A 72,089-nucleotide genomic window follows, 5' to 3' on the forward strand; every position below is an offset into this window, starting at 1 on the left:
ACCGAAACACCACCAAATTCGTAATGGTGCTGACAGTCTGTGTCTCCCACATTTGCTGATCTCAGGAAAGATGTTGAGATATTCTCTGTAACAGCTAGAGAGGTTGCTTGTTTATGGTGTGGTATGAAATAGCATTTGCCACAATTTACTAACACTCTTATCAGTTTGTCATGGCATTCTCACATATGGAACTGGGAAAGTTGAGGGCTCTATAGAAAGTGTGGCCGAGGAAGAATTAAGGAACATCTAAGGTAAAGCTCACCATGTTACTTCTTCCAGATGTAATGAGAAGCAAGACATTTCCAGGATCTACCAGGTGTGCTGTAAATAGCTACGAGAAGCAATGTCTTTCCTGGATCAACTGGGTGTGCTGTAAATAGCTACGAGATGCAAGATCTTTCCTGGATCTACTGGGTGTGCTGTAAATTGCTTTGAGAAGCAAGACCTTTCCTGGATCTACTGTGTGTGCTGTAAATAGCTACAAGACGCAAGATATTTCCTGGATCTACTGGGTGTGCTGTAAATAGCTTTGAGAAGGAAGATCTTTCCTGGATCTACTGGGTGTGCTGTAAATATCGATGAGATGCAAGATCTTTCCTGGATCTACTGGGTGTGTTGTAAATAGCTACGAGAAGCAATATCTTTCCTGGATCTACTGGGTGTGTTGTAAATAGCTACGAGAAGCAATATCTTTCCTGGATCTACTGGGTGTGCTGTAAATAGCTTTGAGAAGGAAGATCTTTCCTGGATCTACTGGGTGTGCTGTAAATATCGATGAGATGCAAGATCTTTCCTGGATCTACTGGGTGTGTTGTAAATAGCTATGAGATGCAAGATCTTTCCTGGATCTACTGGGTGTGCTGTAAATTGCTTTGAGAAGCAAGACCTTTCCTGGATCTACTGGGTGTGCTGTAAATAGCTACGAGATGCAAGATCTTTCCTGGATCTACAGGGCGTGCTGTAAATAGCTAGGAGATGCAAGATCTTTCCTGGATCTACTGGTTGTGCTGTAAATAGCTTTGAGAAGGAAGATCTTTCCTGGATCTACTGGGTGTGCTGTAAATATCGATGAGATGCAAGATCTTTCCTGGATCTACTGGGTGTGCTGTAAATAGCTATGAGAAGCAATATCTTTCCTGGATCTACTGGGCATGCTGTAAATAGCTACGAGATGCAAGATCTTTCCTCGATCTACTGGGTGTGCTGTACATAGCTACGAGATGCAAGATCTTTCCTGGATCTACTGGGTGTGCTCTACATAGCTAAGAGATGCAAGATCTTTACTGGATCTACTGGCTGTGCTGTAAATAGCTAAGCGATGCAAGATCTTTCCTGGATCTACTGAGTGTGCTGTACATAGCTAAGAGATGCAAGATCTTTCCTGGATCTACTGGGTGTGCTGTAAATAGCTTGACCAATCTAAGTGGGATCGCTTTGGACCCTGGGGAGCTCTCCAGTGGACTCCACTTATATTTCTACTCATCTTGGTCTAGGTGTGCCGCCACTGTATCCTTTATTTACCCTGACTGAAGTGCTGCTTCTTTTTAAGTCCAGACTAGTGTGCTTGTAGTTTACAAACATTATAAGAAGGCGCTCCCAATTACTATTCCACCCAAGTGCAGCTTTCTTGACAAGTACATTCTGCTCAGATCATGTAATGCTTTCTGTGTTCACTTGGGTATACATAGTTTCTGCATTCACTACGGCAAAGGTCCTGTAGCATTCTCCCCTTTCCGTGGGGATGGCATCGATCATGTGCATATTGATACATCTGAGTGCTCCGATGGTTCAGAAGATAGCTCATTGTGTTAAGCTCTTATTCAGGAGGTCTGTGCTCATATTCAACATTACAATTCCAAATTCCAGCGACGCCGACTCAGCCTTTCCTATGACCTGTATGTATATTGACGATGTTTTGGAACACAACAGGTGCCATTACCACCAATGTGCCTGCAACAGATACCAGTTGCTGTAGCAACTAAAAGAGCATCAGTATGTTGAAGTTCTTGAAAGAGTTTTTTTTTCAGATAGGCAGCTGTAAAGCCTAGCCAGGCATCTCCAATGATGAGCAGAAAGTCTTATCCGTAGGGGTGATTAGGTATCCAAATTCAAGACTGTGGCACCACAGCGTTCATGTTGGTATCCTGGCTTTTTGCCTGCAGATGATCCAGTGATACTGGACAAATCATCATATCACTGGCATTACTTTACTGTCTTCTGTGAAAAGATTTGCCATCTCATATGCTGGTGGCATTGTTTAGCCCATGACCTGATCTCCTTTGTATGCAGGCCATTGAAGTGGAAGGAGTACTAGACAAAAGAGAGCGGTCCAGATGTTGCAGGTCTGCGTCAAGTATATTTTAAGTTCTGCTTATGAGACACAAACACATTTTGCTTTTTTGCACAATTCAAAGGTTTTGTCTACAAGTTTCTAAATAACTATTTCACAAGCTTGTATTCTGGCTGTATTTAAAGCCTTAAAATACAAAACAGAAACCCAGATGTAATCTTTTAAGATCCCATCAATTGGTATGCTGGGACTAATATATTTCCCTTAATGATGGAGAGATTGAAGCTAGAATCATTGCCATGTTGTATAACGTTTTAAAAAAAGGTCATGTTAGGTTGTGTGATTTGTGTAATTTCCAAGTCAGTTTGTTGACATTGGATAATTTCAGTTCATGGAAATAACGGGAAAATAAAGTGGCAAAGTGGAAAATTGCAGAGTGGTCGTGAATCCCAGCCTCACCTCTTAACCAATGTGTGATCCTGTGTGATCCTGGCCATCTCATTGAATCTCGTATTGCCTAACCTGTCACAATTACCAGTCCTGAAACCTTTCAAAATTGTCTGCCCCTCAGAGTGATTTCATTCTCAGGATATACTTCAAAAAAGCCTTGCTTATGGTTTCACTGGCTATAGTGTTGTTTCCTCTATACTAACAGTGTGTATTGATATATTGCACACCACAGCCACTTGTTTCTTTGCTCTCTAATTGGCAATACTACTTCACAACCATGACCCTCTTCTAATCTCAGTTTGTCTAAATACAGACAGCTACCTGGTAGCTTCTAATCTTCATCTACTGTCTATTCCATGGGACGTGTAGCTTTCTCCTTGGTTCCAATTTGTCTCCTGTATCCAGGCTTGAACACTTTTGCATTCTGCGAGGCAGCTAATCTGAGTCATAAATAAATAAATAAATAAATAAATAAATACATCTATCTATTCTATATCATGTGCACCTTTTTCATGTGATCTGTGTCCTGCATTTATACTATGTACAGTATATGTTGATCGTGGCTGCTATTAATTAAAAGTGTCTGGTGCCTGTGCTAAAATACATGTAGCCTCATTGTGGACTACCGATGTGTCCCTTGAAATGCTACTTGTTTATCATTCTGATTACAGCAAGAATGAAGAGGGTAGGGGGACTGAAAGTGAATTCCCAGAGAAATATTTTAATTGCTTCCAGGCAGCATACCTCGCTGTGGGTTCTGATCACGACGAGGGGGGTGCGAGAAGATATTCAAGATTCCTTAATTGCTTTGATTCGGTGGAGGGGCCCAACGATGTCTGTGCCCCAGAACCCAACAGTGCTTAAGAGGGTCCTGCATGCACGCTGCCTCCTTTTTCTTCTGTACATTGTAGTCTATATGTTTTACTAGCTCAGCCCCCTCCTTTCATGTCCTCCCTCATTTTGAATACCCCTTCCACCTCTTCTGCAACTACAGCTCTCCCCTACCTGAAGACCCCACCTCTCCCTCAACTGGAGAAGATACAGAGTTGTACAATTGTTTGTTGAGGGGTAAGGAAGGGGATAACGGCACGGTGTGTCCACTGTCGCCCTTCCATTTCCAGTAAGATAGTCCAGTCAGTTGGTGTGCTTCCTACATGTAAGAGTATGGAGTCAGATGAAGGAGCGAGGTGAGTTAGTCTCATCTTTTGAATTGGTGCCATTGACATAAAAGACAGATACATCACTTCATGGGAACTCTAAATGCATGCACAATGAATGCAATGCAATTAGTGCTCTCTTCGTGCATCTTTCATAACTGTGCTGTGAGTTGGTGCAGTGGTTTGCTTTGTACTTAAGGGGGCAGCAAGTCTAATCGCACAGCGTGTCAAGGATGCCATCTCATGATGCAGATGGAGTGCGTGGACGTGGGAGGATTCCCTGACTCTCTGCAACAACTGCAAACGCATGCAGCGTCGGAGAAAAAATATTTGCGTGCACGCTCTCCCAGAACATCTGCAGCTGGGGATCAAGGCCAGCTTTCTGGAACAGCAAACACGCTGGGTCGGACTGGGACAAGAAATAGGCCCGGACACCCAAAAAAAAGTGGCCCAACCTTCGCTTCAAAAAAGTGGCCCACGCTGCGCCTCAAAAAAAGTGCCCTCAAACCATCATCCGTGAATCGCCTACTACGCTTCTCACTGCGCAAACATGGATCTTTCTACAGTATCAGTGCCATTAATGAAACACGACTTTTCACCCCTTGACAAAACAGGACGTGGCATCAAAAGTAGACTAATAGGGTTATGATTTCACTAATGTGATATGCATTTCATACAAGAATGGATCACCATATGTATCATTAATATCTGTGTGTATAGATCCATATTGTCAAATTACTGTGAATACCAGCAGACGTCCGAGACGTCCAAGGTCAAATGATATGTTATTGTACAGCACTTACACTTAAACTCTTTTTTATAGAACAAATATGCATACAATATCACCCAACCTGTGTTGGTACTCATTTATTGACCTCAGAAGGATGAAAGGCTGAGATGGTTTGATCCTGCAACCTGCAGATCACACACTCATCGCAGCAGCGAGCGCTCGAACCCACTGAGCTATCGTATCGGCTATCGTAAAATAGAGCAATTATACCATTCATCTGGTAACTGAGACACAGTGGCTTTCAAAAGTAGATGGCGATTTACACAGACCGTGAGAACCTTTCCATGGCCAGAGACTCAAACATCCAAAGGCACAGGCTGTACGCCCATAAAGTTAAGCAGTTTCCAACAGACCAGTACACAGGCAGCGTTATCCGACACAATACCAAATGCGTCTTAATGAAATGTCGCGCATCCCGGAAGTGCATTCGTAAGTGCACCGACTGTTGGACTGTCTGCCCTCTTCTGAGTTGCTCCCTGGTTTGCTGCCGATCGGAATCCACCTTGCTGGACTGTCTCGAGGTGTTCGTCGGCAAGAGGAATTTTTATGTGCCACGAAACGCGCCTCGCTGGACTGCTGCTGTGACGTGGTGCCTTGCACGCCCACAAGTGCTCCCATTGGTTCCTCCCAGCCCACGCCCACCAACGTGTTCCCGCAGCCCATATCTTCCGAGTGCACGCGCATCCGCGCGCGCGCATTCCGGAAGTGCATTCGTAAGTGCACCGACTGTTGGACTGTCTGCCCTCTTCTGAGTTGCTCCCTGGTTTGCTGCCGATCGGAATCCACCTTGCTGGACTGTCTCGAGGTGTTTGTCGGCAAGAGGAATTTTTATGTGCCACGAAACGCGCCTCGCTGGACTGCTGCTGTGACGTGGTGCCTTGCACGCCCACAAGTAATTACACGAGACGTGTGTTTAGTCTCTGTGTGGTGTTGTGTTGTGCTGGGTCTCGGTTAGGAGATAGTGTGTTTGTCTCGCTCTCTCCTTCCTTATTGTGAAAGGGCTCCTTCTTTTTTGTTTCAGGTGCTCCCATTGGTTCCTCCCAGCCCACGCCCACCAACGTGTTCCCGCAGCCCATATCTTCCGAGTGCACGCGCATCCGCGCGCGCGCATCCCGGAAGTGCATTCGTAAGTGCACCGACTGTTGGACTGTTTGACGGGACACGGGCTGTGCTGGTTAGAGGTGATTTATAGTGATTCGATTTACAGAATTGCATTGACGTGTGAGCTAGAAGGTTAGAAGGTCCCTCCTATCGTCTACACGAGAGTATAGGAAATTTAAAAACATGGTTAATGGCCTACGCAGTGGGCGAAAATTCGTGACACCCTACCTGAATTCAGCAATGACTCAGGTAACACTATTAATGAGTCTATTAAGGGGGCTTCCTTATCTGCCACTGCCAATATGGGGCTATCTATGACTGATGTCTCTCTGTGTGTCGGCCCTATGCGCAACTCATGCTCCAGAGTCATGGCTAAGATGCGTCTGTTAGAGAATGCCCCCACTATCCACCATTCGATTGGAGTTGGTGATATGGGACCGACTGACTCTATTGAGAGTGTTGCTACATTTAAAATTAATGATCTTAATGAATGTGAGGAGATAGTGTACAACCAATCTCCTTCGACATCTCCAAAGTCTCTTATTAATATGTGCGCTCCGGCTCTTGCTGGAGGTACGCCAAGTAACATCAAATTAGTGGATGTTTCTATAATACCACCTGGCATTGAGGCTGCTTTGGGGAATCGTATGAGGTTCTCAAAGGCTCCCTTCACACCTGTTACTCAAGCAAGAGTTGGTATAGAAAACGTCCATCTATTTAACAACGTCGATGGCTCATCCCAAAGCATGAGTGGGACAGCTATTATGGGTTTTAACAAATTGATGGGAAGGGACTACAACAAAGTTAAATCTAGTTCCCCCACTGACACAATAATCAATAATGACCCTATAGATGTACTCTCTCTGTCAGAACATGAAATTGCGATGTTCTCTGCTTCACAGAATCCAGATGTTAGACACCTTGGTACTCACAATGTAATGGAGCAACAGAAATCATGTAATGAGTCTATGGGCACTGATTTTCCGGTAATGACAAGATTATTAAACTTGTTAGACAAGGGCCACGAACAAACGCATGGTGAAATAGGTATCCTAAAAGGTGTTTTAGTTGATGTTTTGTCAAAGATTAGCAGGATAGAAGGTTTTCTATTTGCCTGTGATGCGGGTGCTATGAGTAAAGACATAAAAAAGGTGGCTCACTCGACTACTAATCAAATGATCCTCCCAGATTTGAAATTAGAGGCAACTCAACCTCGTATTGAGGGCATCCACCAGGCCTCGCAAACCTTGGCAGATACAAGGATGGCAGGGGAGAGTAAACCATCCTTCGCTGTTATAACAGCTGTCCCCAAAACTGATCCCAAAGTTGTGATAGAACCAATGATTCAGAAGCTGTCTTTGGCCATTTCAGCCAATGTGCTGGCTATACAGCAGCTGACGAATCGTTTCAGTGATCTCCCGCGTGATTTGCCTACTGCAGATCGCGTTTTTCGAGAAACGGGGGGAACAGAGGAAGGGCTACACATTGAGGGGAGTGTATTTCCTAGTAACCTGTCTGATCTTACCAATCTAATCGACCTTGGGGATGAACTATATCCCAAAGAGCCCTCTATAGCCATCCTATCTTCCCCCATAGTTTCTCAAGTTCCGATAGGCGAAGTCATGACTAGGAAGCAGAGAAAAATGGCTGCAAGAGCCCAAAAACGGAAATTCCATCAAGAAAAAAATATTAAAGCTGCCAACAAAAAAATAAAAAATGACTTCATGAAAACATATGCCCTTAATGAGGCGAATAAGAAGCCGTGTTCTCCTATGATATCTGAAGACCAGGTCATTGACTTGGAGCAACTTAATCCAGAATCCAAGGAACTATTGAATCTACCTAGGTCCTGTGACTCTCCCGGTTTGAACCCTAAGGGATTGCGTGCTAATAACAGCAAAATGCATGCTAATTTGGAACCAGGTACCCTAGGTGACACAATAGAAGCTGTACAACAAGACATAAATTTGGAATCTACTAATTTTAAGCAATCGAATCTGTTGAATTTTTTCCCTAACATGAGAATTAAGAAAGCATCGCACATAATGAAGGGAGGAAGTGGTCCTAGATTGTTGAAAGAGCACAGACAACTAGCTCAAAAACAAGTAACTAAGATTGACATTAAAGAACCTCAGGAAGGTCCTCGGGCTCCTTCGCATGTGAATGGTTTAATTGACTCCCCGACTCTAGAAAACCATCGTGGAGAAATCATTGGGGCTGAAGTCCCCTTTGATATACTCCCAGACGAGGTGGACTTACAGCTTTCCCCAGAGATGCCATCTATCATGGGTTGGGAATCTAATGAAACATCAAATGGGAAAATGCGCCTAAATCGATCTGCTATTCTCAAAGCTTTCCAGGATATACCAGCACTGAGAACCATCAGATCTTACGATATCGATTGGGTCAGACTTTCTTCCAATAATAATAATAGGATGATCTGTGGTTATCACTCGCACATCATCATGAGGATGATTTGGGCTCAAAGATCTGATTTCGAATTGATAGGTTTAACCCCATCGATATTTCAAAATGAAGATTTAGCGAAATCCTTTGTTGATAAAACAGTCCCTAAGCAGATAACGCAAATGGGGTTCAATGAGGGAGTATTCCCAGCCCCATTGAACGAAGAACTCTTCAAGCAATTTATGACTTTAGCGATGGCTTGCTCTGGTATTAAGTCAAATGATCACTCAGCCCAGATTTCGTCCTCTCGGAATATGGCTAATAAATAGAATAAGGGGAGGGGACCTACATTAATGTCCTGGAATGCCTGCGGCCTGAAAAACTTTAGGCTCTGGGCATCTCGAGTGGAACCTGAAGCCCGCCCCGAGATCATCCTGATTCAAGAATCTATGCATTTGTCCCATTTTGATGTCCCAGGGTATTGTACCCACGTCCAACCCGCCATCAAGGGCCCATTGGGACGCCCATCTGGTGGCCTTGCCGTCCTCATTGACAAGGCCTGCAGAATTTCCTCCGAATTGGTCTTTGCTGATTATTCTATAATAGCAGTAAAATTAAGAGGTATAGGATGTGGTACCGGTGCATTGGTGGTTATTTGTTTGTATTGGAATCACGTCCATATAGCACAGTCTGATTTACATGAGGTACTAGACAAAATCCTTGTTGATATCATATCCAATGATCCAGGCATTCCTATAATTGTTGGGAGGGATTTCAATGCCTCGTGTTTTACACCACCCAATTGTATTCATTCCCGTTCCTTTACTCCTTCTATGCATTTGGGGAAGCAGTGGGTTGATTATTTTCTTGCATGGGACATCCAATTGGTGACCCCCAACCTTGATCATTATAGATATACTTGGGCTCGAGGTAAGGCATTTTCAATGATTGATTACTTTATTGTCTCTACTAATCTTTTGCCAGATGTTGCTTCATTAGACATATGTGACCCAGTTTTGGGTGATCACATGGCTTTACTCCTTAATTTGAAATCTTTGCCCCGACAATATGATAAAGATTTGGCTTTAACCACAATTGTTTTAGATCGGCCAAAAATCAGCTTACGTTGGAATGGCAGATTATGCTCGAGAATGATGGACCGAATGAAACATGACACTACTATATATGTTCCAGAGGTCAGAGCTGGTAGAGATTGTCCCATTGTCGAATGGAATAATGGACTTAGAATCCAGACTCATGTTCAGTATCTAATATCAATAAACCAAAACACTCAATCATTGTCTCATCACCATACATTTAATCCAGTAATAACAAATCTTCGCAAAGAGAAACGTAAGGACATACGTAGCCTTGGCCCTCCTTATTTAATGGGGGACAATTATGCGATGCTAAAAGCGAAAATTAATCAGAGATACCGTAACAGGCTTAAAATTATGAAATATGAGTTGTTGATAGCTGACAATCAGAATATCCTATCCTGCCTCCTAAGGCATGATTCCCGACAAGTTTGGTCTGCTTTACGACAGCTGACAGGAGTTTCATCGTCAGTGAAAGAAGCAGCCGTAGCTGCTACTACCTGGGTCACATATGTACAAGCTAAATTTGCCCTTCCCCCACGATTTGCTGATACCGGCACCATGAATTATCATACCATGATTCTAAAAAAATCCCCCTGGGTTCTGGATGACATTATTCGAGCGATTGGTAAGATTAAGCCCTCTCGGGCCCCTGGCCCTGATGGCATCCCACCATGTTTGATAAAGAAGGATCCCCTTTTTTGGGCAAGAATTCTTGAGAATAAATTTGATAGTGTCTATTTGACAGCTCGCATTCCACCTTCTTGGTGCTCGGCGAATATCATCCCCATTTATAAAAAAGGGAGTTGGGATGATCCGAACAATTTGAGACCTATTGCACTCATGGATGCATCAGTGAAGATCTTTACCTACTTACTGCTGGAATCCATTTTACAGATTATAGATCGGTTAGACATTTTGCCTAAATATCAGGTGGGCTTTCGCAAACAAATGGGGTGCTCGCTTAATGCCTTTATACTAGCACATCTATATGCCCAAACCAAGGGGAAACATACTGGTCCGATTTACATGGCGGCCTTGGATCTAACGGCAGTGTTCGATTCAATCATCCGCGCAGTTCTTTGGGACAAAATGGCCGCTTATGGTTTCCCGATGTCCTTGGTGGCCATATTAGCACTTCTCCATCAAAATACCACTTATCGAATAAGACTAACTAAAGAAGGAGCTCTAACTGACAAAATACCCACAGAAATCGGCCTCAAACAGGGGTGTAATTTGGCTGCAGTGTTGTTTAACCTATATCTGGCTGACCTTGATGCAGCCTGGGCTGATGTTGTGTCATTTCCAGTGAAATTGGGTAGTCTGGTAATCAACTGGCTTGCTTTCGCGGACGATCTTTTGTTTATGGATCGCACCCCGTTTGGCTTACAGGCCAAATTGACAGCTTTTCAATCCTATGCCTATAAAAACAACCTTCAAGTAAACACACTGAAATCGTTTATTATTGTGATTTCTGATGGGAAAAAGAAAACTACCAAATTTACCTGGTTGCTTAATGAGTGTATGATCCCTAAAGTCAGGATGCTGCGCTACTTAGGCTATCAGCTTTCCGATTCTTATTCTATAGGAATGTGGAAAGAGATGATTAAGAATAAAGTTAAACCTCTTACTTCCCAAATGAAAATCATATATTACAGATACTGTAAATTTTCCTTGGACCCTCTAATACAGTTCTACTTATTAAAGGTAGAACCAATACTCTTGTATAGTTTAGACATTTGCACATCTGAGATAGAGCATTTTTTGGATTGCACACAGGGGAAATTATGGAAGCAAGTTCTGGGGATGGCTATGTCAATACCGAACACGATGATTTGCCACGAAGTTGGGATCTTACCCATATCTGTTAAATGGTATTGGCGACGACTTAATAACTACGTCAAACTATTGGCTCCACCGAAAAAATCCCTATATGAGGACTTAGCACAATTATTGAATGAGGAGAATGTACTTTCCATGGTAAAATATAAAGATAAAATGGATAAAATGCTAAATGAAACCATGATTGATAAGGATGACTTAATAATAGGAATCCCAGCCTGCAAAAAGAAATTCCAAAAACACTTCTGGTGTGTTATGGTGGATCAAATTGGTAAAAGCAAAATGTACTATGAATATGCCAAATTCACCAGAAAATTTGGAGATCGTGCGCATTATTTGGACATTTTCCCGTGTAATACTGCTAGAAAGCTGTATATGAGGTTTAAATTGAATCAATTTATCACAAATGAAAGGCTGCTTCTGTGGGATCAATCCAGTTGCAGTAAATCTATGGGTTACTGTCGCTTCTGTGAACAAGGGAGAGTGCTTGAAACCTTGAAACATCTTACCATGTTTTGTCCATCTTTTAACTCCCAAAGAAATCTATCCTTCGGGTTGTATATGTATAATGACTCTGATACATGGAAAGAATTCTTGTGGAGAAGGTGTATGGAAGGTTCTAGCCAACGGCTGACACTATGTCTGACAAGATTTTTAGGATCTCTGGATTCAATCTTAATGTCGCAGTATAAACTGCTTACAGAAACTACGGTTTAGCTCATTTCGAGACACTGAGGTTTTAATTCGATAAGGATATTGTATTATATGGTATTCTGTTTGTGTGATATTGTTATGCTCTGTTATTGAGGAATGGTTGATGAGAAATGTTAGATGTATTTGAATTTGTAAATTCGAATGTGATTTGAAAATTGATTTATAATTCTTGAAACCTTTTATGTTACTATTTTTATATGTAATTTGTTTGATCTTGTAAAGGTTTGTTTTAAACCATAAACAATAAAAAAAAAATTAAAAAAAATGTCCTCTAGTATTGAGGTCGATCTTTTTTTAACATAAATTGGTTATGTCTGAAATATTCAGAGACCTTTATTGCATTAACAGTTCCATCAAAATATTACCAAAGAGTGTCCACTGTGGCACGTGTCCAACTGCTGTCTGGTGCAATGCTACAACAAAGGTTCAACCCCAGAGGTTTCCTACACTAAAAAAATGCAGCACAAAAATGCACGGTGGTGCATGTTTCGTAGTCGAACAACAGACAGCTTCTGAACATAAGTAGTACACCTTGCCCCGAATTTCTGGAGACACACCTCCAAAGGCTACGTACGCCAAGCCTCCTGAATCAAAACAGAGAACAAGTGTAACGCACCAGAGATATTAATACAACAAGGAGATGGCTAAGCACTTGGTGGCCGTCTTAAATGCTCATGGTGCTCACATTCACTGACATCGAAGACAGATGCTAAGGGACTTTCGAACAGCTGCAGCGTTTTTCAAACGCCACCTATATGGTCCTGCAAATGAAGATTACCCGCTGTCATTCTGGTATTGTGTATATGTAGCCGGCCTTATCACGGAGGGATAAGCAGGTGCCTGGAAGTACTGATCTTCTGCTAGGGCCTGGAGCTGGGAGAAGAGGAGAGTGGGTGTTGAACAACGCCAAACCTGAGGAAACGGGGATCATGGCTGCAGGTATGCAGGGCAGGAGCTGGAGAGCAGAGTCTGTGTAATACAAAACACTGAGAGGGAGCAGGCCGGGCTGAGGAAGCCCTGCCCATCCCTGCCACTCCCTCCCAGTGTTTTGTAACACTGAATGCTGCTGGCGCCAGGGTATCGCGGGCTGCGGCAGTTGGCCGCCGGCACGCCGCATTTATCAAAGAAAGATAACACTTCAGTGTTACCTTTCTCTGCATCTGCGGCGGGCCGGCGGAGGCGGACGCAGGGCTGCAATTGTAAAGGATCTATAAGTTATTTACTTACAGATCCTTTGCAACTGGCATCCGTCCGGCAAGGCCGAGACCCTGTGGGCTGGTTCCTGAAGTGTGAAGCCCACGCCTGGGCCAAAACGGCCCACGTGGGCTTCAGGAACCGGCCCCCAGGTCTCCGGCCATGATTTTGCATCGGCCACGGGCCGATTGGCCGACGACCCAATCCGAGCCTGCAAACATGTGCAGCGTTGGTCACCTGACTGGTGTGCACGTGCAGCCCAGAAAGTTCAATGTTTGTTTATGTACAAGCAACCAGGGCTCAAGTGGGGGGTACACGCAGGGGGTGGGGGGCGGCATCCACCCACTTTATTCAGAGGGTGGACTCGGACCACCCAGCCAAAAGAGAAATATTGGATTTCCTCTTTGAATTCATGCCGACCTTGGGGATTAAACTGCAGCCGTCATGTTTGTATGTTGATTTCATGAAAGGAAAAAGCTGTTCGCCTTTTTCAATTTGGGTGGTTATGCAAAGCCAATTTAATGAAATGTCCATATTTCTCCTTGATATGGTAATTTCTGGCAATGTCACATCCCATTGCGTTTGTTGATGAGTCCCCCCACTTAATTCTATAGGACTTGACCCTTGCAAGCAACCCCCTTACTTCCCTCTGTCTTTCTCCCAATTCTCCACTTCTATTTGTCTCCTTCTTTCGTGTGTACTGTTTCAAATCTTGATCATTCTGTGCTGACTGGGGTGGTGAATCTGGCACAGCTGTGCACGCTGGATACAATGACATTTGGCCCTCCTGTGAAGGCCATGTAGCCGGAAGCCCACTGCACACATGGTTGGTTGCGTAAAGAAGCGTGACGTGCACTACATTGGGCTTCCGGGCATGCAGCCTGCAGACAGTCCATCAAAACAGCAGGAGCCCCAGTGGGAAAGCTGAGTGGGCAGGTGTGCTGGGGGCCACTCAGCAGAAAGTTGTGCAGGGGAGATCTCCCAGAAAAGGACAGAAAAGAGGGTGGGATCAAAAGACTGGCCTTGCGGGGGCAGCATTCACATGACCCTGATCCGAATCTGGGCATGGTGTTCCAACTGGGAATAATGATATCTGACCGGGCATAATGGAACCTGGGCATGCTGCACTAAATTAGCATAATGGAATATCGTCTTGCAAAGTGGCTGGTACTGTTGTGCCAGCTGGGAATAATGGCACCTGCCCTTACTGTGCTACGTGAATGGCGGTATCCACTACTGCGTAGCCGAGCATAGTGAGCACCAGCATTGCTATGCTCACTGGGTATAATGAAATATGCCACTGCTGTACACAGTGAACATGCTAGGTTCCATGATACCCTTGCAGCACAGTAAGGCCAGGAACAGACACTGCTTTACCAGTTGAGCGTAATTTCTTTACATATGATGTTACTACCTGGGTATAGATGGCAATGATGTGATTACTTGGTTATGACGGCAATGATGTGAGCACAGGGATTTTGAAAACACATTTCCAAGAAATTAAGGGGAAAAAACACGAGCGCTTTTATGAAGACCGTAGGCTAGTAGTGCATGTCTCCCTTTTCCAGGGTACCTCTACTTTCATTGTGATGGTTATCCAAAGCTGCATACATCATTTTAAATACTTTTTAAAGAAAAACCCTCAAAATGATGTGCGTGCCTGGCAAACGATGACTTAACCTGAGAGCTGCACATACATCAGCCACAACGACTGGCTTTGTCAACGTGTGTCTTATATCAGTAGGTAACTCGTGCTCCCAGGAAGTGCAGTTGTATTTGGTAACTTGCACCATAAGTGTAAAGAGTGTAAAGAATAAATCAAAGTGTAATTTCCTTTCCAGATTACACGACCGGGGAGCGTTTAAACATGTTTTATTTTTATTTTTTTATCAGTGAATGCATTTACCTTATAAGTAATGCTGAATTGTTTACATTGAGATTCCTTGTTAAAGTATTGCGTGCACTTCCTGGTCGAGGCAGGTAGTCCCGCTAGGTAGTCTGGACAGCACGTTTTTCTTCTTCAACGTTTCCCTTTTCTTCATCTTCAGATACTTTGGCATTAATTATATCTTCTTCTTCTTCTTCTTCTTCTTCTTCTTCCTCTTCTTCTTCTTCTTCTTCTTCTTCCTCTTCCTCTTCTTCTTCTTCTTCTTCTTCTTCTTCTTCCTACTCCTCCTTCTTCTTCTTCTTCTTTTTCTACTTCTTCATCTTCTCCAATTTCTACTTTTTCTTCTTCTTCTTCTTCTTCTTCTTCTTCTTCTTTTCTTCTGGGTATAATGCAGCAGGTGCACATCGGAAATGCTCACGGGTATCTCTGCTTTGCTCCAGTTTCAACTTTACTGCATTGGGTATAATGCAGCAGATGAAAATCAGGAATGCTCATCAGCATCTCTGATTTGCTCCAGTTTTAGCTTATCTGAATTGGCTATAAGGCAGAAGGTGCACATCTGAAATGCTCACATGTATCTCTGCTTTGCTCCAGCTTCAGCTTTTCTTGATTGGGTACAGCTTTTCTGGATTTTGTATAATGCAGCAGGTGCACATCGGAAATGCTCATGGGTATGTCGCTTTGCTCCAGTTTCAACCTTTCTGCATTGGGTATGATGCAGCAGGTGCAAATCGAAATGCTCAGAGGCAATTCTGCTTTTGCTCCTCTCTCAGCTTTTCTGGATTAGGTATAATGCAGCAGGTGCAAAACGGAAATGCTCACTGGCATCTCTACTTTGCTCTTGTTTCAGCTTTTGTGGATTGAGTATAATGCTGCAGGTGCAAATCCTAAATTCTCACAGGCATCTCTGCTTTTGCCCAACATTCATCTTTTCTGGATTGGGTATAATGCAGCAGGTGCAAAACGAAAATGCTCATGGGGATCTCTGCTTTGCTCCAGTTTCAGAATTTGTGGATTGGCTATAATGCTGCAGGTGCAAAGCATAAATGCCCATGAGCGTCTCTGCTGTGCTCCGGTTTCAGCTTTTCTGGATTGGGTATAATGCTGCATGTGCAAATAAGAAATGCTCACTGGAATCTCTGCTTTTCTCCAGTTTAATCTTTTTTTGGATTGGGTATAATGCAGCAGGAGCAAATCAGAAATGTTAACGAGCATCATCTCTGCTTTTCTTCAGTTTCATATTCTCTGGATTGGGTATAATGCAGCAGGTGCAAATCAGAAATGTTAACGAGCATCATCTCTGCTTTTCTTCAGTTTCATATTCTCTGGATTGGGTATAATGCAGCAGGTGCAAATCAGAAATGTTAACGGGCATCATCACTGCTTTCCTTCAGTTTCACATTTTCTGGATTGGGTATAATGCTGCAGGTGCTAATCAGAAATGCTCAGAGCCATCTCATCTTTGCTCCAGTGCAAATCTTTGAGAATCAGGTGCACTGTGGTTCGTCATGCACATGTTGTTATGACATTTCCCCAGTCTTTTCCCCAGACTGCATGTCTTTCAGAAAAATAAGAAACTGTACAAATGTGCAGGACTGTGTGTTTTTGTTTGCAACATGTGTACTACATTTAGATTGGCTCACAATTAGACCAAGAGGCGGGGGGTAGGAGGAAAGGGGGGGCAGACCTTGTTGGGGCTAACACACTAACACCCTGTCTATTGGATTCGGGTGCAGTGCAAGCAGGGGCATCACTTGGTCAGTATTGTTGGGGGAATGAGGTATGAATTCCTACCAAACAACCCATTGTACCAGGGGCTAACCTTTTTTATGACACACCTTGAAACAATATCAGACAAATGTCCCCCTATATGGGTGTATGGGGTGTTTGGGCATGGCAACACGCTGGGGAGTGGCCTTTGTCTTCTGGCCTTCCTCGCATCTCGGGGGGCCTTGTTAGCAAGATTAGGGCTACTCTAGATCAGAGAGCATTGTAGCCACTGTCCGCAGGTGATAGATAACAATGCCCCTGTAATATGAGGCCCTGAAGTGCACCCAGAGTGCAGCTTATTTTGACGTAAATGAGGTATGTGAACCTCCAGCAAGTGCGAGGGTGCTCAGGGAGCCCCCTTCAGCCTGGTGGACACACAGCCATCTTATGCACTTTTGGGGCCCAGTCTCCCCTCCACCGCACCAAAGGAATGAAGGGATCTGAACAGGAAGCTGTGGCCCCCCTCACCGCGATCCCCACCCATAGCTTGATATGCTGCCTCACAGTGATCAAAATAAGCATTGGTGCTCCCTTGCCGAAGCGTATAATGCAACATGGGAATGATTCTAGCTTCTTTGTCTCCGCCATCAAGGAAAGTACCAGCATTCTAGTTGATGTGATCTTAAAAGATTTTGGTCTGGGTTTCCTTTTATATTTTAAAGCTTTAAATATGCCCAAAGCACAGGCTTGTGAAATTGTTAATTATAAACATGAAGGCAAACCTTTGAATTGTACACCAATGTTAAATGAGAAGACCTTAAAATATGATTGCCAAAGGCCTGCAACATATGGTCAGCTTTCCTCCGTCTAGACCCCCTCCCACTCGAATGGCCAATATAAAAAGAAAGATCAGGTAATACCCCCCGCATGTGAGAAGGCAAACCTTTTCACAGAAGACAGCACAGTACTGCCAGTGGAATAAGGTGATTGTCCAGGATTACATTATCATCTGCTTGCAAAGCCAGTATGCCTGAATGAATGCTTTGGCTTCACAGTATGGTAGTTGGTTACCTAAACACTTCTCCAAACTAAAAGTTTATTCTCCTCATTAGGGGTGGCTGCCTAGGTTTTTCAACCGGCCATCTGAAGAAACCGACTTCTAGACCTTCATCATTTTAAAGCAACCGCTATCTGGTGGGGGCTCATTGGGGGTTAAGACATTTTTATTACATCAGTGACATGTTTATTGAACCAATTAAGTCATTAAATCTCAAAAGGCTGCTTTGAAAAAGCCCTTTCAGGCACATCCAGTACAAGGTTTGATGTTAAGGCTTGAATAAAGCGAGCTGAAAGAGTTCCCACGACGAGGTGTTTTGGGCGGGGAAGGGCAGGAACTGGGTGGGAATGAACATTGGGATTAGCATGGCCACATGCAGTGAATGGGTGCAAATAACCAAACAGCACCTCCAAGCTTTGTGTCATTTCTCCAAAGCTGTACTCTAATGCAATCGTTTGGCCTTATAGATAGCACACAAGCGCAACATAATAGTCTAAATTAAAAATGACTGGAATGCTTACATGGAAGAGGGATTCCACGCACACCCCTCCACCCACGGCCAGGCCCCAGTAAGCAATGCCAATGACTCAGTAACTGCAAGTCCACTGCATATGGTCGATCCTGCTTAAAAATCAAGTGGCTAAAGTCAACAGGCATACTTATTTAAGACAATATTATACCAAGAGATCATTTATAGCTGCAATTAATTTGTTAACTCCCGGAAGATTGCTTTGAAATTACAGTTGCCCCCATAACAGGGAGGGAGGGAAGGAAGGAAGGAAGGAAGGAAGGAAGGAAGGAAGGAAGGAAGGAAGGAAGGAAGGAAGGAAGGAAGGAAGGAAGGAAGGAAGGAAGGAAGGAAGGAAGGAAGGAAGGAAGGAAGGAAGGAAGGAAGGAAGGAAGGAAGGAAGGAAGGAAGGAAGGAAGGAAGGAAGGAAGGAAGGAAGGAAGGAAGGAAGGAAGGGAGGGAGGGAGGGAGGGAGGGAGGGAGGGAGGGAGGGAGGGAGGGGGAGAGAGGGAGGGAGGGAGGAAGGGAAAGAAGAGGAGGACATAAGGGAGAAAAGGGGCAAGACAGGAGGAAGGAAATGTAGAAAAGGAGGAAATAGCATACACATGAAAACGAGGAATAAACAAAGAGGAAGAAAATAATTCACATGTTTCCTTTCAATCACCATGCTTTTCTGATCTCGGTCCCTATTGCCTGCTGGGCCTGGTGCTCTGTAAATCTCTAACCTGAACCAGGCCACCCCCGGCTCGACCATCCCTCCTTTATATAATGTCAGCTACAGCAGTGGTGCAATTGCTCATTTTTATACTTTTCTCACATTTCATCTCCTATCCGCAGAGCTTGAGTGCAGATTATTCAAGACTCTGAGAGCAGAAGAGTGGTACTCAGCAGTTTACCCCAGTATTTCCCTTCGCCGCCTCCTGACACATTGATGGCCGCGTGCCCGGCGCAGTGATGAATATGGCCGCCGCCGCACCTGTCATCCCCAGTAAAACTGCAGGATTCATAACAGTTGATTGGACCGGTTTCCATTCCTTGATATGTGTGTGGGATCTGCAGCTCTGGCATTTACTGGGACTTTGCATGCTTAGAAAATCTCTGCAGTGGAGAAGGAAGATGCCTTGAGAAGATGAAGGCCTGAAAGAGTTGCACGCTGGGTACCAGAGCCTCATGATCCACAATGGTGTGCCTATCCTTGGTGAAGTTTGAGAATGCAACTCAGCAACGTGTGGTGCTTCATTAGATGACAACACCAGCAATAATAATATTCACTAAAAAAACGTTGTTGAGGGGACGTTATGGTTACGTTGTACTACTAATAACCTGTGAAATTCACTAAAAAAACTTTATAAATGTGACATTATGGTTGAAAGTAAAACCGAAAAACCCCTGAAATTCACCACTTATGGTAGGCTAAGCAACCATAACTGCCCGCACCACTGTGCAATGCTAACACTAACACCCAGGACATCAAAGATGACATCACAAATGTCATTGATGACATCACTGATGACATCACATGTGCATTTACTTTTCAGACGAGGGGTTGTGAATGTAATTGTAGCAAAAAAGTATCAGGGATTATCGGGACACGTGCAATAAAGTACATACTTCATCACACAATGTAGTGTTCTAAAGAAAATTCCATTGCAGTGTTCTTTCTAGTACAGGAACCTACTCATACAGAAATGTAGATATTGGATGCAGCATACACCACAGAGGTGCTATGTTTGTACTTTCCAAAGTTGTTTAATAAAAAGGTGAATGTTTCTATATCACACTTTTGTGGTTTGTGAAACATGTACTAAGTTGCTAATAATGCATCACTTACTACATATTTCCAGTAACACACACAAAACATAAATAGACTACAATGTATACAAAGATGGGGCTTATATGTGGAGAGTAAAGTAAGCATACAAGAGGCATTATCATTAGCAACTGTGTATAATCTACATGATTGTATTCACGCACAAAAATGATTCCTGTGTTTCAGGCCTGCTTCTTCCCCTATATATGTACATCATAAAATGCGATAAAATTCTATGGAAAGTATTGTAAGAACATGTAAGAATAGCAATATCTATAACTGAAATACCTTTTGAAAGTTACGTTTCTGACTGTCAGTAAATAAACCCACCTGGCCTAGTTGTGGCAGTGAACAGAAACGAAGGGGCTACACATGTGATGTCATCAGTGATGTCATCAATGACATTTGTGATGTCATCTTTGATGTCCTGGGTGTTAGTGTTAGCAGTTCACAGTGGTGTCGGCAGTTATGGTTGCTTAGCCTACCATAACTGGCGAATTTCATGGTTTTTCAGTTTTACTTTCAACCATAATATCACATTTATAGAGTTTTTTTAGTGAATTTGACAGGATTTTAGTAGTGCAACTTAACCATAACGTCCCCTTAACAAAGTTTTTTTTGTGTGAATTTCATAGTTTTTTAGTAGGGCAACTTACTCATAACATCCCGTTAACAATGTTTTTTTCACTGAATGTACACTTTCATCATGTGAATTTGGGCGATATGTACTATAATTCCCTTACTTTATATACATGTAAAATAGAACATACCGAACCCCCTCGCTAATGATATTTGAAAGGCACGGACTGAGTGCCTGTCTGCGGACGGGCGCGGATGAGATCAACACTACCCAAACAGTCAGGGGGTATCTGAAATTGTACTATTGTGCCATATGAGAAATGCGCAAGTTTAAAAAAGAACACAGAAACACATTGTAAGTACTAATAACTAACCAATTGAACCTACACGTCTCACACATTACCCATGCATTTAATTACCATGTAGAAAGAAATGGATCATTCCATAACAAAATAAGATATGCCTCCAACGTAATTACCTCACAGAAACTGTACAGCCAGCCAGAAGCGACAGTAGATGCACACAGAACAACAAAGACAATTTACAAGAAAATAGTTTTTCTTATATGTGTGTGTACTTTTTTGTATGAGGTGCAGAAACAATTATGTATTTCTGTTGTTTTGATACAGAAATGTGCACTACTTTGGAGTGATTGGAGGAGAATGTTCCGCATGGGGAATTGTCCAAAGATAGAGATAAGAATGGTACACACTGCTCTGCATAAGCGAAATAATGGTCAGTATTGTATGGGCATTTAACATATGTATCTTTTTTTTTAACAGATGAGGAAAAAAAAGATAAAAGGATAACCAACGACACAGAGGAAGACTGGCTGAAAAGGATAGAACTGAAAATGGACACATTCAATTATAATTTTAAAAGTTTAAGGGAGTTTGTGGAGGAGTTTGTGAGAGAAAAAGTACATTATCACTGTCCCACCTGTACCTGCCCCCCTTCTCCATTCCCTAGTGAACCGTCCCCTAACCTTCAAGAGGAAAATAGACGTTTTGATGAAACATCCATCCCTTCTTCCCTGCCCAAATCGTCCCCTCACAACCAGCCCGTATTGAACCCTAATTCCCCTATATTCGTGTCAGTATCTGCTTCCCCCTGTGTTTCTGTTGATTGAAGCGTGTGTGTGTACTTTGAAAGTTTTTGTATATTAGTTGTTCATGAAGAGTTTGAGGGATATTCTTTAAAAAAAGACATAAAATGTCAGCGAACAGCGTGCCTGTTCCAGCTATCCGCAAGCAATAGAGTATGGATGTTCTAAGGGCAATACACCTACCCGTAGCAATGGCAACCAAGATGGAACTGATCTTAGAACGCACCATCTGTGCAAGTTGTGCCTAAATGAACAGAATGGGGCGTCCTAAGGTCATTATAGCTCTCCGTACCGCTCATAAACAAGATAAAACATGTTCTTAGAACACACCAGGTGTCCGGGATGTCGGTAAATGAGCAAAATGGGAGTGTCTTAAGGACACTATACCTGTCCGTATAGTCCACATCCAAGATGGAAACATCCGTAGAACAGGGGCGGTGGCCGGCATGTTCGTAGTCAAAGAAAATGGAGGTGTCCTAAGGACACTGGACCTGTCTGTCCAGTCATGAGATAATGCTTACACATGCGTAGTACACTCATAAGTACAGCGAATATTGGGACCTGTCCCTAACTGTCCGTCTCACTTGTGTCGCACTTTTGATTAGTTGCAGGACCCAAACACTGTCGTTAGGACATTTGCGCGCATGGACACATTTGTAACTCTGTGTTTGCTGTCCAGCGGGCACTCATTTCCCTCGCGGATGTGTTCAGGACGTCATCATGTGACCGCACCCACACTGAGCGTGTGGACTAATTTGCGCAGTTTGTGTGCTTCCGCAACATTATAAAAGAAGTTATATTCAGAAAGGGAAATTATTTCACAGTATAAAATCATCATTTCACATTTGCCATAAAATAGCTGTACATGAGCACGTATTGTTGAAAGTTTTTGGAACACTTTTGAGTGATGAAGATGGTTGTGAGCCGCACCCATCCACCCCATAAATGGCCACACCCCCGAGTGCATCTTCATTGTGCCTCTGGCTATAGCACATTGAGTTGTGTTGCCTTTACTGCTGTAGTGACCAATAGGAAAGTAATCATTATGGCATCCACGGGTACTGTTGCTTCATTAACCTCAGCCCCACCCCCAAACCCTCCACTGCCACCACCTCCCCAAGGGCCTGCAGAGGGATATATGGGTGAGGATGTAGAGATCGAGGAGGAAGAGGAAGAAGAGAATGAGGTGGAGGAACTCCGCACTACAAGCACTCGCCGGGAGTCGTGGGTGTGGTGGTTGTTTTCCGTTTATGGGAACGTACCAAAAGCACGCGCAAACCTGGTGAGGTATAACCAGTGTCAGTTGGTGCTGAGTCGTGGGAGACCTGGTGCATACAGCTTTGATCAACCATGAAGCGACATCTAACTTGGTTCCACAGTGCGGACATTCGCAAGGTGGTGCCATGTGAAGAACTTAGTAGTTTGAGTTCCTCCACAACATCCTCTGTGTCCGATCCTCTCACCACAAGAGACACTCCTGTGGGGGAGAGCATCCCTCTAGCTGCCTCACAAGCCATTCGCGATGCTATTGACCCTTACCTTTCGAAGGTGACAATATTGTGTGTTTATTGCGATGCAGTACTCTGCAGGGGGGAGAGTTTCGAAGTGCTTTTGAGGTCTACGGTCACGGAGCACCAGAAGAAGTGCCTCCTGCCCAAGTAAAGCTCACCCTATATCTTTTTCCACCTGCCCATTCTTATCCCTGTGGTTGGTGTCCCTTCCTTACCCTCCTTAGCCCTCCTCTCCTAGTGTGTCATGTGCCCAAAGCAGTGAAGTGGAAAACTACAAAAATGTTTAAAAAAGGGCTCTTTTCGGAGCCGCCTTTCTTAGTTAAACAATAGAACTATCAAGTGACCATTGTAGGCCTCCGCGCATTTTTGAAAAAGTCTGCGGGCAGTCGTAGGACACAAAATAATGTAGGGTGCAAGCGGAGCAAAAACAATGGACTGTATGCTAGGAGTAAGTGGTGGCTCTGAAAAGAGCCTTTTGGTGGTGTTTTGTGTGCGTCAAAAATTGTACATTTGATAAAACGGACTGTCAAATAGGTTACAGTGAATCCAAAAAAGGTTGCAATGCGGATTGTACACTGTGAAGAAAAATCTGATTGCCAGCATATGTGAGATGGCCTCCATCTCTGCGAAAAATGAAAGTGATGTGAAACAAATTGTTTTCATTGTGGAATGAGGACATGCCAACATCTCTTAGAAAGGCAAAAACAGCCTTATTTACATTGTGCCTCCTTTTCTCCATTGGTGGACCAAATGCAGAGGAACGCAGCCATATTTGTCTTTGTGCAATACGGGAAAAAGTATTTGGCAATTTGGAAACATGTCCATGACCTTCGCAAGTCCTTCCTTCATTGCAAATTGCAAAGAAATTCCAAAGACATGGCCTAAACTGTTTCCGCCACAATGAATGATAATTATATCAGGATGACGCTCTTTCTGTAAAGTAGCACAGAGAGGTACCAAGACAAGCCACCTCATTACATGCACGCCATGCCAGTGCACTTCCACATGAGGAAATCCAAGATTTGCAGATAGACCGCAACTTTCTGCATGCACCTACAACCAATGTATCCAGGAGTTTCCCAAAATCCAGATAATCTGTTTGCGCGCACACAGAGCCATGGCTGTCTGGTCTCCTGTCAGGGAGAAGACGGTGTCATTAAATCTCTTCATTCAGAACACACCCACTGAACTTTACTGCCCAATCCCTAGCTGCGCTCATTCTCATTTGCATGTGTCTCCACCCCAGAATTTCCCATGTTAACATGCGCCGCCTGCAAACCACTGCCATGTCCGCGGACATGTACAGGATCAGAGCGTGACAACTGTACATTTAAGTATTATTCCCCTTTTCCCCTTTAAGGTAGGCTCTGAAAAGAGCCATTTATTTTTTGTTTTGGGGCAGATGCCTTACAGACACCTGTTGTTTTGTGTTTTGTTTTATTTTTTTTCTTGCTTTACTCCTACAACCATTATAGAACCTTCTCTAAAGCAAGCCTTACATTCCAAAAGAACATGGCATTTCCCAAAGAAGATAACGCAACACCATCTGCTTCAAAATAATCCACATTACTGGGAACAATGTTATCGTGGCTGCAGAAAAACATACCAGCTCGTAACATGAATGCACGCATGCCGCGATTAATGATACAACTCCCAATATTTTTATCAGGGCAGAAAACAGAACTGTTGTCCCATTTTCCTCTAGGGAGTAAACCAGAAAAAATTACTTTCGTAGTTGAAAGATGTTTATGACAGCTTGAACCAACTGTTCCAAATCTTTCAACAAAGTACGAGAAGTCATGTAGCCGAAATGGCAAGCACCGTAGTGCAAAAGTACTACATGCGGAGTGGTCATCATACACATATGTCGGAAAACTTCCACAATTGCCTCAACATTGCGATCACTCTCAGCGCTCCACACCACCTCCACTCCTCTCACATTGAAATGGTGTGCCACATGCCTACTCTCGGCATAGTGCTTTAAACCATGGACAAAAATACTCAAAGCACCAAAACCCTGACCCTCTGCACCTCTGCCATCTTCAGTATACGCAACGTCTTTCAACACAAAAGAGCAATGTGAACATCTGATTGGCTGATGCCTACAGTCCCCTTTCCATGGTGGATTTGCTGTAGAAACCTGTATGTGACACGCCCTACCTGCTTACAAGCGTTGTCTACGTGCGGCACGTAAATCTTACCCAGTCCTTCTACCCTTTCCACATCAGTCACAAATCTATTCCCTCATTGGACAGAACTAAGCAGTCACACAGCCATCCACCAATCACAATCAACATCGCTAAATCTAACTCTGTCATCAACATTTCACACTTCAAATGTACTATCGATGACTCTGATATCATTGTAAAGCACCTACTTCAAAAACTACTGCGCAAGTATTGCGGATTTCTATGTACATCTCCATGCATGCGCACATGCATAAGTATAAAGTACAGGTATGCATATTTTAAGCAGAGAACATGTGCAACCCTTATGATTTCATTTAAACAAATTAATGCCAATAAATCTGCATAGGCAACACATGCCAACGCTCCCCCTTTATGTGCAAGATATCCGATTTTTCATTGACAAACCACACTACTTTTTACTGTCTCCCGCATAACCTGTACATATGTCACAAATATCCCTATTGTGCGCAAAACTCTATTATCCATTAGAAAATACCTGAATTTTGTAATGTGTACCGCCTACATTAATGCTATTTGCAATGTGATCGTATGAGAAAAATAAACGCTCCCGATTGCTGTGGTGACATCTCCCGCTGAGGGTCTCCTGATTTTTCAGAATTGTACTTATAATATGAAAGTAGAGGAAGTTTTCCTATTTACTATAATGACCTATCACTTATAAACCTCTCTGCTATAGATAATACAGCTTTAAAAAAAAGGCATTTTCATAACCTAAAAATTGTACTCATTTCTGTAGCACATGCAACTAAGATACTGCCAATAATATACAGAGGTAGCACATAGTGAAGTGAAATGTGCACATGCACTGTGTTGAAATATGAAAGGAGAATACTCCGATAAAAGATGCAAAAGTAACGTGTATTGTACCATCACTGCTTTAAGCACACAAAGTAAATATTTTTTTTTTTACAATCGCAGTGAAAACTACTCTCCTGAAAATCAACAGCATCTACACTGCAAACGACATATCCAAAGAAACCTGGTCATTCCGCAAAAAGAAAAAGTACAGTACTACCTTTATATTGTAACTATTACTCAAAGAGACTGTGTGGTTTATTTATTTATTTAATTTGTGCACCAAAGCACACATTGATTTCTGAACAATTCTACCCACAAATCCCCATTTATTAAATTAAGAATAACAGGCAGAATAGCTCACAAATCCCTGTGAGGTTGGAACGCAAATAACATAAAAAATCCTTAGAATGTTAGTACTAGAAAACAAATAGCTGTTTTAATTGTATGCCATTACGTTTACTGTTAGTGCTTCTCCTCACCACTAGGCCACTTTGTACTGTCATCTGAAGCACATTGTAGTAGTATACAAACAGATAAATAGCCTTCCCAAATCATTGTAAGAGGCCAATGCACATTGATGCACGACCACAAGGAGTTCCCCCATCAAAAGCATGCACGCATGCACACAGCACACATACATTGTACAACAGACCAAATTATGCCTTCTTTTTTTCAACAGACTCCAAAGAATGCCTACCAAAAAACAAGTCCGTAGAAAGGAATGCAGAAGTAGAGCAAATACAAATACAAGTGTCTAACCTAAGTATCCGTCTGTAGCAGAGTTTGTAGAGAACGTTGGAACAAAACAGCTAATACAGTTGTTTACAGTTGTTTCGGAAAACAAAGGAAGCTTCAATTACCGAAACTTTACCTCCTCCATCAAAATGTAGCATGAAACACAAAGCTCTTCACAAAAAATCGGCTTCCAGTACTGCTAACAATTCTCCTATTAATCCTGATATAGTAACAAGAACCATTGTAAAAAAAGTATTTTAGCAAAAATGTTTTGCCACAGAGTCCTTCAGAATCTTATAAGAACAGGACCAAAATCATCCTCAAACCTTAAAACCTACCGTAGAAAATTAATCCTACAAGCTCTCGTGGACAGTGCAATCCTTCTCAAAAGGAAGCTGTTCATATTGGTGTTAAATAGGATGAAATCACTAACAAAACTAAGTACCAAACTACAAAAGAAACTTATCAATAAACGGAATGTGAACAAAAATAACTTCTTACATATTTGTGGAGGTGAATGGAATCACACGACAACAACAGAACCATATTTTAATGAAGAAGCATACAAACAAAATCAAACAAGCACATTAGCCATCCATAGCAGTGGACGAAGGTATGAAAAAATCAATAATACCATCATAGAACAAGAAACAGTGCTTAGAAAAGTATTGCCTGAAAACTCAGAATTACCTCTCGATTTGACTGCACCAGACCGTCCAGTATACAAATGGCCATGCACATCAATGTGTGCCATTCCTAACAAATCTTTCAAATCTTTACATCAGTTCCTCAATCAGTATGTAAAAGGTAAAGACAAAATGAAAATGAAAGTGCTGCAAAATATGGATATATTTCCAGTGCGCAAATATAAAGGACAGCAAGGACATTCATTAGCCTGCATTTCTGGACCTATTTGCAAAAGCACCTTCCATGATATCAAAAGGATATCAATACATAATTCAAATATAAGAAATCTAGTGTATAAAATATACTATGCTAAAAGTCCAGCTTCAGAATTAGCCAATTTTAATAACACTCTTATGCATGGTACAGCCAAATACCCACAAGAAGAAATTGACCGTATCCAGAGAAAATATTTTGGAAGTGAAAGCCACTTACAAAATACAATAGTTTTAGAACAGACTACCAACAGCGCTGCACATAGCAACCTTCTATTACACACAAACAAAAAAGAAATACTAAAATTTAAAAGGGCATCGGCTGAAGTACCAAACCATGTGTGTGTGTTGCCGCAGAACGTTTTACAAAAGGAACACAAAAAATGTAGACATAGCATACACAATAGAAGACAATGAAGATTCCAAATGGTTTCAATTAGCTCTGTACCTTTTAGCAGAAAACAAATATGAAATAGGAGAACCCCTAATATGTTGCAGTTACTGCACAACAAAACTAGACAACAACCAAACTCCTTCACGTGCTATTACAAATCATTTGGAATTGTTCCCACTACCAAAAACCCTGCAACAACTCCATTTGTATGAGAGCATCATAATTCAAACAGTTCACCCATTTAAAGCAATTATACACCTTCACCCAAAAACAGAAAAATTACCTCCCTCTGAATTGGTGAAAGGCATTTGTGGCAAAGTAGTTTATTTGCCATTAGATCTAACCGAAAATGTATACACTCTAGGAGTGCAACGATCAATAGAGCATTCTTTAATTGTCTTGGTAAATGGTGTACCAACAAAGGATACAGAAATTTGGCAACAACTGGTGGACTTACATAAAGTTAGACAAGCCTTGCAATATCTGAAATACAATAACGAGCACTACAAGGAAATAAATACTCAAGACAACTTAAGGGAAGCAATTGAAATATTTCAAACTTCTGGATCCTGCTGCAGCTTGCACTCTTTTGGACCAGTACACAATTCATCCATTGCATTCCAATGAAAGCATAGATGATGCACAAGAAACTTACCAAATGCGACAAACCAAAGGTTCACCAATGAGTATATGGGAAAAAGTATAGAAGCACATGCTTTTCCACTGCTATTTCCTACTGGCAAAGGTGGAAGATACGATGATAAAACCACTCAGATTACGGCATCAGAATATCGCTCATTACGAATGTATTCGCACGATCCCAGATTTAGACAAAATGTGGGGTGCATATTCCACCTACTCTTTGAAAGTGAACTAGCGACGCTATGTTACGGAGTTGCACACATTTTGAAATCTGGAACCCACTTTCAAAATATGCCAGCTATGCAATTATTACAAAAAGTACAGGAAAACAATGAGGTTTTACAATCAAGTATAACAAATTTGTTTGGAAACATGCGTGGTACAAAAGAGTACTGGTTCCGACGCCACGGAGATGTACGTTGTATGATCAGATACCTTGGACCACCGACTAAGCTGTGCAGAATATGCATGGGAAGATTTACAGGTGTTCCTACGCATAGCAAACAACAACAAAACCAACATAGATATGTTAACACCTGGAGAACTTTGCTCTCTAGATCCATTTAATGTGTCAAGATATTTCCATCATCGTTTCATTGCTATGCTAAACTTTATTTTCAATAAAACTGTTCCTTTCCTTGGAGAAGTGCAACACTTCTTTTGGAGAAAAGAATATCAAGCGAGAGGAGCACCACATATTCGCATGCTTTTATGGATCAAAGGTGCACCTAAATTTGGTCACGACAGTGATGCCACTGTTTTGCAGTTCATCCAAAAATATGTCACTTGTGAAATCCCATCACAACGGACACATAATGACCTGCATGGGCAGATCTTACAATTTCAATGACACAAATGTGGCAAAGATTGTCGTTGCAAATACAAAAACAAAGGTAAATACTACACCAAATGCCACTTCGGTTTCCCTAGACCAGTTACAGAAACAGGTAAAGTGAATAACTTCATGTCTTCAGTTCGACATAGTGTTGAAGGTAAATCACCTAAGAACACTTATTACATAAAAAGAACAGAAGAATCAAAATATATCAATGATTACAATGCAATCATTGCCCTCTTATGGAATGCAAACATAGATGTGCAGTACATTGCAGACATTTCTACTGCTGTTGCACGATATGTTACAGCCTACTTAACATAAGCAGAAAAAACAGAGCTTCAAGACCTCTGGGTTGACCTAGCATCAGACAAAACACTATCGCAGAAATTGTACAACCTAGGCATACAAATGCCCTCTTATAGAGAATGTGGCGCCTATGAAGCAGCAGATCGTTTAACCGATACTGCTTTGTATGGAAAATCAGACAACATAGTATGGCTAAGTCTTGGTCCTGCTAAAGCTAGAAATAGGGTTTTGAAATCATATGAGGACATAGAAACAATTGCCAGAAATTATCCCAACAGCCAAGACATTTTAAAAAACAATTTACTGGACACAACTATCCGAACAGGAGTAGAACTTTGGAAAGCATGTGTCTATACCACATAGCTCAAAACTTTGCATACAAAAATAGTGTAAAACCCGATGAAAGCAAAGGTAGATATGGAGTAACCGATTGTGAAGGCAGCTTAGTGAAACTTACCAAACGAAGCTTAATTAATCATGGTAAATTATCATTAAAAACTCCTCAACAAAAAAAACTATATTACATGTCTCTGCTACAAATTTTTGAACCGTGGAGAAAAGAGGAAGAGATACTAGATAACTATGACTGCTATGAAGATGTTTTCAAAACAAATGAAAGCGCTATCACCGATGTGAACTTTACGCAGTACAAAACAATGTTACACAATGTGCAGCAACATGAAGAAGAACTTCAGGTCCAACTAGATAAGGACTCTTCCGACAGAAGTCAAACTTCTGTAACAGGAAGCCAAGAACCAATAGGACAGCCACTAATAGCAAATGAGGCAGAATTAGCTATGACAGAAGTGGAAAACACCATGTGTCACTATAAAAAAGATATCGAAGACCTAACTGTACAACAAGCAAAACTTAACAAAGATCAGCGCACCATTTTTGAAGACGTAACAAAACAAATTGTACATGGTGTGCAACACGAAAATAAAGAATGTACCTGCCAAAATTACAAACCAATACTGCTGTACGTCAGTGGTGAAGCTGGGTCAGGAAAAACATTCTTAATCAAAATCATCAGCAAGTTCCTTCAACAATTGACAAACAACACACTGTCAACTGTTGTAACTGCCCCTACAGGTTTAGCTGCCTACATCATAGGCGGTGTCACTTTACACCGATAACTACTCCTTCCAGTAGAGCACCAAAACAAATTAGACTACAACAAGTTTTCTGCAGAAGCTGCAATGCAACTACGCAGAGTATTAAAACAAATGATAATGCTACTAATAGATGAAGTGAGTATGGTCTCCAACCTAATGTTGGCCTTGATTCACCTCAGATTGCAAGAAGTACTTAAAACAAACTATGAAGAACTCTTTGCAGGAAAACACATTATCATTTTTGGAGATCTTCTACAATTGACACCAGTGAAAGTTGAACCTATTTTTAAAACCTTAGGACACAAACTTTGCCGTAAAACTGTGGGCAGCATAGGAAATGTCAACCTTTGGCAACATTTCCAATACAGAGAATTAACAGAAAACATGCGGCAATCTGCAAATCTCACTTATGCCAACATCTTAAAAAGTATTAGAGTTGGTGTACTATCGCAAGAAGCACAAGCCATATTGAAAAAAACGGCACATTCATGCACTTTATGGCGATAATGCATGTACTACTGATGTTATGGAACAATTAGCGCACAAAAATGTCAATTGTACGGCCTTAATGCCAACTCTTGCAAGCTGTTTCAAATTCAATGAAACAATGTTAAATAAAGAAATGCAACCAATTATAGAAATTAGCGCCACAGACAAACTAGACGTGCATGGTATGACACTACCCATTTGTGAGCAAGCTACAACAAGACTACATAGCTTAGAAAAATCAATCTCCAACACAGCTGGGTTGGAAAAAAATATTTAAATTATCCTTAAATTGTAGAGTAATGCTTAAACGTAACCTTGACGTGGAGCAAGGGCTAGTTAATGGGGCACTGGGTACAGTTGTTGGCTTTCATTCCTACCCACGTGACAACAACATTCAATTTGTCAATAGTCGCTTTGACAAACTTTCAGAAGTGAAAAGGATAGGGCACTCAACTGCTCGATTCCTTCTCTTCCAAGACATGTATGTAAGTAGAGAACAATTTTCTCTAACTCTTGCATATGCAGTCACCATCATAAATCCCAAGGTCTTACCCTAGACAAAGCATTGATAGATATAGGAAACAAAGTCTTTAAAGAAGGCATGAGCTACGTAGCACTATCAGGCTTACGTACACTTGACAGTCTATTTCTACTGAACTTTGATGCAAGTAAAGTGAACGCTGATATTCCTTGCATTTTAGAATACAATAGACCGCGTACACCCCACATCTGAAACAATGTCCTGTTCCAGAAAAAGTAAAACGTGGTAAAAGAAAACTAATTCAAACAGAAATGCAACAGAATCTGACAGCAAATCCTTCAAATAAAACAAAAGAAGCTAAAACTTCATCAATTACCACAAGCAAAGAAGAACCTATTAGGGAAAGTAAACCAGGTACTTCTTCAAACAAGGAACAGAAAGGCCGAAAAGTGTACTCAGATACAGAACTAGCTGGTCCATTCAACTTTTCAAATGAAACTGGTGTAAGTTGCTATGCAAATGTAGCAATGGATATTCTATTTCAATTGACACCAATTGTTAACAATACTTACTTACACAGTACAGACCAATTGTGTTTGCAAATGTTAGTCCTGCATAGAAACGCAACAAACAACCCTGACAACACGTACAGTGTTCTCGGAATAAGACAAGAATTGGACTACTGTGCTGAAATTGTGAGATTCACTATAAATACACAAGAAGATCCACAAGAATTTCTAATGTATTTACTACAAGTACTAGAAAAAAAAAAGCATACCTATAAATGAAATCTTCCAGATTTCATACATGTGGAAACATACATGCACTCTCTGTAGCAATGAGATACAGGAACAAATCCCAAATGAGCGATTTGTGTACGTATCCATACCTAATTGTGAATCCATTCCATTTCAGCAACTTGTACAGAATGCAAACCATGGCGGATTATGTACTAGGTGCAATTCAGACAATCGCTCCACCTTACTGATACAAACACATAGTAACTACATAATAGTTACTATCATATTGTGGAAGTTTTCTGTCGCTTTGTGAGGTTCTTTCCTCTAGTCCTCCACCCTCTGAGTGTGGCGCGTAAACTGGGCGCATAAGCTGGGTGCCTGAGCACTGCCTGAGCTGCCTGAACGATGCCTGGAACTGGGGAACCCTGTTTGAGAGGCAGGAACACGCCACGCCACGACAAGGGAGCTGCGGGGGCTACTGCTGGCGGTCGGCACTGCAATTCGCGCTTGTAAACCCCGAACCGGGTGTCGCGAGCCCGCGCTCCTCCCGGGGACCCTGTTTAGGAGGCAGGAGCTCGTTACATCACGGGAGGAAGTCGCGGGTGTCATAGCTGGGATCACAGAACCTAAAGTAAGTGCCGCGGGCTTTTTGTTGGGTGCCTATTGGTGCCCCTGCTCCCCCTTCAGCGCATTACAGTAAGCTGCACCTGTGGTGCAGGGGAGGCTTCAGGACTTGCGGAGAGGGGCGGCTGATTCTCCCTTTGTGCCATAGACAATCACTCTGCTTGGGGTGGTGCTGGAAGTGCTCCTAGTGGAAGTGGCCCATTGGACCCCCCCTTTTTTCCTCTCCCCCCCTCTTTTGTTTGCATTCTACCTGGGGGTGTGATAGGTAGGCGGCTTTATAAGAACAGTAATACCACCCTCCCTCTCATCATTTGCTCAGTGAAACAACTTAAAATGCCTCCGGGGCAAAAGACAGCACAAAATAAATACAATTTACAGAAGACGAAGAAAGCTCGAGAAGCAGAGGCACTGCGGAGTGAGGAGATGGGAAGTCCTAAGGAAATCTCCATGAAGAAGCTCAAAAAGACCACCCTCCCAGGTCAAGGGGTGATTACTGGCTTCTTCCTTCCAAATCCTATACCTGAAACTAATTCTACGATTATAGAGGAATCAGCACACACTGGAGGGGGAGGGGGGGACTGTTTGAGTACTACTAATTTCGATGATATCGACAACAACTCTCTACTTGATTTATGCCTGAGTATTCAATGAGGGATGACCCCCCTGATACCTAGGATACAGGATGATAAAGATCTGACACAGGGAACGAATCCTGCGGCCTCTCCTGTCATTACCTCGGGCCACTCAGAGCAGATGGGCAGACTGTCTGCCTCCCCTAATTTGGTAATGGTGTCGATGGAGGACGTTCCGGACAATGAGGAAATGGATTTATCCACCCCGTTTCCTGGAGCAAATGAATTAGCAGAGATACAATCTTCTGTAGCTTCTCTTCAGTTTGCCCTAAAAATTCTGCTCCAAATGACCGGGCGTATTTTAGCCAATACCACCTGACTGACTACTTCCCGGATTTATGAAAATCCTGTGGAAGTTGAGGCAGAAATCAACTTAGCGGAGGCCATTGACATAGCTGAGGAGATAAATGCCATGTCAACTAAAGAAGCCCCTGTAATCATGGATTGAGATGGTCTTTTTCTCTCGCAAACAGCGTAAATTGGCTAAGAAGGCTCAACAAAACAGGAAAAAACTGTTAGTGTGTTCCTCAGTAGAAGAATTTGTAAACATTGGTGGCCGCTCAAAAAAAGCAAAGAAAAGGGCTGCCCGAGCTAAGAAAAAGAACAGCACTGGAGGTGGCTGTCTGACTAGCTGGCTGATTACGGACCAAGATCAGAACAAGGAACAGTCGAAGGAGCTGTTAATGCAAGCAAGGGAGGCAGAGTGTGCTGAGGCCAAAGGTACACTGACCTTGGATGAACTGGAGGAGCAGGACGTAGAGTGGGAACAACTTGAAATTGATGCCCAGTTGATGGAGGAAAGGTTATGTGGGACCCCGGAGAAATCATCCCAGCCTCTGCTGCCTCAGGCTAAAATCGGCCACCCTCCTACCAAATCAGCGGAGGTTGGATCAGGCAAGTCATTCAATAGGATATGCCGGATCAAGAACCTTTATAAAAACGGCGATCGCAGATGGTTGTCTCGGTCGGAGCTCCTAATTCGATTATACTCCGTCCCAGAATTGTGCGTTTTGCAATCTGATGACTTCCAGTTTGTGGAGCCATTGAAGGGGCGGAATCCGTGTGTATCTGCCCTGCATTGCAAGTTTTTATCTACCGCACAGCTGATCAGGAAATACCGAGACGAGTTATGGGCAGTTGATGTGGAGATAGATGCAGACTTGGATGAACTTGATCCCTGTGTCGATAACAGTGAAATAAGTGGGCCGGCTGATCTTGATGTTTGTCCGATTGCACCTAAGGGAAAGAAAGTAGAAGTGGCTGACATACAACACGTGTTAAAATGGTTGGCCGAATCGCTTCCCGAAGTTCTATCCAATCATTGAACCTGGTCATTATTATCGTGGAATTGCAGAGGTTTTGCGCATCTGCTGTCCTCGGAGGGATCAGTAAACTTTGTCGCCAAACATGAGCTAATATGTCTTCAAGAGACCTGGGCGATGGACCCATTATTACTGGATGGATATATGACTTATCAATCTTTCGCGAAAAGGGGGGAGAACGGAAGACCATTCGGTGGGCTGCTCACAGGGGTGGCCAGCTTTCTGCCCTCGAAACGGATACCCTGTAGCCAAGATAATAATCTGTTGGCAGTGGAAGTTGAATATGGGCCCAAGGGCAAAGGAGAAAATGTATTGCTGATAAACTTATATAATCCTCTTATGCCCGGATAAGTGAGGCACTCCAAGAAGCCCTTCACGAGCTGTTGGCATCCTGGTCAGCCACTCTGGGAAACGGAGCGGTAATGGTAGTAGGTGACTTCAATTGCCGAATACCGGGGGGGGGGGGCTACAGCTACAAAATCCGAGGTTAAGAAACAAGCTGTTACTTACGCATATTAAAAAGGATACTGAAGGCCTGCAGTGGCGTCACTTGTTCGATGACTGGGATTTGGAGATGTTGAATGGTTACACTGCTAGTGACCATCCAGGGAAACAAACGTGGGCTAATGGGTCTTCTTCCAGTATAATTGACTACATATTTGTGTGCCCTAATATGTTGCTGAGTGTTGTTGACCTGACGGTTTCTTTAAATGAATGAAGTGACCATGCTGCACTCCAGTGTGTATTAAATATTTCCCATACTACTCCAGACAAGAGCAATATGGGTACAATTCGGGTAAACAAAGCGGGCACTAGTATTAGGTGGACTGCTAAGAATATTCACTTGGCATCAGAAGCACTAAATATTGAAAACTGGCCCCAAATACCCAATTTCAACGATATGTCTATTGACGCCATAGAAACTTGGATCAGTATTTTCTCTAATACTCATGCCTCAGACCCCAATTGGAGTATGATTAGACCAGAGGGTGGGATACTCCCGTTTAATAAAAAGATCAGAGACACGAAGAGGGAATTGAGAAGGGAGCTCCGTACGATCAAGCAAAGGTGCGAATCTATAGAAAATTTTAGTGGGGCTGTTAGCAAAAGCAAACATAAATATAGAGCCAATATCAAAAAGCTACGGCTCGCTGAAAGATCTCTGGCATATCAGAAATTGATACACACCATTTGCTCGAAAAACACATGTAGCATTTGGGCACTTCTGGGTGAAGCTAGGGAAACAGTCAAGGGGCAATTGGTAAATCCCATTGGTGCAAAGGAATGAGAGGACTTCCTGCAGAATCGTAATGCCATCTTGCAGACAGAGGAGAGGTCTCCACCGCTACCTCCAAGATCCACTGTATCATTTGATATGTCATACACTGCGATATTCTGTAAGATAAAAACTCTAAAATCCTCTAGAGCCCCTGGCCCTAATGGCCTAGCCAATATAGTTATCAAAGCCCAGCCCGAGTTTTGGGCAGGATTGTTGGCAATTAGGTTTGAGAACATTTTGAACCAGGGGGCGATACCTAAGTCGTGGCAAACAGCCGTGTTGATTCCGGTATTTAAAAAGGGGAATCGGCTAGATCCGAATAATTATAGACTCCTTTCTATGCTGGATACGACAGGCAAATTGTTTGATGCCCTGTTGCTCAAGGATCTTCAGACATGGGTAGATGAGGCCCACATACTATCTAAATTCCAATGTGGCTTTAGAAAAGGCTACTCCACCGGGTATAATCTGATGGTAATGAACCTATTGAGAGCTAGAGCCCGTAAAAGAAATGAGCCACCACTGTATGCACTTTACATCGATTTTAAAGCAGCTTTTGACCTGGTACCTAGAGAACGTTTATGGTCTAAACTTGCTGCCCTAGGCTGCCCTGCTGGCATACTGTATTTTCTTAGATTGTTACATCACAATACTTCGGTCAGGTTAAAATTAGACCAGGAGGGACATCTGACTAGTAAAGTACATCAAAACAGGGGGGTCAAACAGGGCTGTGTGACTGCCCCCCTAGTTTATAATCTTTATGTGCATGATGTTCCGCTTGCTCTAACTTCTGCCCGCAATTGCCCCCCTAAAATCGGGGACTCTGTTTGCACCGTTATGGCATATGCAGATGATTTGGTCATCTTCGATCATACTATTGGTGGCTTACGTAGATCCGCCACAGCATTATGGGAGTACGCCGAATCCAATGGTCTCATCATTAACCTAGATAAAACTAAGGTATTGAGATTTTCCAGCAAAAGAGTGTCCCGTGTGAACCTCACTGTGAATAATAACTTGATTCCATACGCCCCACTCTATCGTTATCTAGGTATTGATTTTGAGCCCGATGGGGAATATGTGGCACTTAAGCTCTCACGTACAATGCGAGCGGCGCAAGTAACATCTCTTATAGCCAACTTTACCAATAAGCAAGGAGGATTTACGCTTTGGGGTACGCGCCAATTGTATACGCAGGTATTTATCCCTATGATGATTTATGGCCTAGAATCACTTCTAGACTTAGATCTTAGTTGGCTTCAAGTCATCGAGGGGAAATTCTGGCGTCGTATACTTGGCCTGGGTCCGGGAGTTCCGATGGCAATTATTCGATTGGAATTGGGACTACCCTCTATGAAGGCTATCGTCATGAAAAGGAGATTGGGGCACTTCTTGAAAATGCGTAGTGTAACATCTAACCCTCTCCTGACCACTATCTACCAAGAACTGTGCAAGAAACAAAATCTTCAGTCTCCATCTGCGATGATGATAAAACATCTTGCTATTATTGGTTGGACCTGGCGAGAAGGGCCATATTCTAAGCAAGTGCAACATGCACTTGACAAGCGGGTAGAAATGTGGGATTGGTTAGAGAATTTCGCTCACCTTAGCTCGTTGAAAAGCTACGCATTTGTACAATACAGGTTGTACTCATTCATGCAACCACAAGGGTATCTCAATCTCTGCCCTTCTAAAAAACAGCGATGATTTATTCTTCTATTAAGGCTGGACCAACTCCCTATCCTGTTGGTCACGGGCAGAAGACTGCAGTTGCCAGTGGAACAACGCACTTGTCGGTTGTGTAAAGGAAGCAATGTATTAGAGTCAGCAAGACATGTTTTGACAGAATGTGGTACTATGATCAATGTAATCCAATGTCACATTGGGAAGTTCTCCCATAATCTGGCATCAATCGGAACGTCATTATTCTGGCATCACTGCATGAATTCTGAGAGTATGCGAGTGATGTTAGCTCTCTTCAACATCTGGACTAGGATAGAAGAAATATTGGATATTCAGATTTGAAATTAGTACTCGTACCCTAAAATAGTCACTGCTCCTGCCCTGGGACGAGGTAATCGGCTGTGCTGTGAGTTCCCTTGGCATTGTAGTTGTGAGAAATGGACTTAGTCCAGTTTACCTCCTTGAAGTGCTGTCCGTATATCATAGTGGGCATTGTGGGTGTTATTGTGTAATTTTGTACTGTCTCTTTTTCTTTTTTTTTTTTTACATGCTACTTGAGCTTTTAGATTGGTTTTATATTTGTAAATGGCTTATTCTTTATTATATTGCTATATTGCTTCTATTTTGTTTGTTTGAAGCATATTTTGTATATATGTGTTTAGCTATCAATATGTGTAAAGTTTATTAAATAGACTGTATCACATTAATTAAATAAATAAACTACATAATACTTATGCTTCTACGTTATAATGCAGATGGTACCAAAAACAACTGCAAGCTGAGTGGATTCACACACGGTCAAGTGTCACTTGGAAAGAAAATCTTTACAACAATAGGTGTAATCTACCATGCAGGAGCTACAACCAATGCAGGTCACTACACTGCATAAATTAAAAAGAAATGTGGATGTTTGGAATGTAATGATGTCACCATTACTGTAAAGCAGAAATTAACAGCAAATCTTACAAATGCGTATTTAATCTTCTAAAAGCCAAAATTTAATAACTAATGTGTACCTCAACATTGACAAAAAATTCAGTGAAAGACTACAAACAGTTAGAATACGCCAACGGGTATCTAACTGCCCAAGAGTGTATTACAACGACACAGATATATGAATTTCACAGATCCGTAACCACAAATGCACAGTTAGAATACGCCAACAGGTATGTAACTGTTGTTAAAAATCGGCAGCAAAGCAACAAAGATAACATTAATCAGAAAGAAGAAGGAAACAATCAAAGAAAAGAAATAAAAACAACTGCAAGCTGAGTGTATTCACACACGGTCATGTGTCACTGGGAAAGAAAACCTTTACAACAATAGGTATACTCTACCATGCAGGAGCTACAACCAATGCAGGTCACTACACTGCATAAATTAAAAAGAAATGTGGATGTTTGGAATGTAATGATGTCACCATTACTGTAAAGCAGAAATTAACAGCAAATCTTACAAATGCGTATTTAATCTTCTAAAAGCCAAAATTTAATAACTAATGTGTACCTCAACATTGACAAAAAATTCAGTGAAAGACTACAAACAGTTAGAATACGCCAACGGGTATCTAACTGCCCAAGAGTGTATTACAACGACACAGATATATGAATATCACAGATCCGTAACCACAAATGCACAGTTAGAATACGGCAACAGGTATGTAACTGTTGTTAAAAATCGGCAGCAAAGCAACAAAGATAACATTAATCAGAAAGAAGAAGGAAACAATCAAAGAAAAGAAATAAAAACAACTGCAAGCTGAGTGTATTCACACACGGCCAAGTGTCACTTGGAAAGAAAACCTTTACAACAATAGGTATACTCTACCATGCAGGAGCTACAACCAATGCAGGTCACTACACTGCATACATTAAAAAGAAATGTGGATGGTTGGAATGTAATGATAGCACCATTACTGTAAAGCAGAGATTGCCAGCTAATCTTACAAATGCGTTTTTAATCTTCTTAAAGCCAAAATGTAACAACTAATGTGTACTTCAACATTACCAAAAAAATGAAGTGAAAGACTACAGACAGTTAGAATACGCCAATAGGTATCTACCTGCCCAAGAGTGTATTACAATGACACAGATACATGAATATCACAGATCCATAACCACAAATGCACAGTTAGAATACGCCAACAGGTATCTAACTGTTGTTAAAAAATCGGCAGCAATGCAACAAAGATAACAATAATCAGAAAGAAGAAGGAAACAGTCAAAGAAAAGAAAGAAATAGTGTGTAGCATAGCAAATAAAGTTTTTTTTTAATCCGACAAGGATTTTTTTTCCCCCAGACCTACAGATTTCAAAAACAAACACAGAAACTGAGCAAAATGCACAGTACATTGGTTTGTAAACTAAATATGAGGGTAAAAAAAAAAGCTAAACTGTCTATTATACAGTGTAATAAGTCTTCTTAAAATTCAAACAATAACATGCTATTTTCTTTTATCACAGAAATTGAAAAAGTATTGTTCTGCCAAGTGCTTAAGTCATGTAAGACATATATGGATTCTGAACAAAGTAAACAGTAAGTATAATTACAGTCATCTCATACATATGCAAATCTACACGTCTAATCTATGGCACTAATATGCTGCAGTGGCTGTAGGCTGGCCCTAGCATCTTCGTTGTATAACCTACCACCTACACCCTATGGCCAAGCAACCAAGACGATAGGTCCTACCCACAACCATCGCTGCATATCAAAACCATGGTGCTTGTAATTTGACTACTTATAAGTTTACTCTTGGGTGCATAGTCTGCAGCCATGCACCCAAGACGCTATGACGTGCACACAATTACCGCACCACACCACACCCATGTTCACTTATAACCTCACTGCTTATGACTTCAGTCTTGGGTACATGGCCTTCCAAGATTCTGGGTCCTAGGAAGAACCACCACAGCATATTGCACCTATTGTGGCTTCTAACTTCACTACGTATAAAGTTGGGTTTGGGAGCATGGCCTTCGGTCATGCACCCAAAATGCTAGGCCCGCCCCACAACCACCTGAATAATGTTTCATAGTACGAGTGGACCTATACCTGTGATATGCTGCAGTAGTTGTGACCACAGGCTACAAACTTGGGTGTGAGGCCATAGATTTTTCAATGTATGGGTATGCAGTATATAAAATCCATAGTGGCGTACAACTGCAGTTCTTACAACTTTGTTCTCTGGTGTATGCCCTTCAGCCATGCACCAAAAACTGTACGTTCTGGCCACAACTACTACACCATATGACACCCATTGGGATGTGTAATTACACTACGTACAAATGTGCTGTTGGGTGCATGGCCTTCGGTCATGCACCCATGGCTGCAGCCCCTCCCCATAGCCAGCTGAGTGATGTAGTACCACACCATATCACACCCACTGGGGCGTGTAACTACACTACGTGCAAATGTGTTGTTGGGTGCATGGCCTTTGGCCATTGAACCATAACTGCACACCCTCCCCACAGCCACCTGAGTGATGGGCGATACTACAGGTGTATCTATAGTTGTGGTATGCTACAGTGGATGAGGCCTTAGTATAGAGTCTTATTTGTGTGTCCATAGATATTGCTAGGTATGGGTGTGCAGTAGCTTATAAGTTTAGTGCTTACAAATTTGTTGTTGTGTGCATGGCCTATGGCCATGCACCCAACTCTCTATACACTCTCCACAACCACCTGATCCATAAGCAATGCTACAGGTGTATCCATTGCTGCGACATGCAGCAGTGGTTGTGGCCAGGGCCTAGAGTCTTGGAAGTATGGCCTACGGCCATGCACCCAAGACTCTAGGCCCTGGCCACAACCAGCAGAGCATATTACATCCATGGTCGCTTATACATCATTAACACACCCATACAATGAAACATTGTAAGAGGACCATGTACTCAATTCGTACTCAGGACTCTAGGCCTTGGTCACACCTACCAGATACATAATTGCATGTATGGCTGTGATGTATGAAAGTGATGACCTGCAGTGCTTGTGGGCAGGGTCTACACTCTTCAGTGTGTGGCCTACAGCCATCAGCCATGCACCCAAAAGGGTACGTCCTGCCCACAACCACTGCACTATATACAATCCATGTTGGCTTATGAAGTTATAGCTTATAACTTTGTTGTTGGGTGAATGGCCTTTGGCCAGGCACTGAAGACTGCAGGTCCTCCCCACAACCACCTCAGTGATGTGACAGAGATACGGGTGTATGCTTCAGTGCTTCTGGCCAGAGGCTGGACTCCTAGCTGTATGTGCATAGACAATGGAAGTTAGGGCTGTGCAGTGCATTAGACCTCCAGTGCTTATAACTGTGTTCTTGGGCACCCAAGACTGTACACACTCCCCACAACAAGCTAATCCATAATCAATACTACAGGTGTAGCCATGGGTGTGACATGCTGTGGTGGGTGTGGCCAGTGCCTAAAGTCTTGGAAGTATGGCCGTCGGCCTACGACCTACGGTCATGCATCCAACACTCTAGGCCCTGGCCACACCCACCGCAGCATGTCACACCCATGGCAGCATTCGAATGAATGGCGTATGCATAGGAAAAAGTAATGTAAATACGGCATGTACTCAATTTCAATGTTCGCTAACAGCACGCGTGTCCTTAGAACAGTTTCAAGTTCCCTGTACACAGCATGGACTGAAATACTTCCCTTATGAGACCCCTCATTCTCTGTATGTACAAACACCCCGAACAAGGCATCCACAGAAAGTACATCAGGAACACCTACTGCCAGAACATAAGCAGTTTTCACCCATCTCTTACTGTCTAAAATTACCCAAGCACTTTGACCCAGCAAAATAGGTTTCGAAATAGCTTGTTGCCGCTGGTACCCGATCCGCGGTCGGCGGATCCAAGATGTCGGGCGCATCCAAACAATCTGACGCTGAACACGTCTCGCTGCAGCCAATCGGCAGAGATGTTGCGTGTCCGCGGTCATGACGCCAGCCCCTTAGCCAATTGGTGTCTTACCCATGGAGCGAACAGGGAAGTGTGACCGCAGAGTGGCCATAGATATCACTATTTTTTTAATACCTACATTTTGGTCATTAAAAAAAAAAAGTACAACACGGTAAGTCACCAAATTTACAAAAGCACGCTTTCGGGATCAAGCCGCTCCTCCTGCCGCAAATTTTGTGAAAATCCGTCCACTGGTTCTGCCTGTAGCTGTGCGCAATGTTTTTCCTCCATTCAGTCTATGGGAAAAACAGAAGTTTTGGGACCCACCCTATAACTTTTCCCCCCTGGACGAATCCTCACCAAACTTTGCAAAAAAATTCAGAGTGGCCCATATACTTTATTAGCAAATTTTGGTGAGCATTCGTCCAGAGGGAGCGAAGTTATAAGCCGCTCAAAAAGTGCTCTTCCTATGGAAACAGCAACTTAACCATAACTACACGGCCACTACTGTGGCCGTGTAAATAATAATCATCATAATAATAATAATAATAATAATAATAATAATAATATAATAATAATTATGAAAATGATAAACACCTGTCCATAGCACGCCTCCTTCAGGATTCTTCTTATTTTGTGTGCCTCAGTAACTTTTAGAATTTAGAGCTCATTGATATGATTTTGTACTTTAGTAATATCACTATTTTGAATGTCAGTATTAGTATCATTTGCAATAGCAATAGATGCAATTTCATCACCAATTGTATGCGCAATTAGAATAACACTATGTGAGGAATCAAAGGAATGTGTCCATCCTCCCAAAGGGGGCACCACCCCCTTTGGGAATAGATTAATATCCCCCACCTACTCAATACCCTACCTAGAGCACAGGGTAACATATCCCACTGGGAGTGATCCCCCTTTTGGGAACAAGGAATTCCCTAATAAGGGTGACATCCCACCTTCCCTTACTCCTAAGACTGACATGTTTGTTGGTTATATGGGAAGTGAACAGCATCATTATGTGCGGAAAGACTACCCTAGGGAGAAGAGAAGGAAACAGAGAAAGCAAGAGGGCCAGGGAAGCCAAAAGCATGCAAGGGGCTAACCGAAGGAGTACCCACTGGAAGGGGGAATGAAGCCGAGCATCCATGACATCCTATGATAGATGTCCAGCAAAAAATATACCATCCCTGTCCCCTGGGCCCCACTAGGCCATGATTCAATAAAATACATTAACATAAACATACCTTCAGCATTGGCTTGCATGTGGGTGCTGAAACGCCTTGTTCCAGGCTGTTCTGTCCGTATGTGCGAGGAGGCGCAGGAGCTCCCCCTCGCACATACAGACATGCAGTGCCCCAGCCAGCATTTCCAATGAGCTATGAAATGCTGTTGAAGCAAAACACCCCAGTCTTGCATGGCCCAGTGAGCATGCGCGGCTGGGGAATGAACTGCACTGTCAAAGGGAAATATGGTTTCCCTCTGACAGGTCAGCCAGCCCAGGAGCACTCCCTCAGCTGGAAAAAGCAGCTGAGGGAGTGCTCATTGTTTCACTGGGCTGGCTCCTCTGCTCCTGCATAATGGGTGAGGGGGCCACTGGGTGGACACCTCCTCGCCATTATGCATGGGCTGCCAGGCTCAGACTGGCCTACTGGCCTGTTCCCCTTCCCTTTGCCTGGTCGCCCTCTGAAACACATGTGTACGAGCGCAATACAAATAAAATATCATATCATATCATAGGGCAATGCCTGTACCAAAAATACTAAATGCTAGTGTAGGCTAGTCAATATGGGCTACTTTTTTGGCCAATGTGGGCCAGTTTGATTAGTTACTTCCCTATGCAGTTAGTAATTTTGGCCATTGTTGCTGAATAAATTTCTATAAATATCACAATGCACTTACATTTTAACACAAAGTACCCCCTTGGGTACTATTCAAACAGTCTGTTAATGAATATCAATTTACAACTGCGGGCCACTTTATCATTGGTTCCTGAGACAGTGTCATGCTTCAGCCCGACCATGTGAGCTGCCCCTGTCCATTTCTTGCAATCTAAAAAAAAAAAAAGTGTTTTTGTTTTTTTTTACTTTTCATGCTGGGCTCTCGCAGCCCCCGAGGGATGCGGCCGCGACGCCCCACGGGGCCACACCCCACAGTTTGAATACCGCAGGACTAGGGTCACCAGATGTCCTGGTTTTCCCAGGACACTTCGGGGAAATCATCCTCCGGCCTGGGGTCACGTGGTTTGCATGGTTTGGTGGCTAGCACACCGGTTTTTGCTGGGACCTCATTTTGAAATCCCAAAATCGAGTCCCGGGGCGAATCTCCCACTTCCCCTCCCCGGCACTCTTCTCTAATGAAAGGAGTGTGCCTGTACGCACACCTCATCCCCGCCAGCCGCAATAGGCCAGCGACATAGAAGTAGGACTACCGTTTTATTTGCATTTTCTTTAGTCCTACTTTTTATTTTTTTATCTGGTCATCCTAGGTCTGTCGGAATGAAAACATACCATAGAAGATGCCGGATCGCATTGCAACGCAGGTGGTAGCTGTCCTGTCTTGAGGTTCATTCCCGTTTTCCAGTATTTTTCCCAATCTTGCTCTTCTTCTCTGTGTCTTATCCCTGATTGCCTGCCTCCTTGTTGGCCTTCCATGTGCCCAGCGGATGGTTGTCCCTCGAGTTGCTTCCCTTTGCGCTATGCTTCTGCTTTCTGGCTGGTACTCCGTCCTGCTGCAATTCTACTAACTTTTAAGTAATTCTTTTACGTACAGTTTGGGTTCATCTGAGGGTTTTTCTGCATGTGTTGTTTCCTTGTGGGACATTTATGTTTGGGTCACTCTGGATGCCAAATGTTCTGGAAAGGCTTTGGGCAACCATGGTGGGTACTTTCAGTGATTGCCCCTTTCACCATCACAGGCGCCCCTTCAGAAATAAGATGATGAGTGGGAGAGTGGAGCAAGATAACACACTAGACGCTGACAGTGGTGACAACATGTAGGCAAATGGGTTCCTGCTTGAGACTGCAATCAAATGTGGGTAACCAGGGGCTAGGTGAGCTTGAAACCTGTGAGCAGTGGTCGAAGTGAGCGGAAGCGGCTCCTATGCTTTTTTTTTTAAATCAAGTTTCACTGTTCCTATACTTTTATTTTAACAAGAAACTATTCCAGAATGGTTTCATTTTGTTTTACTTCCAGCCTTTAAACAGTAGTGGGGGTGGAATGAAGGAAAGACGGGACCCAGGTATTGGGGTTCGTGTTGCTCATGGGAGAGAGGGTGGAGATAGGTGTTTGTGGGGAGAGGGGGCAGGCCAGCAGGGAACATATTTCCACTACTTCTTTTTGTACACTTCGACCACTGCCTGTGAGTCGGACTCATGGGATAATTCTGATTATTGAAGCTCCATTTTAGTGAGTGGCTTTTGATGAGCACTTAACTAAGCATAGGAAAGCCCCTGCGGGACCACCTTTCTATAAAGGCGGATGATAGGCTTTTGTGTATTTATGAATCCATATGAATCCATATGCTTTGACTGAGCATAGACCTATATGGCCACCACCTAAATGTTTGCTTATCCTCCAAGTTGTTATTATTTTACTTTTGTGATTGACATGCACTGCATTATTAATTGTGCATCATAGAGCCCTTTTATGGACTTAATTACTTAACTTAATTACTGATTTATGCATGGAAGGATTTATGATTAAGTTATTAATAGATTGTTGTTTATACTTGTAACATATTTTTAGATAATTATAAAGGCTAGCATTGATTCATGAATAATTTATAATGTCTTTTAGTGAATATCACTTACTGTCACATTTTTCTTTGATAATTTGTGGCCAGCGATTGATTAATGTAGGCCTTTTTCTATATTGCGAAAATGCTTAATATGAAAGTTATGAACCCCTTACCACTTGTTCAGAAAGACAAGAACATGTATGGTAATGTGGCAGACCTTTTAGAATCTGTTGATGTATTATTATAATCAACGGTAGGTGCCGGTGATACAAAATTAGAGCAGCCAACAGAGGACTTAATTAAGTCTAAAACCTATGTGACTTCCATTGCAGATTTCTGTATCACCAAGTTCCATATTGGAGTGGGAAAGGGACACATTGAGCCTCATTATGAGGTGGGCGGTAAGAGGTTAACGGTGCCGGTGAAGGTGCCGGAGCCGTTAACCCCTGCCGCTCTATTACGAGGTCCGCTCGCGGGACCCGCTCTGGGAGCCTGGTTTTACCAGACGTCCTTTGCGGGTCCTAACGGGCCAATCGTTAATGGGTCCGTTGTTGGCATGCTCCCCATTCCCATTTGAGCCCTATTGGGGCTCAAATGGGAATGGGGATGGTCCGGGTGTTGGCTCCCTGAATGGGGAAATACCGGGCCCTCCAAGGTCGGAATGGCCCGGTATTTCCCCATTCAGGGAACCCAGACCCGAGTTTGGAGGCAGCCATGCCCTTATTAAGGGCATGGCTACCCCTAAACTCGTAATGAGGCCCATCGTTATTAGAAAGGGCCACCAGCAAAGAGGCTAAGGCAATGAAGCATCTAATAATGTCATTGAAGGTGGGACATGCAATGGAGGTAGCTCATGCTTCTGGAGTCGAGTGGCTAAACTGTGATTCCTAATCTATCTACTATAAGAACGCTTAGATCAGCCATGGGCATCATTATGCATTTGACTGCTCTGGTAAAGCACCCAGATATTTGAAATACTGTATATTTATGCTCTATGCCAAATTATAAGTTTGGCAATCTTGAAAACAACCTGCTTTTGTGTTTATGAAATTGCTTCCAAACAATAGTGTTACCGCACGTGGTAATATCCATTCTGTATTACTGCATGATGCAATCTGTCATCTCCCTAATGGCATTCAATCACTCATCAGGATGGGGAATAACTGAAGGGTTTGCATGACTCTGAATCATCTAGAACCTTCTGTTTTACTACATGACTTAACGGTACTCAGGTTGAGTGGTTTTTAGTCTTTCGTATGAACCATTTACCAGGGCATGGCTTATCTTCCTACTGTTATTTCATCATGATAAGAGCTAAAGGTGTACTCATATGTTGGGTCTCATCCCCTTGTCAGGTGGCTGATAAGCTCGAAGCCACCTCTACTTGCACCATCCGTGTGCTAATATTTACTCATAGATGTCATGTTCTGTTATGTTATGAAGTTTTTATACTGTGCCAATCAGCAGTGCATTGGTCTTATGACACCAATACTGTGTCTGAGAAAATAGCATATTGTACCTCCAGAGAGACACAGGAGTGGGGACCTAACAGTAGGGGAGCAATTTGTCAGCATGTGAACTACAAGCAACCAGGGGAGGTAACAGTAGGCCTCAGATCACTCAGTGTCATTTAGGGTGGGGAGTGGAGAGTTTGTAGCCATAGGTGTCAGGATGGAGCCAATCCTTGATGAGGAGGGTCTTGAGCACCTTCCTGAAATGTAGAAGAGAGGGGGTGAGTCCGATGTTCCAGAGTCTTAGTCAGAAAGGGCCTGTCTTCTGGTTCTTTCCTTCCTGCACCGGTGGAAATCAAGTCTGCACATGTCCTTACTTCAGTTAGATCGTAGTCCTTTGACTTTATCACCTCCTTTTTATAAACCACACATATTTCATCTCATACGGGATGGGAGGGTAGCTCAGGGTGAACTCGTTTGTCTTGGTAGCAAGACAACGCAGAGCAACACAAGCTCAAATCTCAGTCCCGCGCTTAGAAACTGGACACTGGTATTAATCGTGTTTTAAACAATTACTTAATTAACACATAGAACAGCCTCCAAACCACAGGCACATTTTACCATCCTGCACTTACAAATGCTATTCTAGAATTTAAAAGAAAACATTAACATATCAGGAACACAACTAGAACGATCATCAAGCTTATAATAGAAGTCTCTTGGCTGAGGAGAAGAGGAGAGGTTCTGAACAATCGGGTGGATGGAAAGCAGGCGTGACTCCATGGTATCGCCACATGGTCCTCCAAGGCCAGTCGGCGATTCTCTCCCCATCTGCTATTTGATTCGCTTACAGTTCTGGGCGAGCACTGTGCTTCCCCCTCCTCCACAGCCCTCTTTAGCGTCTTCAATACACGTTCCCACCCAACCCCTCCTACCCTACTTATATGCCTCTGGACACCAACTCTCCTGCTCTGCTTCTCGGCCACTCTCAGTGGAAATAGAAAGAGGACAAAGCAATCTTTCTATTTTACCTGCTGCCCTTCTAAGGTTGTTGTTTTTCTGTGAATTTGGCATGTCTGCAAAGCATGATACTGGCTTCCGATGAAAAAAGGGACTTTAGCTATTAACAGCCCTGAGTACTTGCTGAGGCCCACCTTAGGGTCGGGCTGGGGACTGTTACTTGCCCTGCGACCTCCTGAACGTGGGCGATTAGTATAAGTGGTCATGTGTTCATTGGCCAATTCAAGTCTCGTGATGATGGCTCAGGGGCAATGCGCTCGACTTGGAAGAAAGACGACGCACAGCAACACAATTCTCGATCCCCGGGTCTGTGCTTAGAAACCTCTGGGTATTAAGTATGACATAAATAACCAAATACCATTCAAGAGCAAAATCAATTTAAGGAATAAGCATAAGGAAAAAAATACACCCTGCAAAACGAACTTCAGTGTTCTTTCTTGATCCATTTGGTTGTTCTGAAAGTCCGACCTGGATTGTTCCACTTGGCGAGGAGTGCCAGCCACAGTGTACAAGCTGGTGCTCCGTGCCTGATATTCCAATCCTCCCAGGTAATGTCTTGCTAATTTACAGTGGGTCAACACAGCTTGTCGAACTGCATGTTCCATCTGGACAGCTGTGATGTGTGGGCTTTAAATCTTGTGCCACTCAAAGGCCTCCCAGCTGCATTTAGTGCAAACAGTAATTACTGTAATTGTAAAACAAAGAGTTCTGCAAGCAGCTAAATGGCATAACATTGGCAAAGCTAGACACGAGAAGAAAATATAGCTCTCTTCATGTTGTGTGTACTTGTACTTAAATAGGGGCAAGGCAGTCCCCTTTCAGTTATTATAGCATCCATTTCTAACAATGGTTGCCTTGCTTTCACTGGAGTTGCCATGACTTCCTTAGAAAGCAGTAAACCACTCCTGATCAATGAGCTACAACTGCCTTCTTATGGCCTGGGCACCTTCCTATGTATTATAGGCATCAATCAATCATTTAAGGAATGGTTCCTACAGCAATGAGAATGTGAGCGAAACAGGTGGAGAATCTTCACCCCCGTCTTACCTCACTGCACCTTTCACGAAGGGGAGATATCGATTTGCATATGAGTCTGGTCCAACCCACAAAGGCAGTGAAGAATGGAAATGCCAGGCATCTCCCATCTGAACAAGACCACCAACAGCATCCCCAGGCACGTGAACAAGACCACAAACAGCAAACCCATGCACGTGAACAAGACCACCAACAGCAAACCCAGGCACGTGAACAAGACCACCAACAGCTACCCCAGGCATGTGAACAGGACCACCAACAGCAACCCCAGGTATGTGAACAAGACCACCAACAGCAACCCCAGGCATGTGAACAAGACCACAAATAGTAACCCCAGGCACGTGAACAAGACCACCAACAGCAACCCCAGGCACGTGAACAAGACCACCAACAGCAACACCAGGCACGTGAACAAGACCACAAATAGCAACCCCAGGCACGTGAACAAGACCATCAACATCAACCCCAGGCATGTGAACAAGACCACAAATAGCAACCCCAGGCACGTGAACAAGACCACCAACAGCAACCCCAGACACATGAACAAGACCACAAATAGCAACCCCAGGCACGTAAACAAGACCACCAACAGCAACCCCAGGCACGTGAACAAGACCACCAACAGCAACCCCAGGCACGTGAACGAGTCCACCAACAGCAACCCCCGGCATGTGAACAAGACCACCAACAGCAACCCCAGGCACGTGTTTTCGGCCTTGTTGGGTCTCATCAGTCTGGTGATTCTGGGCCTCTCTACCCACAGGGATGAAAAGGTCCACACCTGGATTATCCTAAATAACTTAGCGTAACACTCTAAGTCTTTCAGAATTCATACAAATGTAGGAGCCCCTCTACTGACAAAGAGCACAGCTCAAATAACCTGTTCTATTGCTGGTTTCCCGTCAGGAGGGTCTTAATCACATGTTAGCTCTTTATAGCCTTCACAGAGGAGAAATGTCTATTTGCATATCAGTCTAATCCCAACCACAAGGGCTGTCCAGCATGAAAAGGCTAGGCAAGTCTCTTCTAAGCAAGAGTCCATTCGGCAATGCCAGACTCTTGTTTTGGCGTTGTTGGGCATAGGGAGGAAGGGGTCAACGTCTGTCTTAACCTCAATACCATAGGGTAAAAGCCCACATTTCTCAAAATATACAAAAAAGCAGCAGCTGTTTTACTGAGAAAGAACAGAAATAAAATAACATCTAAATATTGAGAAAATGCTAATATGACTCCAATCCACTTAATTCATCAGAATATTACTGTATTAATCCATCACACCTCTTTTCTGTTCATAGGGGTTATTTTGGGTCTAAATCCTTATTGTTTTTCAGAGTCAAAGCTGTATGCCACTAATGGGAGTATAAACTACTTACTGCAAACAGCATTTCTTATGGTCAATCCGTGTATATGACACACTGGCGTATGAGGGGGTTTGCTGACTATCTGGTCACACACACGATTCACTGCAATAATGACTATTGAGTACATCTCAAGTCAGAAAGGACATTTTTGCATGGCTTGGTTAATGGGTAGAAGCCACCCTACATCTTATATGTTCATGGCCCCTGACATATTTCTTGTAATCTGCAGTAAGCATATATGTAAATATTTGTATGGAGTACCACAAAATATCATTCTCCATTAATTCCAGTCCACCCACAGATAGACACAACCTTTCCCCTCCCATCTACACACGCAACAAAAAGGATATTACGGTTGAGAAATTACTCCCACTTATCCTCCTTCTACTGAACACAGCGTCCTCCAATTGCTCAGACTCCACAGTTATAGTAGACACGTACAACCGCGCCATGCTAAAAGCCCTCAACACCAATGCCCCCCTCAAAACGCGCAAACAAAAACCGTGGCTCCACCTTAATTCCTGGTTCACCCCGCACTTATGCAACCTGCATAAAGAAAAAAGAAAAGCTGAGGCTCACTGGAAAAGCTCACCTTCTCTAGTCAACAAAAACAACCTTACCTCAGCCTCCCTTACCTACAAAGAAGCCATCCTAGCTGGAAAAAAGGAAGTGCATAACAAAAGGATCATTCAAGCCCAATCAAACACCAAGGAACTTTTCAAGATCCTCAAGGAACTTGAGTCTCCAGTTGCCCCGCTTTATATGTGCACCCCTGACCCTGAGTGGTGCTCCAACATTCAAAAGGCACTGCTTGACAAAATTGCCTTGCTCCAAGCCAAAATTAAAACTAAAAAAAGCTACCTCTCTGACTCAACGGGTAACCCCTCGTCTTACAAAACCCCCTCACCCAAGCATTCCTTCAAACCTTTTAGCTTCTCACCCTTTCCATCAAGGAAGTCAAAAATATCATCACAAATCTTAAGCCTTCCAATTGCCAAGGCGACGCCTGCCCTGCACCAGTCATAAAGGAAGCCGCACACAATCTCGCCCCATTCATTACCTCATTCATTAATGCCTCCTTCAAATCGGGCACTGTACCTGACAACCTCAAGGATGCTTGGGTCATCCCTTTAGTCAAAAAACCTAATCTTGATCCCAGTAATCCCTCTAAGTACAGGCCCATCACCACGGTGCCATACCTTCTGAAAATTCTGGATCGAGCGGCCTTTCTCCAAATCCAGGACTACCTTGAAACCAGCAATCTATTAGGGCTTAGACAATCTGGTTTTCGTCCCAGACACGGTACAGAGACAGCCTTAATTGATTTGAAAACGTGAATCGAGGATCTGAAAGACAAGGGCAAACAGGCGCTCCTGCTCATCATTGATCTCTCAGCAGCCTTTGATTTGGTTGCTCATCAAATCCTCTGCCACTACCTCAAGATTGCGGCCCACTTCTCGGATGCAGCCACATCCTGGATCAGCTCTTTCTTGGCAAACAGAACCATGAGGGTCTTCTCTTTCCTAGCCGCAGCTGATCCAGCCCATGTCCCGTGCGGAGTCCACAAGGATCTTGTCTATCTCCCACACTTTACAACGTGTTTACTAAACCTCTCTTTGATATACTTGACTATCTGGATGTCTCCTACACTAATTGTGCGGATGACACCCAGACACTCATCCCTATCACTGGCGACTATGCAACCAATGCCAAAGCACTCAATGCAGTCTACACTGTTATCCAGGCCTGGATGGCACATCATGGGCTCTGCCTTAATGATGAAAAAATTGAGTTAATCATTCTAGGCTCTCAATCCAAACTCACTAAACTTGACCCCAAATACAAATCCTTCATTATTGACAGGAACGATATCAAAGTCTCTAACGTCACAAAAACACTTGGAATTTATCTAGACTCTACTCTGTCCCTCAATAGATAAACCAACGCAGTTGCCTCAGTGTCATCCTATACCTGTAAACTGATTACAGCAAGTTGCCCCTTTTTGACAACGGAGAACTGTCTGATTCTCGCCAGAACCCCCATCATGTCCAAAATCGAGTATTCCAACGCCCTCTACTTAGGGACCAGTCAAAGAAACCTTGATAAACTCCAGGTCACGCAGAACAATGCCATATGGGCAGCTCTCAACGTACCCAGGCGTTCTCACATCTCCAACACTAGACGCAACTTGCATTGGCTATCCATCACTCATTGCATATCCCTCAAAGCACTTGTTCTAACCCACAAGGCCCAGAACAACACAGCCCCTGCTTACTTATCCATGCAATTTACACAACATACAACAACCAGACCCTGAGATCGGCTCAGGCTCACACACTGACTATTCCCATTTTCAAGCTACAGACAGCCGGAGGTTCGAGCTTCCCAGTCCTTGCTGCTAAGCTCTGGAACACCCTACCCAATGCTCTTAGAAACATTCCATACATCCATTCCTTCAAAGCTAAAACCAAACTGTGGCTACATGAACGGGATGTCCTAGCCTCCTCTCTATAATCCTTACAGCTGTTAATCCCCTTACTGGCTGTTCATTATTTATAGACTGTTAATACTGTATACTTAGATTTGTTCCGATCCTCTCTATACGATGTTCTGAACTTTATGTAAATATGTGTAAATTGTATATTGTATCGATTTGCTGTAACCTGTAACTGCCTCTTAAAAATGTGCCCAGATGTGCCGGGGCAAGGTGCGCATTACAAATAAACAAAATACAAAAATACAAACCCAATCCAAGAAGGAACTACATTTTGAGACACAATTGTGTGCATTTTTAGGGGGAAAAAAACATGTTATATAAATGCAATTGTTTAATCATACTAGCATTGCAAACTGGACCTTTTTCATAATTATTCAATAGTAATTTCTACTGATGACAATTAGCATGTGTTGGAGTCATAATACAGATGTTATGCTTGCCTTAGAGAGCAAAGAACATTGCCAGAACCTAAAATATTCATTATTTTCTGTTAGAGGATTATTATTACAAGATGTACAGTCTTGTGTACTCCTATTGTACACTTTTGAAATATCCCTATAAGAAAGGAGAAGGGGCCAAATAGCACCCATGATGGTAACTGATTGCTTTGCATACAAACAAAGAGTATTTTGGGAACATAATGACCATAGATCCTTATGCTAGCCAAATATGTATTTGATTAACGCTTGTGTATGCTTGAATCACTATGTACATAATGCACACTGGGCTCGGGGATCACATTTTATTTTTTAAACATGCATCCTAAATGTAAAGAGTTTACGGCCATTAACTATATGCATTCATTCCTACAGCCTCAGGATCTGGATGAGGTAATAACATGGCTGTGACATCTGAAATTCCATTGGAGGTGGGGCCACAGACTGGGTCCTTCTTCTAGTGTCCTAACAATGGGGCAAAGGTGCTGTCAGAATTTTAGAAGAAGAGGGGCTGAGAAGCGAAGTCCAGTGTCTGGTAAGGAAGTCTTTGTGTATGCCCAGTCCCCAAAGCACAGACATCCTTTGAACTTTATATGTATCGGATTTTCTTTATTTATTTCTTAATGTGTATCTCTTCATGTTTTTTATTTAATGTTTTAGTACAGAACTGATGAAACCTTTTATCCTCCTAAGGTCACTTTCAAATGTACCAATGAGATCCACACTATTACAATAAGAAGAGTACATGACACAAATCTACTTGGAAGGTTTAGGCTCGGATTTGAATCATGCATTTGGGATATAGCCATTGATACTCTTGAGAATGATTACACGTGTGCCATTCAAATAGTTAGGACTACAATAAGAAGCGGTCATGGATGTCATGCTATTCTTGAGGGAGCTTTTGAGTTAGGGCGGTGTCAGTCACATATAATGAAGCTATTAATTCTTCTGAACAGAGAGAGAATGATTGCATGTACCTTTACAAATATGCACTATCCAAGTGTAGAGTCAGTCAGATGTCAAGTATGCAAGATGCAGCCCCCCATCCTTATGAAATCAATTACTTCAGTAGGATTTAGGCTGTTAATTCTACAATAAAGAGGAGTGATGGAAGGTTTTGTTTTGATTCAGTAATGGCCTCTCAGGTTAGGACAGTGTCAGTTGCATTTCAAGCCTGCATGATGCATGATACAGCTTGTAAATCGTCTGACATTGCCTATATGAGTGTCACTGTTGTTGTCTATATTAACATAAGAGCAGCAACACACCTATAAAAAACATACAAAACGACACGTTGGCCTGTGGCCTAGTCGAGTACCTGCAAAGGCTGCCTAATGGAGGCATTTCTCCTTTTCTCCTTGCTCAAATGGGTTGCACGACGATGAGAAGTGTGCTGGGGCAAGAGGTGACCGCACGTGTGAAAGAGCACTATATTACAGAGCTCTGGAATGAGTGCCTTTGTGGATGATCGTTTCTTGTCGTTTGATGTCATAAACAATGTTTCTTTTTGTCTGAAGCAAACTCGTGTGCCAGCTGATGTTATCCTGCTCTTTTTAATGACACGGTGCTTCCTCTGAACATCTGATGGCAGGATGGGTGCTGAGCTTTTCAACTGCTTATAGACACTTCATTTTTATTAAATGTGTAATATGGTTATCATTCAACATGTTACTCTATCACACTCCACTCCAACAAACCTCAAGACACATATGATCACAAATAGCTCTACATATAACAGTACATTAAGCTATTTTAAAAACAACATTTTTTCCTTTAGTTCATCCTGAACAGCTGTCAACATTTTCAATCAAAACTACTGTTATATTCCTTAGCCATCATTAGCTGGATCCAAATACCCCCAATATCCCTGTTCATTTCATAAGAGGTGGTCATTGTTCAACTAGAACGCAACACAAGATTAGCTGTTTCACATATAATGATAATGATGTGTTATTTATATAGCGCCTTAATCCAAAGCGCTTTACAGAGCACATATTTACATGCAATATCACCCAACCGAAATTGGTACTCATTTATCGACCTCGGAAGGATGAAAGGCTGAGTTGGCTCTGCCTGGATTCGAACCAGCGACCTGCAGATCACGCTCAACCCGCTGAGCTATCTTATCTTACATATGTTTACTCCATCACAGAATGCACATAATGTAAAGAGCTTGCAATTCCTTCCATGTTCCCATGCTTTCACATGAGATTGAAACACACCCGTGTATACCCCCTCCTCTTTCTTTATTTATTTATTTATTTATTTGTTTATATAGCGCTAAAGCCCGCGGGCATCAGAACGCTTACATATAGACAGGACAACAAAAAAGCGAAGACGGGACTAGACGGGAGAGGCCTAAATTAACTCGGAGTGATATGATGAGTTTCCAGGATTTACTTAAAAAGGAAGGTTTTCAGTTTTTTCCTGAAGATGAGGTAGTTAGGCTCAAGTTTTAGTGAAGTGGGTAGGTCATTCCATTTACCGATGGCTTTTGTCGGGAAAGCCTTGCCAAGGCCGTGTTGTTTTTTTGTGGTAATAGTTTGTAGTGTGCCTTTATCTGATGATCTGAGGCTCCTGGATGGCTTGTACTATTTAAACTGTCTCTTGAGGTAGGCCGGGGCTGTGCCATAAAGACAACGATGTACTATGGTGAGAGACTTGAAGGAAATTCTCTCCTCCATAGCCAACCAGTGGAGGGCTTTCCTTTCTCCGGAGATATGTTCTCTCCATGATTTCCCAGCGATCGTTCTGATGGCGTTGTTTTGGATGGTTTGGCATTGTTTCAGGCACTTGCTGTTGGCTCCCAAGAGTAGGGAGTTTCCATAGTCCAATCTAGATAATATAGTGGCCCTAGCAATGATGGTACTATTCTTTTGGTCTAGCAGTGGCCTGATCTTTTTAAGGAGGATTTGGTGGTATTGGCAGTTTTTTTTAAGGTAGCTTGTGTGAGCTTCAGCGCCAAGAGAGGCTTGAAGATACACACCTAGGGTCTTTACTTTTGCTGATATTGGGATCTGGATGTTTTTGATGGTAAATGAGTTAAAGGCAGGGCTCAATTTCTTTCTGGCTTGAGTGGATCCGAAGATCATGAGCTCGGTCTGAGAGCCATTTAGGCACATCCAGTTTTCTTTCATCCAGTGTTCAATGGTGTTGTAAAGGATAGAAAGTTTATCGTTGTCTATTTGGTGGTTTCCACTGAGTTCAAATACCAGTTGGGTATCGTCAGCGAAGTTGGTAAAGAAAATGCCCATCTGTGATAACATAGTGCAAAGGCATCGCATATAGAGGTTAAAAAGTAATGGGGAGAAGCTGGCTCCCTGAGGGACCCCGCAGTCGACTAGCTTAGCGCTAGATGCTTTGTCTCCCCAAACAATCTTAGATTGTCTGTTTTGCAGAAAAGATGCGATCCATTCAATGGCTCCCTTAGAGCAATTGCCTGATTTTTCAAGGGCCTCGCGGAGTTTGTCATGGTCTAGTAAATCAAACGCAGCCGAAAGGTCCAGCAGTATCAGTAACCCCGACTTGCCTCTGTCCAAGATGGAAAGCATTTCAGTTTCTTTAGCAAGTCAATACATTTACATACTCAGCACCCTTGTCCAGAGCAGAGATTTAGGGCTTATATTCTACAACATTTACTTTAACTGCCAAATGCTGCTTAATATTCATAATTCCGCTAACAGTCACTGGCTGCAGTGGCGCTTTTAATGCTTCCGAATCACTGACTTAGTATTTTCTATATCATTGTGATACCCATTTAAACCCTATAATATCACAGCATTTGAATGGCCCACTTTTGCGACCAGTTGCTTGCTCATCATTGAAACATCCACTTGCGGTATCGGGCTGTGATTGCCATCATTTTAATACAAACACAAGTCTTAACGCTTGGCAAGAGACTCAATAGTAATCATACCAACATTGTCCCGTATTTGTCCCATCAGAGAGCCTTGTGGGCGTTCAGTTAGAGCTGTCCAAAGCTTGCTCCCAATTTTCTACCCTAATTTAAATTGATATATGTCAGAACCGTATAGTATTATTAGTTTACTTGTCATCTAATCTCAATCAGGGGACTGTACAGCCACCATGTGAGAAATACACTCATATTTTTTATAATGTATTTGGCCCCATAGAAAATTGCTATTTAATCTTGTACAGAGATATTTGTAACTTTTAATTTACCCCGTGTGTGGTTAGCAGTCAGATACGGAGAGTGGCTATTTAATGTATCTTTTTCAGAAAAAAAATGATTTGCTTTTTTATGTCACTTACTTTTCAAAATACTTTTACAAACCTATTAGCTTTCACTGTAAACCATTCAAAACCCAATCAAAACTGCATCATTTGCATATGTGTTCTGAAGTACTTGTATGTGAGTGTGCTTTGTAAGGAGGGAGATGTTTTGTAATGTACTTGTTTGAGTCTGATGTAGCTTGTCATGTGATTGATGATGTCATGTGAGTGCCTGTGGAATGTTGATGTATGAGTAGGAGAATGCAGTGGTGAGTGTTCCATGTTAAGTCAGTTGGTCCCTCCCTTCCTGGGTGATGGGTGCCGGTGTTAATATGTCTTATGCCTGATGTCTTAGTCTTGTAACTGTAGCTCAAGAACATGAAGTAAATGTATTAAGAAGCAACCAAAAGCAGAGTGGACAGTGCATTATACAATAAGCAACCCATGAAAACTGGGTTTCACCCAAGCAAAGAGAACCTTTCTCATCTCTGATAGTGAACTTGTCATATACATTAAAAGTAGGGGCCAAAACACACCCCTGCTTTAACTCATTACATGTCTCGATGTTATGACATAGAGCACCATTTAAATGAGTTCTGACTTGTACAGTGGGAGCACTTTCATCAACCTGAAATTGACCAAACTCAAACCAAACTTGGAATGATATTGTATATACATGTTTGTGATGTTAATCGATAAAACATAAAAATGTTGGTTTGCTTGCTTGTTTACTCTTAACGAAGTGAAACCAAAAGTCAGTAGGTAGACAGTTTAATGGTGCTGTTTTTCAATGTCCAGAGAAATATGTTTGCTAGCAATCTATTGCACCTTTTTCTGTCTAGGGTCTATGGTATGATGACAGGTTCTAGAATGAGTGCGAGATGGAGAACACTGAGATGACTGCGGTTGAGAGAGGAGAGAGAGAGAAGAAGACAAGGGGGAAGATCCTTGGACTCATCATTTATCTCAATAAAAACTTAATCACCAACAACCCATTTCCACCTCTCCGTTTGACAATACACTGCAAATTGGCGATGATTGCAGAAATGTATGCAACTTCCTGGCTGTGCCACGTGAAAGGAAAAAGAGCTGTGTCTGACATCTGCAGCGCCCGATGCCCGGCACCCACCATCGGGACAAGGACATAGAGTCTACTCCCAGGTACTCATGGGAGGTACGTGGAGCTACATGCCTATTTGGGCCGGGGCGAGTGGCGAGTACTGCACTGCTTGAGCCTCGCTTTTGATGGAGCATAACGGTGTGAACAGCACCACAGCACGTAATGCGCAGCAGACATAAAGGAAGGGAACTCACACGATCCCGTGCAGAAATTGCTGCTCGCCCACTTGAAGTCACTGCACATGGGAAGCTACATTTTGCACACATTACATAATGATGACAGGCCTACTGAGAGAGGAAGGAAGTCCATAAAAAAAGGGAAAACTGTTGAAAGGATTAGAGCAAGGGGACCTCAATAAAAAATAAATTAGAGGAAGCAATACAGAGGAGGGGTACCTGAACTCACTTCAAAGTTCAACTTGAATTCAAAGTATTTAATATTAAATATTTTTATATATATTTTAAATAAATACACCAAGTAAGAACAATCACAAACCACAACAGGGGAGACCAGTGACCACACCATAACCACAAAGAGTGTTCCTCCTCCCACAATATTTCTTCCAGAAATGGGACAGGCAAATATACCCTGGAAATGGTGGCTCGAGTAATTTGAACATTTTGCCAATGTTGTTTGTGGCATCAATTATAGTGTAGACAGGAAAAGGTCACCTGTTTTAGATTGTTTGGGCTCAGCAGGTCAACACAAGTTTGAAGACCTTCTCGACCTATCAGAAGGGGATTGCCTAAACCTGAATGAATATGAAAAATGCATCAAGAAGAGAAGGAAGCATTAGGAAAAAAAGCACCCTATTAGAACGCTACACATTTGGGAAGAGAGAGCAGGAGGATGGGGAGAATGTAGAACAATACATCACAACACTGAGGATATTAATATGATCATGCAATTTTCACCAACAACTGGATGAGAGTCTGAGAGACCACTTTATGTTAGTGTGCAGAAATAGCTAAATCAAGGAAAGACTGTGGGAAGATGATGATCAACCACTGGAGAAAGTGCTGAGAATAGCTAAGGAGGTTGAGCACACAGAGGCATCTGTTTACTGGAGTGCAGGGTTAACGAGACACAAATCACAGCAAAGACACAGACTGTCCCAAGGGTACTAGAAACAGTATCAGCTGTGTGAAGTGGTGTGGCAGGAAACCCATGGCCAGCAGAAGTGAACATGCACAAAAGAAGCACCAGTAGTTTTAACCATCCCAGGGGAAGGAGATGATTTCCCAGGAGGTGTCAAGCTCAGTCGGAGAGGTGCTGCAGATATGACAGTTTGTCACACTGCACACTGGGCCAATAACCCTACCTGCCAGGGTTCAGAATAATCTGCATAATATGCAAATGAAAAGGTGATCTGAAGATGCTGCAGGAGCAAGAACTCAGAGATGAACTGGGTGGATGATTGCATTTCCACAGTCAAAGATCATGAGGAAGATCTGGTGAGCCCCGAGGCAACAGTTGTTGTGAATGATGCACCCATTGTCATAATGATTGATTCCGGAGCCAAGTATGCGTTGTGGGATGTTTTTACCCATGCATCCAAGCCCTACAATAAAACTGTGTAGTACTGGCATGGAAAACATCATGATGGCCAGAACTCCCCAGAGAGTGCACAGGGATAACATGAAGAATAGGCTGCCACCCATTTTTGCGTATGTTGTGAGCACAGGAGGGCACTGCCTAAAACCACCATTGGGCTACACACACAGTAGCCTGAAACCATTGGGAATGGCAATGCTGATTGCCAAAAAAGCAACTCAGAACTGTGGGGAATTCATTTTCTTAATCCCAAAAATGGTTGCATTACCAGTACTCACCACTATCAGAAAGCCGGCGTTTTAAAACCACCAGACTTTTGTGTAAAACTGCACAAATGAAACAAAACCAGACCAAGGAAAGACTTGCTAAGAGGTGGAAGAATGTAAAACCATATTCTGAAATGACTTGAAGGAAGTAATTATTTAATGTATAGGTACAAATTGTCAGTTTGATTTGAATGTAGAAAACTGGGAACAAAAAGTGACATTTAGCTGAAACCTGGCTTAATGAAACTGGATTCTGCCTGACAACTACCCCCGACAGGAGAAACCTGTGCAGCCACTGTTTGCAGGCCTGGCTGCATCCTGCTGCCCCTGGCCAAAAGGAGTTGTCAGCTCTCTGATTAGATTAGGGGTGGAGCACCTGGGAACTGGAAGGAACAGAACAATGCAACTCCCTTGACTCAGGCAAATGTTATATTGGGGGCGTCGTAAAGTGGCTTCCTCTTAGGGGAAACTGGGAGGGGCAGTGCCTCTGCTAGCAGCTGAGCTTGGGGGAAGTGGATAAACCAGTTATTCCACCCTGTGATGTGGGAAGCCACACCCCTTTTTGACCAGGGCATAATTTTAAAAAGATAGATAACTCATAGTGCGGACTTGTCAGAATTATATAAGTAATATCATTATTTTTGTGATTTTTCTGTGAACATTTTGAGAGGCGTTAGACCCTGTGGTGTATTCTGGGGGGTTGCTAGCAGAAAATAGGGTCTCACTCCAAATGTCTGCATGTTAAAAATCTGACACTTCATCAATTAATGTCCATACTCCTTGCGCACATGTGTGTAATTTTGGGTAAATGTCTGATATTGCAACACCAGTTAAAAAAAGCAAAATGTTGTCATTTTTGAATGCAAGCCCCCAGGAAGATCAGAGACGGACAAGCATGGACCATAAGGAATATATAATGTGCACATGTAATTTCAACAAATTGTATATCTGGGAAAGATGTATTTGAATCAAATATAGATTTGTGGGCAAACTGACCAGGGGAGGATCCTCTGACCCATAAACAGACCTCATCATGATGACAATCCATTTCCTTCCCCCAATCATGGGAGAGGGGAGAATTGGGCCAATGACAAGTAGAGAGGGGCAGGCTTAGCTAGGCCCAGGCACACACCCATTTTCAAAACACATAAAAAGAGACTGCTGGGACAGGTAGAGACATTCAATTCCATTTGCTGCGGAGCATGCTGACCGACGACTTCACATCCAGAGATCCAGACTTCAAATCCATCACTCTCCAAAGACCAGAACTTTACTTCAGAACTTAAAGCAAGGCCTAAACCCACAAACTAAGAACTCTTCTCAGCAGGCCTCAGCATCCTTAAAATCATTTGCAAACTATTCCACAGCTGGGCGAGCTGTTTGAATTCTTTTGCCAAGAACAATTGCCAGAGACCAGACCAGAGATCCAGAGTGACCCAGACCGCTGTGAGCAGAACCAGAGAGCTGACCCAGATCACTGTGAAGTGCTGAGACCAGAACCGGAGTCCAGTCCAAAACCTGACCAGATCCGTGGCGAGGCCTATTTCAAATTTATATTGTAAGTACCTAGCAGAACTGTGCAGGACCAATCTCTTAGTTAAAATAATCTAATCCAAACTATTTTAACCTAAGTAGAACTGCCTCCTAGAAATCGTGTCATCTGTCATTTTTAAAGCTGCACAACTGTCACCTGTCAATTCTGCAGCTGCAAGCTGTCACCTGTCATTTTGAGTTTACTTTAAATCCGAAAAACAACCTTTATTTAATCGTCCGTATCTCTGGAACCGTTTGGGCTAGGAATCTAAGCTTTCCAACAAACCTAAATCATCCTTTTACATTTGCCGTAATCGCGATTCACGAACTCGCGAATTTTGCCGCGATTTGCGATTTGGCCTGATTTCTTTACCTGTAAAAAGATAGCAGCTTTTTGCTTTCCTTTGCTAAAAATTCATTTGCCTCTTAATAACCATCCCTGAATCATTGCTAAAGTGAGCTTGAACTCATCCCAAGTATCTCTCACTCACCCTGAACCTCCTAAAGGGAATTAAAAGCATTTTCAGCATATTTCTCACTTCACTGCCACCACATTCAAAGCACTTGGGCCTGTGTTTTAAAACTCATACCTGTTTTCTCTAAGCTTGCTGGGGGGGGAACTGAATTTCGTATTGTATTTGATTGCATTCCTGAGAACTGTGTGCTCCTCTTTCCATCTCCTTCCATTTCTTACATTGCAATGGGGAGGGGGTTGAATTGCCAGAGAAAAAGTGATTATCTTATCTTTTGGTAAAATCATATCAAGTATTTCTGTACTGCATGTTATTCCTCATTGCTTTTCCCTTGAAATCATAAAAGTATTTTTGCTACTTTATCCATCCTATACTAACTCCTCATTGATTGTAAAGAAGTGTGCTAGTGCCAGATTACCCATTGTTGATCAACATCGTATGTCTAAGTGTACTATCAGATATTAATTTATTTTAAAGTGTGATATATATATATTGTTTAAATTCTCAAATAAACCTTTTAATTTGCAAAACAAACCTACTTCTTGGCTCAGTGGGGTCAGGGGGATTCTAAGAGGTGGTGTTATACAAGGGTGGTCGTCCAGAGTACTGAACTAGACATAAAAATACATTAATAAGGGTTTTCCTCAGCATCCCAGACTAGGCATTGACTTGGCTGTAGTGTTGATTGAATATCGCTTACAAAAGTGGGGGCTCGAGCCGGGATATTCTGGGTTAGATTTACCATTTGTGCAGATTAATACAGTGTGCCAACTGACCAGATACACATATCTGGTTAGATCACCAGGCTGTTTTACACTGTGAAAGCACCCCTCAAAGGAACGCTCATAGGAAACGGTCTGTTTTGCAAAATAAAATACAAACTTCTGTAAGTCAGGAAGAAAAGCTATTTGTGAGAGGTGAGTGGACTCATCAGGACCAAACGGTCTGGCTGCAGGCAATCGCGCAACAGGTCACTGAAACAGGGTCAGATACATTGAGAGATCAGGGTCCATTACATGTGGCCCTGAGTGAATTACACATGGCTCCTAAAGCTAAAGATGAACATGACAAGATGGTTAGGATAGCGGCATATTTGTATCTATATATGGGAGCCATGCAGGACAAATGTGCTGAAGGCCAAGATCTGGCAAGTAGGCAACAGCTGGCGTTAGAAAAGGCCCAATCTGACCTGGTCTCTTCTGAGCAGAGGCTGCAGAGGAGCCAGGAGTCAGAAAATGATAGTAGGCAGTATATCATTAAAATAAAAGAGGACATGGATAGACTGCAACAGGAGAAGGCTGACCAGGATACCATATTTCTGGCCTTGCAGAAGGAGTACCAAGAAGGTTTGGACTCCCTTCTGCAGAGCCAGAAAAAGCTGGAGCAACAACTGGACTTCAACAGGGCATGCACAGAGCAGGTAGCCACCCTGCAAATTCGATTAGACAGAGAGAAAGAGGAAAGCAATAAATTGATTCTGAAAGACCTGGATACCCAGGCAGAGTTTGATCAGGAGCGCCAGAAAGCTGGTGCCTTCCAAAGGCAAAGGGACGACCTGGCGGCACAGATGCAGGCTCTTAGTCAGGAAAGGGATACCTTAGGCCAGGAAGTCTGCCACTTAAAAAGGAAAATGGAAGAAAATCACCTGGCCCTCCAGGGACTGGGTGACCTCCAAAAAGAACACCAGAACTTGTTAGAGCACACCAGGAGGGTGGAGGATGCTCTGGCAAGAAAGGAGCAGGCTAATAGGGACACAGCTCAGGAGGTAACCCTCCTGCAGCAGAGACTGGCCCAGTACTCCAGGACCAATCAGGAGGCACAGAGAGAAAATGAGGCTCTCTGTCAGCACAATGATAGGCTCCAGCAACAGGTAGCGATGCAGGAGAGACTGATAGAGTCTAGTAAGGCCTTAACTGAGGAACTGAAAGCGCAGGCTCTTGCATTGCAACAGGAAGCAGGGGCGGTTGAGATGAGGTTCGCTGGGAAAGAGAAACTCCTGAGCATAACCTCAGGAGCCCTAGTACCAGAGGCCTTCATCTCTCCCAGTCCCTGGACTCTGCCACCCCATGTCCCCTCGCGCACATGAGCCCAGGGCCACGGGGATGGCAGATTACTATCCAGCTAGAAGTATGGGGCTCATAGGCCAGTACCTCCCAGGAATGGATGGGCGGGTATCCGGGTATGGGCACCCAAGCACAGTGCAATTTAGTGGGGAACCCCATGAGAGTAGGCCCATTAAGGGCATCCTGAAAATCTCTGCCCAGTTAGGTCAGTGGGGGGGATACCCAGCAAATCCTGGTAGCAAGGAGGGATCTGAAGAATCCTCTGAGTGTCACAGGACACAGGAGACCAGGTCCCCACATTCTGCCAGCCATTCCCAAGCTCGCAGAATCCGGGAAAACCTGGAAGATCAGACGGGCACCTCTGGGAGCAGTGCTTCTGAGTCAGAGGATGAATGGACCAGGGTTACCCAAACCAAAAAGGCCAATAAGGCAAAAAGGGCCTTGCTTAAGGACCCATTGAAACAAATAAAGTTTGTCATCACTCCTTATCATAAGAACGCCAAGTATTCCGTTTGGGAACACTTGGAGCTCTATCAGCAAATGATGGAGACTTTCCATTTGAAGGACAGCAGTAGCTGCATCCAGTACGTCAAATGGACATTCTCCCCGGAATACTCCAGTTTCTTTGCGGGGCTGGAGGACCAAAATCATTTAAGATGGTCCACCTATAAGGCGGCCATCTTGAAACATTTTTCTGTTCACAGAAATCCTCAAGAGGCTCGCAAGGCAGCCTACAATTTGCAATGTGGGGAGGATCAGGCCCCACAAGAGTTTGTGCAAGAATTAAAACATGCTTTTGCGCAGACCACCAGAAGGGTGCGCACGGATAGCAGAGAATTTATCAATACGTTTTTCCATGCCTTACCCAAATACATAATGACCCAGCTCGTGAGAGATTTTCATGAGAAAAGATCTTTAGACTCGGTCATTGAACAGGCTACCCGGATCTATGAGGTGTAGAAGCCTATCGAAAATAAAAAGAATGCACCGAAAAACCCCAAAACCAACAGCACCCCTGCTGCTGCCAAGGTGGCAGAGGTAAAGGTTGCCCCCGTTTTAGATTTGGAGATGGGGGGGTCTAAAAACCTGCCTGCACCAAATAATTCACAGCCCAGAAGGCCCTTGGGCCAGTCACAGACAGGGAGTCGAGGAGGTAGTCCCACAAATGGGGTCCCCCGCTCCCCTGACTATGTAAGTCCCCGCTACAAGGGAAACCGACCAATCCTGGGTTAAGTGTGGACTCCTCCAGCCCAAGGGGGGGATCCAGCCAAGCACCTAACCCAGGGAACTTCCCTCCCAACTTCCCACAGGAGGGCAGAAAGTCTCCAAATCCTGGGCAGAACTTTTTCCCCAGATATCCACCCAATTTCCAGCCCCAAAATCATCCATCCTTCTTTCCCCAATTCCCTGAGCCCAGACAACCTAATCCGGGAGAGGGGAGGCCAAGGGTGGAGGGGTACCAAAATCTTCCCAACCAGGGGTACTACCAGAGAAGGGATAGCTACCCTTCCCGGGATCAGCCGAGGGGAGAAAATAGAGCCCCGTATCAGCCTAAGCGGGTTTCACAACTTGAGCGCCAGGTCCAAAATATGGCACGGGATCTGGGTCACATACTGAGGGCTCAACAGAACCCTCAGATGAGCATGCCACCACAGAATGCCCCAAACTCTGGACCTGTTGCTCCAGAACAATGACAGGGGCAGCACCCCGATAACCCACCGGTTCCCAGGGAGGAGGCACAAGGGGAAGGGGGGTGTAAAGCCTTGGAGGAAGCTTCCTTCCCAACTTGTAAACAGCCCCTGGAAAACCAGGAACCGGAAACAAAATCTCCTACCCCTGAAAGTCTGCCACCCAAGGAGCAGAGAGGAGGTAGGAGAAACAAAGGACCCAAACAGACCCACTTTGTGGAGGAGGTACAGGTCTTCCAATTTGAGGGAGAGGGATCCTCAGAAGATCCTGGGAAAAGGATCTTCTCCTTCAGAGATGGGGGAACTCCTCCCAAGGAAAAATGGGTCCCAAGGGATGCCAATTCAGACTGGGGAGATGTGGAGACTGAGCTACCGCCGCCCATCATCTCATCCCAGAACCGACAATACCAAAATCCCGTGGGTCAAACCCATCCTGAGGACTGCCTCCAAAAAGGGGGGGGTGGCCCAGAACCCGAAACATTTCCAGTTGCCAACTTTTTCTTTCAGATTCCCCAGGCTCTCCACGGAATTCTGCCCAAATCTCTTCGCAAGCAATGTCCAAAACCAGAAAGTTAGCCCACCAGTTGTCCAAAAATGTGCATTATCTGTGCCCCCTTGAGGAGAAGGAGGGAAGATACTATGCCCCGGTACAAGTACAGGGGCAGGGTACAATTTTGGTACTGGTGGACACTGGATCCCAAGCTACCCTTCTGTCCAAAAGGGTCTTTGATGAACTAAATGCAGGAAGGGGGGAGAATTACCGTATTCCTCTCACCTCTCTTCCTGGACAACTGCAGAACTTTGACGGGAAGGAAATTCCTGTCGAGGGGACTGCATATTTGGGCATAAAAATTGGGCGACACAAGGTGAAACACCCGGTCATAGTAGTGACTCCAGAGGGCACCCCTTGTTTACTAGGGAATGACCTCCTGAGAAGGCTGTCACCCCTAATAGATTTTGTAAACAAGGTCCTCTGGACCCAGACTAGCCGACCAATAAATTAAAACAGAGTGTCAACCATGTTAGTTTAAACGGGACCTGCAACATGGTTGAACAAAAATCTGACCAAGTAGAATTTCACTTCCAGAACAACCAAACTCCAGACGTGACAGTAATAGCAGTAGGAGAACAGACTGGTGGTGGGGGGTCCTCTCTATTTCTGAAAATCAACCTTCCTTCCAGTTTAAGGTGGTATTCCACACTGGAAGGAAACACCCTGAAATTCTTTACCAATCCACAATCAGAAACTCCCACTCCTATAGTCCAGAAAGATGTGAAATCAGCTCAGAGCCTGGCTGATATTCAGCAAATTGGAGAGCAGTTGTTCATCCCTGTTCAGTTAAATGATGGGAAGGACTCTGTTCTCGCTCGAGTGTGTGTGAACAACAGTAAGAGCTTCATCAGTGAAGCCATGTTCTGCCAACTCCCAAAAGATCCAGCCATTCCCACATTCAAACTGATAGACAAATGGGAAATGGACCTGGAAGCACCTAATTCCAAACATCTCCTGACAAGCAGGTGTATGCTCAAAATCTCCATTGGCAACAAGAGCATAGTCCATAATTGTTGGGTCGTGCGAGACGTCACTGCCGCCTTTTACGTAGGCAGCGACATTCTCAATCGCTTTGCCATTAGTTTGGACCTAATAAACTTCAAAGCTTGGTCCCGATTAGCGGATAATCCCATGGGCTTTGATGATCCAGAAAAAGCATTTAGGTCAGCTACCTTATGCAGATGAAATTCAGCTCAAAGAGGAAGTCACCATCCAAGAAAGGACCCGACAATTCTCCCTGGAAGTGAAAGTTAAAAGAGGACAAAAATTGCAAAACCCTGATGCTTATATTCATCTAAATGTTTCTCTCCAACAGCAAGGGTTAGGGGTAAACCCAACACCATTAGTCAACATAGAACATGACACCATTCCAATAGAGGTGGATAACAGCGACTTACAGAGTATTACTCTAGCCGCAGGCACCACTATTGGAATGGCGGTTGATGACCGACATTTCTCCATTGATTTAGGAAATGAACTGTTAGGACCAATCCCCAAGGACTGTTTTGACAGTGACAGTGAGGACAATACAACACCAGACAGGATTTTCACCCGGCATGGGGGGAACTTCCTGGTGTACACTTCTTGCCCTTATGGTAAGGAAGATGTGACTTGTAACTTCAGGAGGGATGAGGTGATTTTCCAGGTCCATGAGGGCGGCCTTTCCCACCTGAAGCCTCCAGTCCAAATCAGCACTCTGACCAGGGACTTCTCCACCCAGCTGGAGGAGGCCGCTGAAATAGCCAAACCAAAAGTCTTTCCAGGCTTCAGGCAGATGGTGGAAGAGAGAGTCAACCTAGCTGATGCCTGTGTGACTCTGGAACAGAAGCAAAAGTTGAAACAAGTTTTCTTGGATTTCCAAGATCTCTTTGCGGTAGACTCATATGACTGTGGTTGCACCGACATCCACACAACAACAATTCCCACGGACCCTGGAATGACTCCAGTGTTTGTGAAGCAATATCGTTTGCCTCTCGCATTCATGGAGTCCCTTACTGAAATAATTAAGAACCTTGAGTCCCTGGGAATAATACGTCCAGTACGCAGCACCTTCAATAATCCGGTGCTGGAAATATTGAAGCCAAACGGCCAGTGGAGACTCTGCGCCGACATTAGGGAGCTCAACAAACAGGTCCATACTTCCCGATGGCTTCTGTCCTACATTGACCAAGGGCTGGCCCAGATTCAGGGGTCACAGGTATTCACAGCAATAGACCTGACCAATGGATACTGGACCGTGCCTGTCAGTAGGGAGGACCAATACAAACTGGCTTTTACCTTTGGTGGCCAGCAGTACACATGGAGCCGGACTCCCTTCGGATACCTCAACTCCGGCAATGAATTCAACATTTTCCTAAATAAGGCCATGCCCGACGTGGGTGCAAGGGGTAACCTGGCTTATGTAGATGATGTCCTCATCAAAAGTTCATCTGTGGAAGAACACATAGCGGAGATCCGTTATGTTCTGACACAGTTGAGGGCCGCCGGAGCAAAACTTTCCTTCCAGAAAGCACAGTGGTGTAGAACCCGTGTTCATTTCTTGGGGCATGAGATTACTCCTCAGGGTCTCTGTCCCGAAGAAAAGAAAGTGGAAGCACTCCAGAAACTGAAAGACCCCACAACTCTGCGGGAACTAAGGAGCCTCCTTGGACTGACTAATTACAGCAGAAAGTTCATTGAAGGCTACGCAGAGATCACTAGACCCCTGATTCATCTCTTGAAGGGGGGGGTCAAGTGGGAATGGGGTCCAGAGCAATCCGAGGCAGTAAGAAAACTCAAAAGAAGCCTCTCACAAGCGCATTGCCTAGCTGACCCTGTCAGAAACAAGGAGTTCTTCCTGGAGACGGGGTTCTCTAATACGTGCTTGACGGCAGTATTATACCAAAAGCATGACAAGGTCAATAAAGTAATCTCCTATGCGAGCAAAACTTTATCCTCTGTGGAGGAAAAATTCAACGATTGTGAGAAGGCATTCCTGGCAACGGTGTGGGCATTGAAGAATTACCGCCCGTTTATCCAGGGGGAACACATCATAATGGAGACTCCACAACAGCCTCTGCAATATCTCCAAAGTGACAGAATCCGGGCCGGAAATGTGAGTAATTCCCGAGTTACGTCCTGGATTCTGTCAATGCAAGGCTTTCCTGTGGAGGTCAGATATGGCCAAAACAAGAAGAGGCCCCTCGCGCAAGGTCTGGCTGACTTGCATGATTGTGCCAGAGAAAACTGTCTCGAGGACGAAAGTCTAAAAATCAAGGACAACATGGAGGCATACCTTAATTCCCCACACAAAGTCTTTGAAGAAGACAAGTGTGAGGGAATGCCCACTGTCTATGTGGATGGATGCTCTTACCATGTTGACAACAACGGGGAGAAAGAACTGGTGGCCGGCATAGGGAATGCATGGGTGAAGGAGTTTCCAGAACCCTCCGCTGGATACAAAATTGGTCCCCGAAGTAGTCAGGTGGCAGAATTGATGGCTGTGAATCAGGCCATCCTCACTGCTGTCCAACATCAACTCCACGAACTGGTCATAATCACAGATTCGGATTATGTACGGAACGGGTTTGTGGAGCACCTGGTTAACTGGAAAACCAGAGGCATGTTATGTGCTAATAACAAACCCTTGAAACATGGGAAGTTAATTCAAAACATTGATGATCTGGTCACCTCGAATGGGATGACCATCTATTGGAAAAAGATCAAGGGTCATTCCAAAGTAGAGGGACCAGACAAAACTGGAAATGACTTAGCTGA

This window comes from Ambystoma mexicanum, chromosome 11, assembly GCF_040938575.1.
Source record: "Ambystoma mexicanum isolate Mex_15411 chromosome 11, UKY_AmexF1_1, whole genome shotgun sequence".
In the NCBI taxonomy this organism is placed as follows: Eukaryota; Metazoa; Chordata; class Amphibia; order Caudata; family Ambystomatidae; genus Ambystoma; species Ambystoma mexicanum.